The sequence below is a fragment of the Colius striatus genome, unplaced genomic scaffold, assembly GCF_028858725.1.
Source record: "Colius striatus isolate bColStr4 unplaced genomic scaffold, bColStr4.1.hap1 scaffold_40, whole genome shotgun sequence".
In the NCBI taxonomy this organism is placed as follows: Eukaryota; Metazoa; Chordata; class Aves; order Coliiformes; family Coliidae; genus Colius; species Colius striatus.
The window spans coordinates 1,279,444-1,350,271 of NW_026908523.1; the positions used below are offsets into that span (position 1 = coordinate 1,279,444).

At 50.4% G+C, this 70,828-nt stretch overlaps 2 protein-coding genes across 2 annotated transcripts in view; one reads left to right on the forward strand and one right to left on the reverse strand.

Annotated features, from left to right (window-relative positions):
* LOC133629348 (inositol 1,4,5-trisphosphate receptor-interacting protein-like 1) overlaps positions 1-37 on the reverse strand; it is a 1,642-nt gene extending 1,605 nt beyond the window's left edge. Inside the window, exon 1 of the mRNA XM_062020006.1 lies at positions 1-37. This exon is cut by the window's left edge and continues 1,605 nt beyond it. Within this exon, the coding sequence (XP_061875990.1) occupies positions 1-37 (37 nt within the window).
* A 30,021-nt stretch (positions 38-30,058) lies between these two features.
* On the forward strand, positions 30,059-31,576 carry LOC133629349 (inositol 1,4,5-trisphosphate receptor-interacting protein-like 1). Its single transcript, XM_062020007.1, has one exon. It carries the CDS (start codon positions 30,059-30,061, stop codon positions 31,574-31,576), a length of 1,518 nt encoding a protein of 505 aa, XP_061875991.1.
* The last annotated feature ends 39,252 nt before the right edge of the window (positions 31,577-70,828 follow it).

Consider the following 70,828-nt stretch of genomic DNA (forward strand, 5'->3'; position numbering starts at 1 on the left):
GCGACAGCAGATTGGTGAAGAAGCGCACGAGCGCCATGATCTGCAGGGAGAGAGAGCGAATGGGTTCAGTGGGGTGGGAGGGAGGGAGCTGGCAGCGGGGAAAACAGGGACCAGGAGCGGGGGCCGGTTGGAGAGGGGCCGAGGCAGGCGGGAGGCACAAGGGCTGTGCCAGCCCTGCCGGCGGCTGGGCCCTGGGTGCCGGGGCAGAGCGCAGCCTGCCGCCGTCCCCCTCCTCCTGCCGCCTGCGCGCTCACCGCTGTCCCAGCGCGTACTGGGCCCGTGCTGCCCCTGGTGCCCCTTTATAGCCGCCCCCCGCTGGCACGGCCTCTGATGTCACAGACACCCCACAGCTGCCCCCCACACCCACAGAGGACTGACCCATCCTGACCTCTACTCAGTACAGTCAGAGGCTGACAAACTGGGCGACCGCGAGAGGCACAAACTGGGCGACCGTGGTGTTCCTTTTGGAAGCCATAGCACCGAGGAGAAAAGAGAACCGAGGGTCTCTTGAAAGAACATTGGAATGGTCTGTGTCATAAATGCAGCCCTTCAGTACCCGTGAGTATAAGGTTGGCACTGTGACGTTAATAAAGTGATGTAACTCCTGTGAACGGTGTGTCAAATGGGCCTGTTCACAGCAGCTTGTAGATTCCCCGTCACTTCACATGGATTGAATCTTTTTCAGTACAAAACCAGGGTTTCTTTTGTAGTCTGGACGTATTTCAGACACATTATTGCATGTACATGACTGGTATTGCCTAAGAGAGTGTGAGTGGTGAATCCCCAAACAAGGCATGCAGAAGAACTGCGGGGAAGGATTTCTTCCCTGTGAGGCTGCCCAGATGGGTTGTGGAGTCTCCTTCTCTGGAGACATTCAGGGCCCACCTGGGTGAGTTCCTGTGGGATGGGTAGGTCACTGTTTGACAGACACAGCTGAGCCATGTGAAAGAGAATACTCAACATGAAGAATATGGTAAGTAAGGAATGGAGTGAAGTGCCAGAGGCACGGGGTTGCTGACATTGGTGGTTGTCGTGGTTTGGCCCAGCCAGCCCAGCAGCACCACGACAGTCTCTTGCTCGGAGCCTCCATCCACCCCCACCCTTGTTAGGATGGCAGAGGCCCAGCGAAATGGGAGTAAAAAGATCACCAAGGTTGTTGTGGATGGAGACAAGGGCAGGGAGGGCTCGCTGCCAGTTACAGTTCTGGGTAAAACAGACTCCAGTGCTCGACTGAGAGAGGAAAGGAGGAAAGGTTATTCTACAAGAAACAGAATGGAATAAAAGCAAAAAGGGAGCAGGATGGTGAGAAAATTACAACCAGAGCTTTAAGATCTCCCTCCCCCAGCCCTCCTTTCTTCCCAGGCCCAGCTCACTGCTCCCCAGATCTCTCCCTCCTCCCCCCTCAGCGGCTCAGGGGGGCAGGGAATGGGGGATGTGCTCACTCTCTCACAGATGGGCTCTGCCACTTCTCTCTGCTCAGATGAGTACAACTCCTGGCATTCTTTCCCTGCTCCAACACGAGGTCCCTCCCCCAGGACACAGTCCTTAATGAACTTCTCTGGGATGGGTTGCTCCCAACAGCTGCGGCTTCTGCCCATACAGGGTCCCTCACACGGGACACAGTCCTTGGGGAATGTCTCTGGTGTGGATTCTTCACCACGGTTGCAGTTTCTGCAGTTACAGGGTCCCTCTCTCGGGACAAGGCCTCTTCTGGGCAGAAGTTGAATGAGCTGCTTTGTCATGGGTTCCTCCCCACAGTTACAGCTGTGGATATTGGGTCCCTTCCTCGGGACACAGCCGGCTCCTGCCATAGTCACTGTCCCTGGCTCGGGGCCTTTAATGAAGTGAATCGCTGCCCCTGGTCCAGGGTCAGCTTTAGCAAAATGAGTCTCTGCCCCTGATGCAGGGTCTTTAAAGAAATGAAAATAAACCTCAGCGTCACCAGGTCTCTCCATAGAATGCCGGGGAGTCTCTGCTGCAGCACACCTCCTCCTCTCTTTCATCACTGACCTTGGAGTCCATATGGTTGTTCCTCTCACTGTTCCTACTCCTTGCAGCAGTTCCACCAGCCAGAAGAAGAACAAAGGGCAGAAGAAGGAAGAAGATGGAGGAAGAAACTTCCTCTGCCTTCTTAAAAAGTGATGGTGGAGGCGTCTCATTGGCTCAGCCCCAGCAGTGGGCCTGGCTCAGAGCAGGGGACAGTTGTGAGCAACTTCTTACAGGAGCCACCTTTACAGCCCCTTCCCCCTTACCAGAAAAGGCTGTCATGGCAAACCATGACACCCGCTCAGCCTTTGTGCTGTGTTCCACTAAAGACAGTGTTTCCATCAAGCCAGCATGATGAGAAAGCTGTAAGCCAGTACCTTAGAGCTTCTTCCTAGATGATGTGCATCTTACCTAGGAAGTATTTGGTTGAGAAATAATGTTGAGCAAGTTCTTACCATCAAAGTCGTTGGAGGATGTGTTTATTTACACAGCCACAGCAGGTGGGCTGGTCTTTAAAGAAAGGCAACATTGCAGGAGCTGTACCTGCTATGGCTCAGCCTGGTGTGCTGCACATTTGGTGGGAGGTAAGAGAAACCAAAACATGAACCAGTTGATGTTTAACATACTGCAGACTCATCTGGGAGAGAAGATTTAGCGGCTTGTTATCACCAGATTGAACAGGAATTGTTTTACAAATGACCTAACCAAAAAGAGAACATGCCTAGTTCTTGGCCAGGTGTGAAATCCACTTGACCAGGCCCAGGCCACTGTTTGTGGAGCTCTGTGACATCAGTGACAGCCTCATGTTGGCAGCTGGAATGCTGTGTGTGTACTTCACAGCAACACACAGAGTCACAGAAAGAATGGACGTGAAATAAGGGAATCTGTCAGTAGCTGAGCTGATGCTCTTCACATCTAAAGGAATTCTCACATTCACTTGAAAGGCAACAGTCACCTGGCAATGATGATGTCACAGTGTCATCACCCAGGAGCAATGATATCACCTGAGAATGATGATACCACAGTGCCAGCACCTGGCAACGAATGTGTCCCCTAACAGCAGTGGTGTCAGCTGAGAATGATGACATCACAGTGCCCAGGAGAGTATAAAAGGGGGGTCCTCCCAGGTCCTGCTGCCAGATCTGGGCTGGGCAGCCACCTGAGAGGAAGCTCTTGATGGGGCTGAGGGAGGAAGGCAAGCCAGAGGCTGGAGGTTTGCAGCTGCTCCTGGCTAAGCCACTTTCCAAGCTCATCTGAGGGACAAGGAATCTTCTTCAGCTGCAGAGCAGGAGCCAGAACACAGGACTGCCTTCTGGAGGGGCATTGCAGAGCTCACCATCCTCATCCCCTGTGGAGCAAGGGGTAGCAGCCGTAAGCAATAGGGGTCCTGATGCTTTGGAGCACTCACTGCCAGGCGTGGGATGGATTCTTGTCCCCAAGGTCGATCAGGCCTGGGGCATTTGGCCACTCAGGGAAGCCCCAGAGATGGCTCTAGGTTGAGGGAGAAGAGAGGCTTGTGCATCTCGTGGGAGGCATGAGCAGCCCGTGGGACCAGGAGGCAGGTCTGCTCACATGCTCAGGGAGTAGCCGATCGCCAGCACTGGGATCAGGAAGGAATCTTCCCCTGGGGCACGTTGGCACAGGTCCCCAGGGGTTTTTTGCCTTCCTCTGCAGCATTCAGCATGACTGCTTAAGTGTCAGGGCTCCTTTGGTCCATTTGGGCTGGGCTACTGCCTGCTGTCGTGCACCACCAAGGCAGCCTCTCGTGCCCTCCAGCTGACAGGAGGAAGGCTTTTTTTCCCCAAGGTGGACTAGCAAGTGTCCCTGGGGTTTTTTTTTGCCTTCCTCTGCAGCACTGAGCATAGCCTTTAGCTCCTTTGAGCCATTTTTTGGCAAGTACCTACATCTGCTGCTCCACAACAGTGGCCCTGGTGCCCACATCCAGGGGGAGGAAGCTTTCTATACACTTCTTGTGGGCCATCCTCAGGGCTTGCTTCTCATCTGCTGTGGCATTGAGCACAGCCCCTTGTCAGGGCTACTCTGGCCCATTTTGGTTTCTTGCCTGCTGCTCTTGCACCTCCAGCCTGGAGAACACTCTTGTGCATTTTGCACTTTCTGGCCTCCATCCTAAAATCATTTGCAGCAAAACTGTGTGCTGGGCAATGTTTTCTCTCTTCTCTGTCAAACCTCCTCATTGCTTTTGGATGGGGATGGTCTCTCGGCCATGCTGGAAGCCTTCATGTTCCAGGGGCATCTGGTGGTGTTGCTCTCAGCTTCAGATGCTTTGGGCCCAAGACTTGCTGGGCTGAGTCTTGCTGGAGAGCTCCCATGCTTGCTGCTGGCAGGGGAGCAGACTGCAAAGGGAAGCAAGCCCAGCTGGATCTCCCATTCAGAGCCTGCCCACCTGCTTGGTGGCATGCAGCACCTTGCAGCCTGGCATAACTGTGTCTGCTCTGAGTTCCACCACTCCCTTTCACATCCTGGGCTCTTACCAAGCTTTTTTTGCTGTGTTTGAGGTCCTGCCCGGTGGCAGAGACCACATGGCATCAGTCAGCAGCTGGCAGGAATGTGCCTCTTAACCAGGAGATGAGATCTGAGTGTATCCCCACTTTCTCTTTTGCTTTGGAATATTCCTTGATCACTATCATCTGACTTTCACCATCTGGAATGCACCAAGCCAAAGCAGCTCTGCTAGCAATGTGCATACCCATCTGCATGGCAGCTCTCCTCATCTGCTTGTGCTGCTTAGGGTCAGAAAAGATGTGAAGGAAGATTTTTGGTGTCTCTTTCATTGCACCTGACCTGTGAGAAGTGAGATGAAGAAACATGGTGTTAATTGGAGAGAGCTGGGCTTCCTCCCCAGAAAAACTGGCCATCACTGCAGTTCTTTGGAGTCTATTAACTGACAACCTCCATCCCTTTGGTTTGGGAGTCATTGTTGAAGCCTGGCTTGATGGTGGGTCTGGAACAATGACAGGATCTTCAGCCAAGCACCCAGGGAAGGGAAATGTACTGTGTGAGGAGGATTTGTTCTGTGAGTGAAGCTGCCTCATCATCCACAGACTTTTCTCATCAGTTTTTGCCTGTTTAAAAAGCTCAGGCTGGGATAAAAGTTGAACATTTAAGGTACCAGATTTCTCTGGCACTGCTGATCCTTTCCAGTGGCACCATTTCCTTTCCATACCATGGACTTACACTGGATAAGGATCTCATTGGTTTAGTTTCAGCTATATTCTGGCCATAAGTTTGTAGTGGATGGGGATTTTTGCCCTTCCTCTGGTGCTCAGTTGAGCATTTCAGAAGGTACAAGATTTCTCTGGCACAGCTGATCCTTTCTTTCCATGTACCATGGGTTTATGCTGGGTAAGTATTGTATGAGTTGAGTTGCAGGTATGTTCTAGCCATAGGTTTGTAGTGGACGTGGGGACTTTTGTCCAGGTGCTCCCTGGAGTTCAGGAGTTGGTCAAGGACTGAGGTAAGTGCCTCTGCATCACAGCATTTCGCTTCTCAGGTGTCAGCTTCCTCTCTGAGAATGCTCTGCTCTACAAAAGCTGCCTGTGTTTACCAAGTCTTGGCTCCTCCTTTAGCAAGTCCTTATCCTGGGCTTCATATTAAGAAGACAGAGCCTGGCTCTTCTCAGTGCTGCCAAGTGACAGAAAAGGCGTCAGGCAGAAACTGAAACACGGGATATTTGGTCTCAACAGAACGTTTTGCTGCTGTGGTTGAACAAAAGAAAGTGCAGGGACAAAAAGGAGGCGAGTTGCTGAGCGAGGCTTTGGAGTCATCTCTTTGGAGAGGTTTGAGACCTGACTGGACATGGCCCTGGGCAACCTGCTGTAGTTGGCCTTGCTTTGAGCAGGAGGGTTGGGCTCCAGTCTGTGGAGGTCCCTTCCCACCTCCTCTGCTCTAGGAGTTTGTGGTTGCCATTGTGGTTTGTCATCAGGCCAACAGGAGACCTGTGCTCCATTGTGCTGGGTTTCTTTTGTCAAAAGCCACCCTGTGCTCATAGGAGATTCTTTTTGCTCTGACTGCTGTCAAAAAGCTGCAGAGTCCAGCAGTAGCAGCTCCTCCTTCCATGCCATTAGTTTGAAGCCTCCCCAGAGAAGCAGGTGAGTATGCTCAATTACAAGCTAGCAATGTCTAAGGAAGGTCTGGTGAGCCACAGCTGTGGACTGCTGCAGAGTCCTGAACCAAAGCCTCCCACTGAAGAAGTAAAGCATAGCAAGGGAGAAGGCTCCTTCTCCCAAGACACAGAGTTCTCAGTCTAGCACTGAAGGAAGTAGCCAGCACCCTTGAAACCTTCATGGCACAGAGAGGAAACAATGACTTCTGGCTTCAGTGCAAGAGCCAAGGACAGACACCTGTGCAGTGCTTCACTTGGAAAGCCTCTGCAGATGGTTCAGTGAAAGGCCTGCTTGAACCTGCAGAATAACCCAGGTGCCACTTGAAATGATGCCAGCTTGTCCTAGGTGACACTGAAAAGCGTGACAGCCCGTGGATGCCAGCACAGAACTTCTTTCCAGGACACCACAGATCTCAGCACAGCTGCTGCAGCGCTGCCATCTCCCTGTGCCCATTCCCACAGCTTTGTTCCCCCTCTCTTGCTTTCCTTCCTACTTATTCCTTGGAGCCAGAGAGTAATTAACTGACCTTGACTAAGTGTTCTCCATTAGAATTCGTTTCCCAGGAAGTCTGAGCAAAGCCCAGTGAGATGGACTTTGGGTAAAAATGGACATGACCACACTGGACAAACTTTCCTGCCCTGTTTTCATGCAGTTGGAAGTGTGATGCTTTGCTGGTGAGGTGTTGGTGACAACAATGGGTCTTTCAGCACAGTAACTGGTTTTCCAGTGCAAATGAGCCCAGGGCAGCAGTGTGCTCCCAGCAGGGAGGAATGCAAGGAAAACATGGGTGTGATTCACTGTTCCTACTTAAAGAAGGTTTTCTTCTGGTTTGATGGGGCACATTCTACAGAGCTTTGGAGTCTTTAAACCTTTTTGTCTTATCCTCTTGCGTAGTTCAGATACAGGACAAGAATGGCAAAGCACTGGGCAATATACTCATTTCTTTCTCTTTGCCAAGCTTTTGTTGTATGTTTCTTGGCTTTTCATATGCAAGCAAGGCTCAAGGGTAGGACTGGCTTTCATGACAATAATTCCTTGGACAGAAAGTAAGGTTTCAACAAGAAGAGCACCTTGGTTTTCTCATTTCCCTGGCAGGATGCCATTTGTGGCAGTGGGATTTCTGACACTCATGAGTAAGGAGACTGCTGTCCTGCTGCAGTTGCATGTTTTGGAGAGAGTAAACTTCTCCCTGGGAGCCTGTCTGCAGCACAGCAGTGTTCCTCCACAGTCCTGATGGAGACAGACTTCTGTTTTGGAAAGACACAGAAATGCATCAACACCTGTGCAGCAAGGTCTTGGAGGGGGCAGCAAAATCATACTGAGTGGCTAAAACAAAGCAGAGGAGCTCTGTGCCCTCATTTTGCCTTCAAAATTCACCAAACCAGGTCTTCAGGAAAAGAAACAGACTGCAGGGATATTTCTTTAGTTTCAGACTGAAACAGAGATCTGAACACCACACTTGGAGGGTCCCAGAGTGTGTGAGAAGGTTTGGACTGAGAGTCACAGGGAACAACGAAAACTCTTGTTTTTTAAACCAGTCTGGCTGCTGTGACATCAGCTGTAGCCTGGCTTCTGTGACATCAACTGTGGCAAGCAGAAGAGGTCACCTGCCCTCCCTTGCCTAACAGGTGCGTAAAGGTGTAAAGGGCTGACAGAATGGTTGTGCTTAGTCTTAGATGCAATCTATGAACTGTAAAGCTACTGTCCAAACTCAACAAGGAGCAAAGGTAAGTTCACTTTGTTCTTTTGAAACTCTAACATGTGGATTCTTTGGGTGTTGGTGTCTATTTTCCCTTTTCACCTTTAAGTGCTCACGCCAACCCCACATTTTATGCAGTAGGAGTTAAAGACATTGGCATTCTGGGCATTCCCTTGGCAAGTACCAATCACCAGGTTCTTAACAAGAAGAAGACTCAACAGATCCATGGCCAGCTTGGATTGACAGTGCTACAGCTGCCAACAGCTGCATACAGCACGGCAACAGCTTCTGGTCAGATCAATACCTTCAGTCACTGGAAACAAACTCCAGCATCTGTTTCAGAGTGTGCCCGTCTGGTGGGGTTCCAGGAGAACTCCCAGAAAGCCTGCACGAGGCACGCTGAAATCTGGGGCATGATTCACCACCTTCCAGTTGATTTCGATGGACATCCCTTCAGATGGCCATGGCCCTTGTCCCCTCTGTGCTCTTACAGGGCATCAGTCTCCAGAACACACTTGGAGGGAAGGAGGAAATCGCCTTCAGCCAAGAGCCTTTGCATGTTTCTATTCTGGAGCTTGTACTCGCTGCCCTTCAGCTGTGTGGAAGCAGAGCAGCACCCCGCAGTGCAACCTCCCCTGCACTGTCTGTCCCTTCTTCCCCAGTAAGGGAAGGAATTCAAATGCCATTGAAACAAATGGAATGACAATTCCTTCCTTCTGGAAGAATTCCTTTCTACTACCCTTCTGATTTCATAGACTCCGGCTGTTATTTTTGACCTGCTTTCAGCCAGAAAGCTTTCTCCTCACATTTGATGTGACCCTCCATCCATTTCCAACTCTGAAGCAGTTCCTGGGGCACTCTGCCCTGCTGCTTTTTCTCTGCCTTTGAGGCTTGAAGACATTTCTCCAGCCACAGTCAAGGCTTTGCCCAGCTTCACCCCATGGATGAGCAGCTCTCCATCCCCTTCTGGCTGCAGATCCCCTTGCACAACTGCACCTTTCTGAAGACTGAAATAAAAATGCATCTTGTATTGATTGGCTGTTGTGTCAGTGTCTTTGACCTTCTTGTGGAAAGAGTTCCCTTGATAGACTGGGTCCTCTGGAGAATACCCCGTCCTGGGCTTTGTGTGCTGAAGGCTGCTCTTGGAATGCCATTCACTGTCTTCATTTTGCTTCCTCCTTCCTTCCTGACCTTAGAATAACAGACACAGGCACTATGTGATTCTTTCTATCCAGATCACTCAAAAAAAATAAACCCCATGTAGTTCCAACACAGAAACTGTCATTTGACTGGAAACCAGCAGCAGAACTGTTTGAATTCAGTGCTGCACTAGGTACATTCTGTTCTGACAAAACCGCCCTCTGGTAGGCAGAGCACTCAGGTCAGGTACAGTGTGAGATGTGTACATGACCATAGGGTTTGTGCAGATGGGAAGAGCTAAAGCAATGGGTTCTCCAGACCCTTCATTGCTGCCATCCAGTGCAGCACGTTCATTAAACTTGAAGACACAGGAGACACTGCACTCCTCAGCAGCTTACACATAACCATCCCTCATGTCCTTGTTCATTGAGATCTCTGTATTTTACTGGAGTCTTTGGAAGTGTGGTTATACAGTGGTTGAGTTACTTCAGCTTTTCCCAAGAGCTGAAGGTTTTGAGATTGTTACAGTGGTCCTTAGGAGCAAAACACAAACCCCAACAGCAAAGCAAAAGGAGTGCATCACAGTCTTGACAGAACTGCATTCATAGAGCTTTTCTGTCTTGGTTCTGGTTTCAAAGCTTGGGGCTAATATTCCATGTGAGGCATATTGGGCTTTATACCTGTGAAACACATCAATACCATCTTCCCTTAGAGACACCAGAAAAGTTCACTGTCAATGAAATTAATTAGTTTGTATCCCTCATAAAAATGCATATCCTAAGTAGAGCTCATTCAACATGGACATAAATGACTTTCAATCTATCAAGGACTGTGCTTTTACTCAGATTATGACATTCTTTCATAGAATCATCATCATTCCCTTTAAAAACAACCCAACAACCTACTACCAATTCTCTACAAGAATTATGCTTTTCCAAGCTTCAAATCTCAGCTGTAACCTTAGGAGTGTTGACATCACACTGTAAGAAGTGGAGGAGAAGTCTGTATTGAGAGCAGAATATTTTCATATCCCCATTTTTTGTGAAGGACGCAAACTCTAGTGTTGAAGACATTGTTGATGTTAAGGTTTAGAGAAACATTAAAGATGAGAGGAGTTTTTTATGTGTCTGTGGGCGAAAGGGCCAGGTTACAAATGAAGATGATGGAAGATCAGAAGCTCTTCAGTGTTGTCTGATTTACCTTTTTGTTGCACTATGATAAAGACCTGGCACATGGGCTTGCATCATGATGTGAGAGAAACAGTGTGGTATCAGATTGCAGCACATGTTGCCATTCTGGCTCTGGAGTTCATCTGTAGACAGATGCTGTGGTGGGACCTGCTCTTTGCAGGTGGCTGTGAGATGAGATGCCGAATGACTGAAGCAGGACAACAAGACAGCAGAAGTTGTCTTCTTTTCAGTTTACCTGAGACTTGTTCTGGAGGGAAATCATCTTAAGGTAAATTGATCCATGGAGGCTCCAGTGTTCTGGAATCTCCTGTGGTAGTCAGCTCATCTTCCACAAAATCTTCTTTCCTGCATGGATGGGTGCACGCCAGAAATCTCTGCCTGTTAAAAACCAAACAAGCAGCTTTCATTGTAAACAGTGTCAGCAGAAATAAGTGCAGTTCCTTATTAGAAACGGTGCTGATCTTAAGCATGGAAAGGTGAAGTGGCCAGTCATTTTTGCTGCCGTTCCCCAGGGCTGTGGGTGCCTCTGGCATGGTGGGACCGGGCCCGTGGCAATGCCAGACTGCTCCTGGCTTAGTGGGAGGAGGAAGATGGGAACTGAGACACAATGGGGCAGGGAGGAGACAGGGCAGGCACCAACTGAGAGTGGGCTGAGCAACCTCAGGGCCCAGGTTTGTGGTGAGAACCCGGGCTGGGTTCCTATTGCCCTTTCTCAGGACTGGAGACACCAGCAACACCAGCTGCAGCTTGGCAATGTGACCAGCCAGCCTGGACCCTGCTCTCACACACACTCATTGCTCCTGGAGGGCACAGCCAGGTCCCTTTCTGGCCTCTTACCTGAACAGCTCACCCCAGTGTCCATGCTGTGACCACAGTTGTGCTCACCCCATCCGCTGTGTGTACATTGGACAGGGCAGGCTCGGAGCCACGACACTGAATATCAATCAACCAAATGGGGCCAGATCCTGGACCGAAATTTCCGTGCCGAAAAGCTTGAACAGCAGACCCACATCCCAGCTGCTTGCAAACCACTGCAGCATCTTTCAAGTTCCAGATGACACCACACACAGTGCCCCACTGTCCCTCGTGTTCCACCTCCACTCTCCCAGCGCAGCGGCTGCCGTCATCCACCAGCCTCAACTCTGAGTTGAGGCAGAGTTATGGGCCGAGGCAGGCGCAGAGGGGAAATGGGTCTCCAGGCCCTCAACTGGGAGCACTGGGAGCACTGAGCATCCCCAGGGCTACACTCATCAGAGAACCCACGAGGGCAGTGTCCTCCAGCCCCGAGCTGTGGGGCTGCTCTGGCTCTGTGTCGGGGTGGAAAGGGAACAGCCCCTGCCCTGCTGCAGCCCCTGTGGGACAGCCCTGGGCTGGGGGCAGAGCTGCAGCCCCGGCCTGCAGGAACATCCCTCCTGGAGAGCCTCAGGACAGGGCCCCGGCAGGAGCCGCGCTGGGACACGTCCCCAGCCCGGCAGCAGGAGAGGCCCCAGCGTGTCCCCAACCGTCCCCGTGTCCCCCAGGGGCCGTTGTTCCCTGCAGGCAGATGCATCGGGAGCTGCAGCTGCAGCTGCACAAACCGCAGCCCCCGCGGCCTCGCAGCACTCGCTGCGCTTCCCCCACAGCGCCCGGCCAGGAAGCCTGAGGTTTCCTCCTGGCACCCAGCCCAGGCACAGCCCCACGGGCCCCGACACACCCCCAGCCCCACTGCTCCTGCCGGGGCTGCTCCTTCGGCCTCGCAGAGACGCCAATCGCAGCTCCTGGCCCCTGGGACGGCCTCGCTGCACATGGATGCTCCACACTAAGCCCCACGGCCATGGGGGGCACTGCTGGGATGTCACCTCACACCCACATACAGGCACCCCTGACATGTTGTTCCCACTTTCTCACTCCCTTCTGCTACAGCATCTTCTTCCCCTTCTCCAGTCCGTTCATCACAGAGGCCTTACCTCCATCACTTGCTGGCCAGGCTTTGGGCAGCAGCGGGTCCAGCCCAGAGCTGACTGGCCCTGGCCCTGGCAGGTACAGGGGAAGCTCTGGAAACACCTCCTGCTCAACAACAACCTGCAGCTGCTCAACAACTTGGGCAACTTCATCAACAGGTTGTGTGCCAGGCTGGCAGGGGGCTGCTCCTCGTGCCCAGGCTGTGCTCTCCTCACACTCTGCTCCCCCCGTTTCACAGAGCAAGCGTGTTTGTGTGTAAGTTCTTAGGTGGCATCATCCCTGACACGATCCAGACTCCAGATGACAAGAGGCTATTGGCCCATGTCACCCTTGAACTGCATCAGTACCAACCAGGTGATAGAAAAAAGCCCAAAAATCTTGAGGCTGGTCACAAGAGCTGGGGGAGGAGTGGTGATCCCCCAGAGTGGTGATCAATGGCAGAGTCGAGTTGGAGGCCTGTGGCCAGTGGAGTTCCACAGGGATGGGTTCTGGGGCCAGTCTTGTTCAACAGCTTCATCAACCACCTGGATGAGAGGACAGAGGGACCCTCAGCAAGTTCCCTGCTGGCACCAAACTGGGAGCACTGGCTGATTCCCCAGAGGCTGTGCTGCCATTCAGCAGGATCTCAACCAGCTGGAGAGTTGGGCAGAGAGGAACCTCCTGAGGTTCAACAGGGACAAGGGCAGAGTCCTGTAGCTGGGGAGGAACAACCCCCTGCACCAGGACAGGCTGGGGGTGACCTGCTGGAGAGGGAGCCCTGGCCCAGGCTGCACAGGGAGGGTGTGGAGGCTCCTTCCTTGGAGCTCTTCAAGACCCACCTGGACACTGTTCCCGTGTGACCTGATCTAGGTGGGACCTGCTTCTGCAGGGGAGTTGGGCTGGATGATCTCTACAGGTCCCTTCCAACCCCACCATGCCATGATTCTCTGATACTCGTTGAATTACAGACAGTCTCATTAGCTACAAAATACATCTTTATTAAAACCAGAAACAGACTTGAACCCACAGAGGGGATGGAAGAACACAGAACCAGGCGGAAAAGAGGGCAGTGAGGAAAAGGCAGACACAGCAGGGGAGTGAAGTCTGGAAGGGAAACAAACACACAGCAAAAGCCCCAGCAGTGGCGAGACTGAGGTCTGGGCCAGCTGGTTGGGGCACTCCAGGGGTAGGAGTTCTTCTTCAAGAGCTGCTCCTCAAGGAAGCTGCTGCCCAGGCCGTGCTCCAGCTTCCCAGCAGTGCCGTCTGGGTTGAGCTCCATCCTGCCACATGGCCAGAGGGGCAGGGAAGGGAGAGAACCTGCCACAAGTGCCCCAGATTCCCCTGCTTTCTATCCCATGGGCAAACACTGGCTTCTGTGAAAAGCTGCTGCAAGTATCCCCTGTGGGCTTTAGGAGGAGCTTCCATTTAAACATAAGGAACATATTTCCCTGTTAATGTGAGGGAGCCCTGGCCCAGGCTGCCCAGGGAGGGTGTGGAGGCTCCTTCTCGGCAGGTTTCCAAACCCACCTGCACACGTTCCTGTGTCCCTGACCAAGCAGAACCTGTCTTAGCAGGGGGTTGGGCTGAAAGATCTCTAAAGGTTCCTGACAAGCCCCATCATTCTGTGACTCTGTGGGGGGCAGCCAGGCCCTGCCTCCAGTTGCCACAGTCACGGCTGGTCGCGGCCTTCCCTGCAGAGCCCCGCACAGCCCAACACAGACACATCACTTCACAGGCATCACACAGTCACAGCATCATTTCAGCTGGGAGAGACCTTTCAGCTCTTGGAGTGCAGCCTCTGTCCCAGCCCCATCACCCACCAGCCCATTGCCCTCTGTGCAACACCCACCCGGCTGTGAAACCCCTCCAGGGACGGTGACTCCAGCAGCTCCCTGGGCAGCTGTTCCAAGGCCTGACAACCCTGTCAGCAAAGAAATTCCTCCTCACATCCAGCCTGAACCTCCCCTGGCACAACTTGAGGCTGTTTCCTCTTCCTCTATTGCTTGTTATCAGGGAGAACAGACTGACCCCCACCTCGCTGCAGCTTCCTTTCAGGTAGATGTAGAGAGTGAGAAGGTCTCCCCTGAGCCTTCTTTTCTCCAGGCTAAACAGCCCCAGTCCCCTCAGCCCTTCCTCATGAGACGTGCTCCAATTCCTTTCCTAGCTTGGTAGCTGCCTCTGGATCTTCTCCAGCACCTCCATGTACTTCTTGTAGAGAGAGACCCTCAACTGAGCACAGTATTGGAGGTGCAGCCTCACCAAAGCCGAGCCCAGGGCAACGATCAGCTCCTTGCTCCTGCTGACAACACTGTTCCTGATCCAGGCCAGGATGCCCTTGGCCTTCTTGCCCATCCTGGATGACTGAATGCATCCAGCTGGGAAGCTCATTAGTGACGCTTCAGCAGCAGGACTTGGGTTAAAACTGGCCTTTCTGGGAAGAATGAAGCATTTCTTACACCAGCCACAGCCCTGCTCTCTGTGCCCTTGCCCATTCACACCAGCTGCTCAACGGGAGACAGAAACACAACAGTGGATGAAAAGGAAACAATCTCTTTGGGGATGGGTCTCACCTGTTTTCATTTCTTTTTCCTTCTTGGACATCTTGCCTGTCTCTTCCGTGACCTTGGCATCTCCCTTCTCACACAGGCAGAGAACCGAGGCGCCAGCGCTGGCCGCTTCCACCACTGCCCACAGGGCCCCTGAAACACAAACACAGAGCACGTCAACAACCAGCAACCTGCAGGATCTGGCTGTCTCCTAAAAGAGGACAAGGCTCTCAACTCAGCTCATCAAGAGAAAGGCGCTGGGGACAGTCAGACACCCCACTGGAATGAGGCTTGGAGAAGGTTTTCACAGCTCCAGCTGGAACACTGCACAGGGACTCACAAAGTTCACCCCCAGATGTTTCCAAACCCTCCCGGCTTCTCCTCTTTCTGTGAGCACCTTGGTTTTTGCAAGAGGCTGGTTTGGGAAGTGCCTCTGCTGGGGGCTGTTTCTGTGACTGATGGTGTGTGGTTTAGGGGAAGGGGATGGCTCTGAGCAGGAGGGTCCTGACAACACTCAGTGAGAGCCCAAAGCCTTGCACCTACCTGACAAATCACCACCACAACTCCTTTTGTCACCTTCCTGCCTGCCACAAGCATTCACAAGGGAGGATTAGACTTGCAAGTACAGATAAAACCCCAATGGAGGGAGTTCAGAGGGACACACAGAGGTGAGGGCAGGACACGTTCAACCACACCCAGTGGGAAGAGGAGCAAAGAGCTGTGCCCACCACATGAACCCAAGGAGCAGACAGCACTGACCAAGAGCCCCCTCCCACTGATGGCCCTCACGGGGCTTCCTGCAGGGAATTCAAAGCCCTTTATATCACTTTAAAACACCTGACTCAGATGAGAACCTGTGGGGCAACCAACTGTTCACCACAGCTCTGTGTTTGCTTCTCCCAAACGTGCTCACACACCCGTGAGGGAGAAGCAGCAGCAGAGAGACTGAGCCAAAGTTGCAACCTCCCGTCCCAAAAAGAACCCTGGTCAAAGGGAGCCCACCCAGGACAGAGGGACACGGCACTACCGAAGCAATTCCTGACCCGGGAGGGCTCCAGGAGCCCTTTGAGCTGTTGTCACCCCTCTCTGGGGCTGAACTTCTCTCCGCCTCCCCCGCCATGGGACCGCATCAAGCAGCGTTTAAACACAACAGCACGAAGGAAATAACGCGGGGCGGGGGAAGAGCGGGACACAAAGTGTTTGCGGTGAGCGAAGCGTGTCCCAGGCCGCTGCCAGCGCCGGGGCCGCCTCCCCCGGGACTCCCCGCCGCAGAACGGGGCCCAGCCCGGTCGTTCCCGGCTGCCCGGGGCTCGTCCCGCTCCGCCGCGGCTGCCCGGCTGCAGCGGGAGGCGGCGGCGGGGAAGCGGGAGCGGGTCAAACCCCGAACAGAAGAGCGGAGCGGGGCAGCGCCGGGGCGGGCCGCGGGCGGCAGCCCCCGCCGGGCCCGGGCCCCGCTCCCGCTTTCCCCCGCGGCACGGAGGGACGGCGCGGCCCCGCCTCCCCCCGCCCCGCTCCGCGCCGCCGCCGGGGCCCGAGGAGCCGCCGCGGAGCCGCGTTCGGCCGCCTCCCCCCCACCGGCGCCCGCGGGCGGCTCTCGGGCTCCCGGGGCCTCGCCGCCCGCCCCGGGCCCGCCGCCGCCTCCGCCCGGCCCCGCCTCACCGGACACCCCCGGCCCGCCGCGGAGCCCCCTCCCCGCCGCCCTCCCGCCGCCCCCCGGCCCGCCCGCGGCCCGCGCTCACCGCCGGCCACGCGCCCCCCATCCTGCGCTCGCTCGCCGCCCGGCGCTCAGCCGTGGGGAGCTCGGCCGCCTCCTCCTCGCCCGACACGGCCGGAGCCGCCTCCGCCGGGACCCCCGGGAGCAGCCGCCGGCGCCGCCCCCGCGCTGAGAGACCCCCCGGCAGCGCGAGCGGCGGCGCGGGCTCCGCGCGGGGCACGCTGGGACTACGACTCCCGGCAGGCACCGCGGCTGCCGCCGGCGGCTTTGCGCGACAGCGAGGCGCGGGCGCTGACGGGAAATGGAGTCCGCGGGGCGGCCGCGGGGAAGCGGCGCCTGTCCCGCGGCTGCCGCTGCTCCCGCTCCCGCTCCCGCCCCGCAGCATCATCACCTCTGGGCACAGGCGTAAGAATCGCCCGAGGGTGGCGGCTGGAAGGGCCGTCACTAAAAAGAGTCACAGAACGGTGGCAGTTGGAAGCGACCCCTAAAGCTCATCCAGCCCAACCCCCATCTCAGGCGGGTCCCACCTAGATCAGGTCACACAGGAGCGTGTCCAGCTGGGCTTGGAAACCTGCCGAGAAGGAGCCTCCGCAGCCTCCCTGGGCAGCCCGGGCCAGGGCTCCCTCACCTCAGCAGGGAAATAGCTTTTGCTCATGTTTCAATGGGACATTTTGTGTTGCAGCTTCTTTCCATCAGCCCTTGTCCTGTCACTGGATACAACAGAACAAAAGTGCTGCCCCAGCCCCCTGACACCCACCACTGACATATTTGTCAGTATTAATGAGAACCCCCTGCAGTCTCCTCTTTCCTAAACAGCCCCAGGGCCCGCAGCCTTTCCTCCTCACACACATGTTCCATCCCCTCAGCATCTCAGTAGCCCTGTGTTGCCTCTCTCCAGCCGTTCCCTGTCTCTCGAGCTGGGGACTCTGCCCTTACTCCTGGTGACCCTCAGCAAGTTCCTCTCTGCCCAACTCTCAGCCTGTCCATCTCTCACTGACTGGCAGCACAGCCTCTGGGGAGTCAGCCAGTGCTCCCAGTTTGGTGCCATCAGGGAGCTCACTGAGGGTCCCTCTGTCCCCGCATGGGGTGCCTGTATGTGGGTGTGAGGTGACATCCCTGCAGTGCCCCCCATGGCCGTGGGGCTGAGTGTGGAGCATCCATGTGCAGCGAGGCCGTCCCAGGGGCCAGGAGCTGCGATTGGCGTCTCTGCGAGGCCGAAGGAGCAGCCCCAGCAGGAGCAGTGGGGCTGGGGGTGTGTCGGGGCCCGTGGGGCTGTGCCTGGGCTGGGTGCCAGGAGGAAACCTCAGGCTTCCTGGCCGGGCGCTGTGGGGGAAGCGCAGCGAGTGCTGTGAGGCCGCGGGGGCTGCGGTTTGTGCAGCTGCAGCTGGAGCTCCCGATGCATCTGCCTGCAGGGAACAACGGCCCCTGGGGCACACGGGGACGGTTGGGGACACGCTGGGGCCTCTCCTGCTGCCAGACTGGGGACGTGTCCCAGCGCGGCTCCTGCCGGGGCCCTGTCCTGAGGCTCTCCAGGAGGGATGTTCCTGCAGGCCGGGGCTGCAGCTCTGCCCCCAGCCCAGGGCTGTCCCACAGGGGCTGCAGCAGGGCAGGGGCTGTTCCCTTTCCACCCCGACACAGAGCCAGTGCAGCCCCACAGCTCGGGGCTGCTGGACGCTGCCCTTGTGGGTTCTCTGATGAGTGTAGCCCTGGGGATGGCCAGTGCTCCCAGTGCTCCCAATTGAGGGCCTGGAGACCCATTTCCCCTCTGCGCCTGCCTCGGCCCATAACTCTGCCCCATGGCAGCAGCCGTGGCACCTGCATTGGGACCGTGGTGTCCCTCATATATGGGCATGAAGGGCACTGGAGAAGCTCATTGGCGGGCTGAGCTGTGTCAGAGGGGAGAGAGCTCCTGATCTCATCTCAAAAGGTGCTGCTGCTTGGATTGGCTCCTGCAGCTGCGTTGGCATCTCTCAGAGATCTCACCCTCCCATCAGCAGCAGCCCCACGAGGGTGCGGGAGCCGTGCCGGGGAGTGGGGAGCAGCAGGGCTGTGCCCGCGGGGCAGGAGGCTCAGGATGGGCACGGAGGGACTCCTGTGGGTGCCGCTGGGACGAGGGGCAGAAGGTGCTCAAGGGAGTGGATGCTGTGCCTGTGTGGGTGGGAGAGGGAGGTGTGGGGCTGGGGCACGGGGCCATACGGGGGTTGCTGTGCTGGGGAGGAGAGAGGGGACATGGGAAAGGGGTGGTTGAATTAGTGGGGATGTGCTGCAGGCTGTGGGGCTGTGAATGGTACAGCAGGTCTGCTGCTGGGCAGCCTCAGCCCTTTGCAGAGCTGGGGAGAAAAGGGACCCCCAGACTGCCCCAGGGACAGCCCAGGATGGAGAGGGCTGTCCCTCAGGTGCCTTTACCTCTGGCTGGGCAGGGGGGACCCCAGAGCTGTAGTCTGGAGCTCGGTGCTCTCCTGACCAGCCCCGTGTTGGCGTTTCAGGGGCTGCAGAGTTGAGGCTGGTGGATGACGGCAGCCGCTGCGCTGGAAGAGTGGAGGTGGAACACGAGGGACAGTGGGGCACTGTGTGTGGTGTCATCTGGAACTTGAAAGATGCAGCAGTGGTTTGCAAGCAGCTGGGATGTGGGTCTGCTGTTCAAGCTTTTCGGCACGGAAATTTCGGTCCAGGATCTGGCCCCATTTGGTTGATTGATATTCAGTGTCGTGGCTCCGAGCCTGCCCTGTCCAATGTACACACAGAGGATGGGGTGAGAACAACTGTGTTCACAGCATGGACGCTGGGGTGAGCTGTTCAGGTAAGAGGCCAGAAAGGGACCTGGCTGTGCCCTCCAGGAGCAATGAGTGTGTGTGAGAGCAGGGTCCAGGCTGGTTGGTCACATTGCCAAGCTGCAGCTGGTGTTGCTGGTGTCTCCAGTCCTGAGAAAGGACAATAGGAACCCAGCCTGGGTTCTCACCACAAACCTGGGCCCTGAGGTTGCTCAGCCCACTCTCAGTCGGTGCCTGCCCTGCCTCCTCCCTGCCCCATTGTGTCTCAGTTCCCATCTTCCTCCTCCCACTAAGCCAGGAGCAGTCTGGCATTGCCACGGGCCCGGTCCCACCATGCCAGAGGCACCCACAGCCCTGGGGAACGGCAGCAAAAATGACTGGCCACTTCACCTTTCCATGCTTAAGATCAGCACCATTTCTAATAAGGAACTGCACTTATTTCTGCTGACACTGTTTACAATGAAAGCTGCTTGTTTGGTTTTTAACAGGCAGAGATTTCTGGCGTGCACCCACCCATGCAGGAAAGAAGATTTTGTGGAAGATGAGCTGACTACCACAGGAGATTCCAGAACACTGGAGCCTCCACTGATCAATTTACCTCAAGATGATTTCCCTCCAGAACAAGTCTCAGGTAAACTGAAAAGAAGACAACTTCTGCTGTCTTGTTGTCCTGCTTCAGTCATTTGGCATCTCATCTCACAGCCACCTGCAAAAAGCAGGTCCCACCACAGGATCTGTCTACAGATGAACTCCAGAGCCAGAATGGCAACATGTGCTGCAATCTGATACCACACTGTTTCTCTCACATCATGATGCAAGCCCATGTGCCAGGTCTTTATCATAGTGCAACAAAAAGGTAAATCAGACAATACTGAAGAGCTTCTGATCTTCCATCATCTTCATTTGTAACCTGGCCCTTTCGCCACAGACACATAAAAAACTCCTCTCATCTTTAATGTTTCTCTAAACCTTAACATCAACAATGTCTTCAACACTAGAGTTTGCATCCTTCACAAAAAATGGGGATGTGAAAATATTCTGCTCTCAATACAGACTTCTCCTCCACTTCTTACAGTGTGATGTCAACACTCCTAAGGTTACAGCTGAGATTTGAAGCTTGGAAAAGCATAATTCTCGTAGAGAATTGGTAGTAGGTTGTTGGGTTGTTTTTAAAGGGAATGATGATGATTCTATGAAAGAATGTCATAATCTGAGTAAAACCACAGTCCTTGATAGATTGAAAGTCATTTATGTCCATGTTGAATGAGCTCTACTTAGGATATGCATTTTTATGAGGGATACAAACTAATTAATTTCATTGACAGTGAACTTTTCTGGTGTCTCTAAGGGAAGATGGTATTGATGTGTTTCACAGGTATAAAGCCCAATATGCCCCACATGGAATATTAGCCCCAAGCTTTGAAACCAGAACCAAGACAGAAAAGCTCTATGAATGCAGTTCTGTCAAGACTGTGATGCACTCCTTTTGCTTTGCTGTTGGGGTTTGTGTTTTGCTCCTAAGGACCACTGTAACAATCTCAAAACCTTCAGCTCTTGGGAAAAGCTGAAGTAACTCAACCATTGTATAACCACACTTTCAAAGACTCCAGTAAAGTACAGAGATCTCAATGAACAAGGACATGAGGGATGGTTATGTGTAAGCTGCTGAGGAGTGCAGTGTCTCCTGTGTCTTCAAGTTTAATGAACGTGCTGCACTGGATGGCAGCAATGAAGGGTCTGGAGAACCCATTGCTTTAGCTCTTCCCATCTGCACAAACCCTATGGTCATGTACACATCTCACACTGTACCTGACCTGAGTGCTCTGCCTACCAGAGGGCAGTTTTGTCAGAACAGAATGTACCTAGTGCAGCACTGAATTCAAACAGTTCTGCTGCTGGTTTCCAGTCAAATGACAGTTTCTGTGTTGGAACTACATGGGGTTTATTTTTTTGAGTGATCTGGATAGAAAGAATCACATAGTGCCTGTGTCTGTTATTCTAAGGTCAGGAAGGAAGGAGGAAGCAAAATGAAGACAGTGAATGGCATTCCAAGATCAACCTTCAGCACACAAAGCCCAGGACAGGGTATTCTCCAGAGGACCCAGTCTATCAAGGGAACTCTTTCCACAAGAAGGTCAAAGACACTGACACAACAGCCAATCAATACAAGATGCATTTTTATTTCAATCTTCAGAAAGGTGCAGTTGTGCAAGGGGATCTGCAGCCAGAAGGGGATGGAGAGCTGCTCATCCATGGGGTGAAGCTGGGCAAAGCCTTGACTGTGGCTGGAGAAACGTCTTCAAGCCTCAAAGGCAGAGAAAAAGCAGCAGGGCAGAGTGCCCCAGGAACTGCTTCAGAGTTGGAAATGGATGGAGGGTCACATCAAATGTGAGGAGAAAGCTTTCTGGCTGAAAGCAGGTCAAAAATAACAGCCTGAGTCTATGAAATCAGAAGGGTAGTAGAAAGGAATTCTTCCAGAAGGAAGGAATTGTCATTCCATTTGTTTCAATGGCATTTGAATTCCTTCCCTTACTGGGGAAGAAGGGACAGACAGTGCAGGGGAGGTTGCACTGCGGGGTGCTGCTCTGCTTCCACACAGCTGAAGGGCAGCGAGTACAAGCTCCAGAATAGAAACATGCAAAGGCTCTTGGCTGAAGGCGATTTCCTTGTTCCCTCCAAGTGTGTTCTGGAGACTGATGCCCTGTAAGAGCACAGAGGGGACAAGGGCCATGGCCATCCGAAGGGATGTCCATCGAAATCAACTGGAAGGTGGTGAATCATGCCCCAGATTTCAGCGTGCCTTGTGCAGGATTTCTGGGAGTTCTCCTGGAACCCCACCAGACGGGCACACTCTGAAACATGCTGGAGTTTGTTTCCAGTGACTGAAGGTATTGATCTGACCAGAAGCTGTTGCTGTGCTGTATGCAGCTGTTGGCAGCTGTAGCACTGTCAATCCAAGCTGGCCATGGATCTGTTGAGTCTTCTTCTTGTTAAGAACCTGGTGATTGGTACTTGCCAAGGGAATGCCCAGAATGCCAATGTCTTTAACTCCTACTGCATAAAATGTGGGGTTGGCGTGAGCACTTAAAGGTGAAAAGGGAAAATAGACACCAACACCCAAAGAATCCACATGTTAGAGTTTCAAAAGAACAAAGTGAACTTACCTTTGCTCCTTGTTGAGTTTGGACAGTAGCTTTACAGTTCATAGATTGCATCTAAGACTAAGCACAACCATTCTCACTGTCAGCCCTTTACACCTTTACTCACCTGTTAGGCAAGGGAGGGCAGGTGACCTCTTCTGCTTGCCACAGTTGATGTCACAGAAGCCAGGCTACAGCTGATGTCACAGCAGCCAGACTGGTTTAAAAAACAAGAGTTTTCGTTGTTCCCTGTGACTCTCAGTCCAAACCTTCTCACACACTCTGGGACCCTCCAAGTGTGGTGTTTAGATCTCTGTTTCAGTCTGAAACTAAAGAAATATCCCTGCAGTCTGTTTCTTTTCCTGAAGACCTGGTTTGGTGAATTTTGAAGGCAAAATGAGGGCACAGAGCTCCTCTGCTTTGTTTTAGCCACTCAGTATGATTTTGCTGCCCCCTCCAAGACCTTGCTGCACAGGTGTTGATGCATTTCTGTGTCTTTCCAAAACAGAAGTCTGTCTCCATCAGGACTGTGGAGGAACACTGCTGTGCTGCAGACAGGCTCCCAGGGAGAAGTTTACTCTCTCCAAAACATGCAACTGCAGCAAGACAGCAGTCTCCTTACTCATGAGTGTCAGAAATCCCACTGCCACAAATGGCATCCTGCCAGGGAAATGAGAAAACCAAGGTGCTCTTCTTGTTGAAACCTTACTTTCTGTCCAAGGAATTATTGTCATGAAAGCCAGTCCTACCCTTGAGCCTTGCTTGCATATGAAAAGCCAAGAAACATACAACAAAAGCTTGGCAAAGAGAAAGAAATGAGTATATTGCCCAGTGCTTTGCCATTCTTGTCCTGTATCTGAACTACGCAAGAGGATAAGACAAAAAGGTTTAAAGACTCCAAAGCTCTGTAGAATGTGCCCCATCAAACCAGAAGAAAACCTTCTTTAAGTAGGAACAGTGAATCACACCCATGTTTTCCTTGCATTCCTCCCTGCTGGGAGCACACTGCTGCCCTGGGCTCATTTGCACTGGAAAACCAGTTACTGTGCTGAAAGACCCATTGTTGTCACCAACACCTCACCAGCAAAGCATCACACTTCCAACTGCATGAAAACAGGGCAGGAAAGTTTGTCCAGTGTGGTCATGTCCATTTTTACCCAAAGTCCATCTCACTGGGCTTTGCTCAGACTTCCTGGGAAACGAATTCTAATGGAGAACACTTAGTCAAGGTCAGTTAATTACTCTCTGGCTCCAAGGAATAAGTAGGAAGGAAAGCAAGAGAGGGGGAACAAAGCTGTGGGAATGGGCACAGGGAGATGGCAGCGCTGCAGCAGCTGTGCTGGGATCTGTGGTGTCCTGGAAAGAAGTTCTGTGCTGGCATCCACGGGCTGTCACGCTTTTCAGTGTCACCTAGGACAAGCTGGCATCATTTCAAGTGGCACCTGGGTTATTCTGCAGGTTCAAGCAGGCCTTTCACTGAACCATCTGCAGTGGCTTTCCAAGTGAAGCACTGCACAGGTGTCTGTCCTTGGCTCTTGCACTGAAGCCAGAAGTCATTGTTTCCTCTCTGTGCCGTGAAGGTTTCAAGGGTGCTGGCTACTTCCTTCAGAGCTAGACTGAGAACTCTGGGTCTTGGGAGAAGGAGCCTTCTCCCTTGCTATGCTTTACTTCTTCAGTGGGAGGCTTTGGTTCAGGACTCTGCAGCAGTCCACAGCTGTGGCTCACCAGACCTTCCTTAGACATTGCTAGCTTGTAATTGAGCATACTCACCTGCTTCTCTGGGGAGGCTTCAAACTAATGGCATGGAAGGAGGAGCTGCTACTGCTGGACTCTGCAGCTTTTTGACAGCAGGCAGAGCAAAAAGAATCTCCTATGAGCACAGGGTGGCTTTTGACAAAAGAAACCCAGCACAATGGAGCACAGGTCTCCTGTTGGCCTGATGACAAACCACAATGGCAACCACAAACTCCTAGAGCAGAGGAGGTGGGAAGGGACCTCCACAGACTGGAGCCCAACCCTCCTGCTCAAAGCAAGGCCAACTGCAGCAGGTTGCCCAGGGCCATGTCCAGTCAGGTCTCAAACCTCTCCAAAGAGATGACTCCAAAGCCTCGCTCAGCAACTCGCCTCCTTTTTGTCCCTGCACTTTCTTTTGTTCAACCACAGCAGCAAAACGTTCTGTTGAGACCAAATATCCCGTGTTTCAGTTTCTGCCTGACGCCTTTTCTGCCACTTGGCAGCACTGAGAAGAGCCAGGCTCTGTCGTCTTAATATGAAGCCCAGGATAAGTACTTGCTAAAGGAGGAGCCAAGACTTGGTAAACACAGGCAGCTTTTGTAGAGCAGAGCGTTCTCAGAGAGGAAGCTGACACCTGAGAAGGGAAATGCTGTGATGCAGAGGCACTTACCTCAGTCCTTGACCAACTCCTGAACTCCAGGGAGCACCTGGACAAAAGTCCCCACGTCCACTACAAACCTATGGCTAGAACATACCTGCAACTCAACTCATACAATACTTACCCAGCATAAACCCATGGTACATGGAAAGAAAGGATCAGCTGTGCCAGAGAAATCTTGTACCTTCTGAAATGCTCAACTGAGCACCAAAGGAAGGGCAAAAATCCCCATCCACTACAAACTTATGGCCAGAATATAGCTGAAACTAAACCAATGAGATCCTTACCCAGTGTAAGTCCATGGTATGGAAAGGAAATGGTGCCAATGGAAAGGATCAGCAGTGCCAGAGAAATCTGGTACCTTAAATGTTCAACTTTTATCCCAGCCTGAGCTTTTTAAACAGGCAAAAACTGATGAGAAAAGTGTGTGGATGATGAGGCAGCTTCACTCACAGAACAAATCCTCCTCACACAGTACATTTCCCTTCCCTGGGTGCTTGGCTGAAGATCCTGTCATTGTTCCAGACCCACCATCAAGCCAGGCTTCAACAATGACTCCCAAACCAAAGGGATGGAGGTTGTCAGTTAATAGACTCCAAAGACCTGCAGTGATGGCCAGTTTTTCTGGGGAGAAAGCCCAGCTCTCTCCAATCAACACCATGTTTCTTCATCTCACTTCTCACAGGTCAGGTGCAATGAAAGAGACACCAAAAATCTTCCTTCACATCTTTTCTGTCCCTAAGCAGCACAAGCAGATGAGGAGAGCTGCCATGCAGATGGGTATGCACATTGCTAGCAGAGCTGCTTTGGCTTGGTGCATTCCAGATGGTGAAAGTCAGATGATAGTGATCAAGGAATATTCCAAAGCAAAAGAGAAAGCGGGGATATACTCAGATCTCATCTCCTGGTTAAGAGGCACATTCCTGCCAGCTGCTGACTGATGCCATGTGGTCTCTGCCACCGGGCAGGACCTCAAACACAGCAAAAGAAGCTTGGTAAGAGCCCAGGATGTGAAAGGGAGTGGTGGAAGTCAGAGCAGACACAGTTATGCCAGGCTGCAAGGTGCTGCATGCCACCAAGCAGGTGGGCAGGCTCTGAATGGGAGATCCAGCTGGGCTTGCTTCCCTTTGCAGCCTGCTCCCCTGCCAGCAGCAAGCATGGGAGCTCTCCAGCAAGACTCAGCCCAGCAAGTCTTGGGCCCAAAGCATCTGAAGCTGAGAGCAACACCACCAGATGCCCCTGGAACATGAAGGCTTCCAGCATGGCCGAGAGACCATCACCATCCAAAAGCAATGAGGAGGTTTGACAGAGAAGAGAGAAAACATTGCCCAGCACACACTTTTGCTGCAAATGATTTTAGGATGGAGGCCAGAAAGTGCAAAATGCACAAGAGTGTTCTCCAGGCTGGAGAAGAGGCTGGAGGTGCAAGAGCAGCAGGCAAGAAACCAAAATGGGCCAGAGGAGCCCTGACAAGGGGCTGTGCTCAGTGCCACAGCAGATGAGAAGCAAGCCCCGAGGATGGCCCACAAGAAGTGTATAGAAAGCTTCCTCCCCCTGGATGTGGGCACCAGGGCCACTGTTGTGGAGTAGCCGATGTAGGTACTTGCCAAAAAATGGCTCAAAGGAGCTAAAGGCTATGCTCAGTGCTGCAGAGGAAGGCAAAAAAAAACCCCCAGGGACACTTGCTAGTCCACCTTGGGGAAAAAAAGCCTTCCTCCTGTCAGCTGGAGGGCATGAGAGGCTGCCTTGGTGGTGCACGACAGCAGGCAGTAGCCCAGCCCAAATGGACCAAAGGAGCCCTGACACTTAAGCAGTCATGCTGAATGCTGCAGAGGAAGGCAAAAAACCCCTGGGGACCTGTGCCAACGTGCCCCAGGGGAAAATTCCTTCCTGACCCCAGTGCTGGCGATCGGCTACTCCCTGAGCATGTGAGCAGACCTGCCTCCTGGTCCCACGGGCTGCTCATGCCTCCCACGAGATGCACAAGCCTCTCTTCTCCCTCAACCTAGAGACATCTCTGGGGCTTCCCTGAGTGGCCAAATGCCCCAGGCCTGATCGACCTTGGGGACAAGAATCCATCCCACGCCTGGCAGTGAGTGCTCCAAAGCATCAGGACCCCTATTGCTTACGGCTGCTACCCCTTGCTCCACAGGGGATGAGGATGGTGAGCTCTGCAATGCCCCTCCAGAAGGCAGTCCTGTGTTCTGGCTCCTGCTCTGCAGCTGAAGAAGATTCCTTGTCCCTCAGATGAGCTTGGAAAGTGGCTTAGCCAGGAGCAGCTGCGAACCTCCAGCCTCTGGCTTGCCTTCCTCCCTCAGCCCCATCAAGAGCTTCCTCTCAGGTGGCTGCCCAGGCCAGATCTGGCAGCAGGACCTGGGAGGACCCCCCTTTTATACTCTCCTGGGCACTGTGATGTCATCATTCTCAGCTGACACCACTGCTGTTAGGGGACACATTCGTTGCCATGTGCTGGCACTGTGGTATCATCATTCTCAGGTGATATCATTGCTCCTGGGTGATGACACTGTGACATCATCATTGCCAGGTGACTGTTGCCTTTCAAGTGAATGTGAGAATTCCTTTAGATATGAAGAGCATCAGCTCAGCTACTGACAGATTCCCTTATTTCACGTCCATTCTTTCTGTGACTCTGTGTGTTGCTGTGAAGTACACACACAGCATTCCAGCTGCCAACATGAGGCTGTCACTGATGTCACAGAGCTCCACAAACAGTGGCCTGGGCCTGGTCAAGTGGATTTCACACCTGGCCAAGAACTAGGCATGTTCTCTTTTTGGTTAGGTCATTTGTAAAACAATTCCTGTTCAATCTGGTGATAACAAGCCGCTAAATCTTCTCTCCCAGATGAGTCTGCAGTATGTTAAACATCAACTGGTTCATGTTTTGGTTTCTCTTACCTCCCACCAAATGTGCAGCACACCAGGCTGAGCCATAGCAGGTACAGCTCCTGCAATGTTGCCTTTCTTTAAAGACCAGCCCACCTGCTGTGGCTGTGTAAATAAACACATCCTCCAATGACTTTTGTGGTAAGAACTTGCTCAACATTATTTCTCAACCAAATACTTCCTAGGTAAGATGCACATCATCTAGGAAGAAGCTCTAAGGTACTGGCTTACAGCTTTCTCATCATGCTGGCTTGATGGAAACACTGTCTTTAGTGGAACACAGCACAAAGGCTGAGCGGGTGTCATGGTTTGCCATGACAGCCTTTTCTGGTAAGGGGAAAGGGGCTGTAAAGGTGGCTCCTGTAAGAAGTTGCTCACAACTGTCCCCTGCTCTGAGCCAGACCCACTGAAGGGGCTGAGCCAATGAGACGCCTCCACCATCACTTTTTAAGAAGGCAGAGGAAGTTTCTTCCTCCATCTTCTTCCTTCTTCTGCCCTTTTCTTCTTCTTCTGGCTGGTGGAACTGCTGCAAGGAGTAGGAACAGTGAGAGGAACAACCATATGGACTCCAAGGTCAGTGATGAAAGAGAGGAGGAGGTGTGCTGCAGCAGAGACTCCCCGGCATTCTATGGAGAGACCTGGTGACGCTGAGGTTTATTTTCATTTCTTTAAAGACCCTGCATCAGGGGCAGAGACTCATTTTGCTAAAGCTGACCCTGGACCAGGGGCAGCGATTCACTTCATTAAAGGCCCCGAGCCAGGGGCAGTGACTATGGCAGGAGCCGGCTGTGTCCCGAGGAAGGGACCCAATATCCACAGCTGTAACTGTGGGGAGGAACCCATGACAAAGCAGCTCATTAAACTTATGCCCAGAAGAAGCCTTGTCCCGAGAGAGGGACCCTGTAACTGCAGAAACTGCAACCGTGGTGAAGAATCCACACCAGAGACATTCCCCAAGGACTGTGTCCCGTGTGAGGGACCCTGTATGGGCAGAAGCCGCGGCTGTTGGGAGCAACCCATCCCAGAGAAGTTCATTAAGGACTGTGTCCTGGGGGAGGGACCCCGTGTTGGAGCAGGGAAAGGATGCCAGGAGTTGTACTCATCTGAGCAGAGAGAAGTGGCAGAGCCCATCTGTGAGAGAGTGAGCACATCCCCCATTCCCTGCCCCCCTGAGCCGCTGAGGGGGGAGGAGGGAGAGATCTGGGGAGCAGTGAGCTGGGCCTGGGAAGAAAGGAGGGCTGGGGGAGGGAGATCTTAAAGCTCTGGTTGTCATTTTCTCACCATCCTGCTCCCTTTTTGCTTTTATTCCGTTCTGTTTCTTGTAGAATAACCTTTCCTCCTTTCCTCTCTCAGTCGAGCACTGGAGTCTGTTTTACCCAGAACTGTAACTGGCAGCGAGCCCTCCCTGCCCTTGTCTCCATCCACAACAACCTTGGTGATCTTTTTACTCCCATTTCGCTGGGCCTCTGCCATCCTAACAAGGGTGGGGGTGGATGGAGGCTCCGAGCAAGAGACTGTCGTGGTGCTGCTGGGCTGGCTGGGCCAAACCACGACAACCATCAATGTCAGCAACCCCGTGCCTCTGGCACTTCATTCCTTACTTACCATATTCTTCATGTTGAGCATTCTCTTTCACATGGCTCAGCTGTGTCTGTCAAACAGTGACCTACCCATCCCACAGGAACTCACCCAGGTGGGCCCTAAATGTCTCCAGAGAAGGAGACTCCACAACCCATCTGGGCAGCCTCACAGGGAAGAAATCCTTCCCCGCAGTTCTTCTGCATGGGGATTCACCACTCACACTCTCTTAGGCAATACCAGTCATGTACATGCAATAATGTGTCTGAAATACGTCCAGACTACAAAAGAAACCCTGGTTTTGTACTGAAAAAGATTCAATCCATGTGAAGTGACGGGGAATCTACAAGCTGCTGTGAACAGGCCCATTTGACACACCGTTCACAGGAGTTACATCGCTTTATTAACGTCACAGTGCCAACCTTATACTCACGGGTACTGAAGGGCTGCATTTATGACACAGACCATTCCAATGTTCTTTCAAGAGACCCTCGGTTCTCTTTTCTCCTCGGTGCTATGGCTTCCAAAAGGAACACCACGGTCGCCCAGTTTGTGCCTCTTGCGGTCGCCCAGTTTGTCAGCCTCTGACTGTACTGAGTAGAGGTCAGGATGCGTCAGTCCTTTGCGGGTGTGGGGGGCAGCTGTGGGGTGTCTGTGACATCAGAGGCCGTGCCAGCGGGGGGCGGCTATAAAGGGGCACCAGGGGCAGCACGGGCCCAGTACGCGCTGGGACAGCGGTGAGCGCGCAGGCGGCAGGAGGAGGGGGACGGCGGCAGGCTGCGCTCTGCCCCGGCACCCAGGGCCCAGCCGCCGGCAGGGCTGGCACAGCCCTTGTGCCTCCCGCCTGCCTCGGCCCCTCTACAACCTTACCCCGCTCCTGGCCCCTGTTTTCCCTGCTGCCAGCTCCCTCCCTCCCAGCCCACTGAACCCATTCGCTCTCTCTCCCTGCAGATCATGGCGCTCGTGCGCTTCTTCACCAATCTGCTGTCGCTCTTCATCCCAGAGGCACAGCAGTGTTACGCCAGGATGAACGAGGCCGTGTTGAAGCCGACAGAAGAGCAGCTGATCCAGCAGGCGAGAGAAATACATGAGATGCTGCTCATCAGCTCCAGTTTCCTGGTGCCGCCGCGGCAGCCGAGGCAGCCCGTCATTTCCTGGGAAGACCTGATCGTTGCTGCAGTCCTGGTCCTGCTCTTGGCACTGTACTGGTGGACCAGGAGAAGGATCCCTGACACAGACGACAGCAGCAGTGAGGAGAGCTCAGGCAGTGACACACACTGCCAGGAGGTAGAAAGCGAAGGAGAAACTGTTGAAGAGAGGCACCACGCTTTGATTTATGAGAGGCGCATCCAGTGGACAGTGCTCAGTCTGTGCTACACCAGCAGCACGGTGCAGGAGCTGCTGGATGACCTCCTCCGTTTATTGCAAGGGCGCTTGGCCAACAGTTCCTCCCCGGAGCTGCAGCCAGCCATCGGCGTGGGCAGCGCCTTCGAAGGCTGGAATCCTTGCGACAGCGACGTCACATACCGCATGCTCGTGCCCCTGAAGGCCCCCCATGGCTACTCCTTCCACCTGGAGCCAGACTTTGCACAGGAACTGCCGGGAAAGAACTTCTGCGTCCGTGTGTCCCCGGAGTGCACCTGCAGCGCAGAGGAGCCGGCAGGAGACGCGCCGTGCTTCCTCCACTACCCTGAGGAGCCACGGAGGAGGAATCAGGGTCCCAGTGTCCTCGACACCCTCTGCACTGGCCCTTACCTCGATGTTCATAAAACTGCCCTCTGGTTCCAGAACTTGGTGACGTCAGCCTGGGGGGAGCTGCCTCAGTCTCGCCGCTACCAGATGCAGCTGCAGCTCTCCAGACACTCCTGCAAGCTGAAGCTGTCAAACGCTGCCCGAGCACCTCTCTTTGTGGAGCTGCTTTTTGGCGTGCAGCAAGGTGACTCAGACATCTTTGTGAGCAGCCAGACTGCAGCAGGTTTCTTCACCCCACGCACGACGTGGCCTGAGACCTGCGCTGTGGCAGAGGCCAAGTTCTTCAGGCACGTGGCCAGGAACGCCCCGCCTGGCAGCTACCACCTCAACTGCCTGCAGCTCTGCGCTCGCATGGTGCCAGGAACGGGCTTTTCCACCTATATCATCAAGACGGTTGTGATGCACCTCCTGACCACCACTCCCCTGTCAGACTGGCGCAGGAGGTATCTGCTGCCGCGCCTGAAGGAAATCATGCGGTACCTGCGCCGCAGAGTGGAGGAGAAGCGCCTCAACCACTTCTTTTTTGGCAACCACAACGTGCCCGAGGAGATCGTCTTGCCTCCTGCCTTCCGAGAGGCCGAACCCATCAACCTCTTCCAGCACCTGACAGACGATACGGCTGCCCACGCCGAGGCACTGCGTGACTGTGAGCAGCTGCAAGATCGGCTCACAAGACGGCTCTTCCGTGAGGATGAAAGAGGTCTTGAGGCAGAGAGCTGAGGGGAGTGGGAGCCGATGTAGCTGAAGGGGCCATTGCCAGGAGCCTGGCAAGAGAGACTCAGCACTTCCCATTAGCGATTGCTCTCGCTCCCTGAGGTGTCTCTGGGAGCTTGACCTTGTACATAGTTGCTTGTTTGAAGAAGTAGTTGAGTAAACGGTTGTTTGAACAAAGGCCCGGCCTGTGAGCGTCCGTGTGTCCCTCTGTGGGGAACGCAGGTCCAGGCTACTGGCTTCTGGGCTGCCCAGAGGCAGGGAGCATTCAGCACAATCACAGCACCTTAAGGTTTGGAAGGGACCTCAAAAGATCATCTAGTTCAACCCCTCTGCCAGAGCAGGACCACCTAGAGTAGGTCACACAGGAACTCGTCCAGGTGGGTTTGGAATGTCTCCAGAGAAGGAGACTCACGTGCTGTTCCTAAGCAGGCTGTAACTTCAAAAAGATGACAGCGAGAACTCAGGAACTTCCTCCCCTTCTCTTGGAGAAGAAGAGGGGCTTTCACAGCTCTGCAGCAGCCTCAAGTGAAAACAGGCCTCTGCCACTGAGAAACCAGCCATATGGCAGTTCTGATGGTGCCTTTCATCAGTCACTCCAGTCACAAAGCTCTACAGTGCCTTTGCTTCACAGAGCTGATGCTGCCTTTCTTGTTCCTCAGCGAGCTGGTTGACTTCTATCAGTACGTTTCTCTAGTCCCTTGTTTGCATCTCTCGCTCTCCAGTATCTCCTTTTCCTGTCAGAGGTCAGGGGACTCCTTCTCCCCTCAGATGTTCTCCATCACCCTTGTGATGAGAGAGCCAGGGAAACTGTCACATCTCTCAGGCAAGTCCTAGGTCCCAGGCTTGCAAATTCTGCCAGCAAGTGAGAGGGGCTCAGTAACCATGCAATGACTGGCTTATTTACCAGAAAAGGAAGGCTCAGCTTTTCATCAAGGGAAGGAGCAATGGAGGCTGCTTTGGGATGAGCCTAGTGGGATGTCCCCTGGTGCTTACTGACGCTGTGAGTCAGTGAGCATGTAAATACAGGGGCTGTGTCAGCTGCCTGAGTTCCCACTGCAATCCAAAAAGACCAGAGTCCAAGTCACCCAACATAGCTGTTGGCTAGTCAAGTGACATCAGTCTGTAGCCACCACTGACTGAACTTACTGGAGCTCTGGGGCGGTGAAGCCGCTGAACACTGCACACGACAACTACTCAGCTACCCAGTAACCCTTACAAGTCCCTGAGAACAGGACCCCCTCCTGTGCCTCGTCCTCATCCCACCGCAGTTAAGGTGAAACAACTTTGCTGAGGCTCTCTGCTGACCAAATGCTGGATCCTGAGAGGACAGGAGGTGGTACCGAGAGCCAGGGAAAGCCAAGTGGCATTTCCCTCCTGCAGGCAGTACACACACAGGCCTTTGGCCCTTGTGCGCAGCCAAACAGCACCCTGGAGATTTGGGGTTGTGGCTACAACCCAGATCTCGGCTCTCTAACAAGTCATGCTGCTCCCAAACCAATTTTGACCAAGAGCAAAGAGGAGGAAAAGGGGCTTTTTGAGCGTGGTGTGACCTCAGGTGTCCACCCCTGCTTCTGCCTCCCCCCAGCTCGGGCCCCTCGTGGTGCCCCACACAGAATCCCCCTGGAAGCAGCAGCTCTGTGACATCAGCGCCCCGGCCGAGGCTTTCCAGGCACTATCAGCACTACGGCATCAGACACAGCGCTGGGGGTGACGTGCCCTTGGCTCTTGGAGCTGCCACGTGCCCTTGGCTCTTGGAGCTGCCACGTGCTGTCAGCGTGATGAAAGTTCTGATTGTCCTGGTCCTGCTGGGCCTGTGCTGCTGGCCTGTGAGTGCCTCAGTGCAAAGCTGTGGGTAAGTGGCTCTGGGAGGGAGCTTGGGCAGAAAAGAGGAGGCTGAGGGGGCATCTTCTTAATAGTTACAAACATCTAAAGGGTGGGTGTCAGGAGGTTGGGGCAGCAGTTTTTTCTGTGAGGTGAGGGAGTCCTGGCCCAGGCTGCCCAGGGAGGGTGTGGAGGCTCCTTCCTTGGAGGGCTTCAAGATCCTCCTGTGTGACCTGATCAAGGTGGGAGCTGCTTCTGCAGGGGGGTTGGACCGGATGATCTCTAAAGGTCCCTTCCAACCCCCACCATTCTGTGACTGTGTGATTCGATGAGATGATGGGCTTCACTGGTTCCCCATGGCCCTGCCACAGCTTCCCAAACCTCAGGAGCTGGGAGCCGGGCTGCTGGCACCACTCGTCTGCGGGGCAAAGGCAGAAGCCGGGGCGCAGGGTTCCCCGGCCCCGCTGTCCGTGCGCTGCCCGGTGGGGAGGGCAGACGGCTGCCCTGCAGCCCCAGCAGCAGCCAGCCCTCCAGCAGGACACTCGTGACTTTCTGGTGACAGGAGAAGCTGCGGGACCCGGCCCTTGGCTGAGCACCACGGGGTGTTGCGCGTCGTGGGCGGCAGCGATGCCTCCCCGGGAGCCTGGCCCTGGATCGTCAGCATCCAGCTTCCCGGGGCAGCGGGCAGCGGGCACATCTGCGGAGGCTCCCTCATCCATCCCTGGTGGGTCCTGACCGCAGGACACTGCTTTGACAAGTACAGGTGAGTAGGAGCAGGGCAGGGCCGTGCCCCCAGCACTGGCAGAGTTCCCGTCCCGTGCTCGGCACGGGCTGGGCTGGTGCCGTTCCTGCAGCCTGGGGCTCGCGGGGCACCTGGCCTCTCCCTCGGCGAGCTGGAGGCAGGGAACTGCTGGGCTCCCTCTGAGCCCTCTGCTCCCCATCTGCCCCCCAGGAACGTCCCGACGTGGCGCATGGTGTTCGGGGCCACCCGGCTGTCTGAGCTGGGCCCCGAGGCCCAAGTGCGCAAGAGCAAGCGGCTGCTGATCCACGAGAGCTACCGCAGCGGCGCCTTCGAGAACGACATCGCCCTGCTGGAGCTGGACGAGCCCGTGCAGTGCAGCGACTACGTGCAGCTGGCCTGTGTGACTCACTTCTCCGACGTGGTGGTGTCGCAGCTCACAGACTGCCGCGTCGCTGGCTGGGGCTACACCGCGGAAGGCTGTGAGTGCCCCCGGGAAAGCGCCTGTGTGCCTGGGGCGAGCCTGGGGAGACGGCTCGGGCTGCCCGAGGGCCGGGCTCAGGCTGCAGGCAGGGGCCTGAGCTACCTCAGGCTGCCGCCATGCTGAGGGGACTTTCCCGTCAGGAAAGGCTGCAGGACCTGGGATGGTTTTTTGCTCTTTAGATGAGGGAGCCCTGGCCCTGGCTGCCCAGGGAGGGCGTGGAGGCTCCTTCCTTGGAGGTCTTGCAAACCCTCCTGGACACGTTCCCGTGTGACCTGATCTAGAGGAATCTGCTTGAGCAGAGGGGTCAGACTAGATGATGTTTAGAGGTCCCTTCCAACCCCAGCATCTGGGATTCTATGATTCTGAGCCATGGCCTAAAATCAGACAAGGGTCGAGTGCCTCTTTGGGGGTGCAAAGCCAAGGCTCAGGGAAGGGCTCTGCCCAGACAGGGGAGGGGAAGTGGCCCAGAGCTGCTGGGGGCTAATTCTTTGCCATGCTCACAGCTGCAGAAACATCTGACGTGCTGCAGGAGGCCAAGGTCCGCCTCATCAATGTCAAGCTCTGCAACAGCAGCGAGTGGTACGGAGGGGCCGTGTGCAGCTACAACCTGTGTGCTGGCTACCCGCGGGGCGGCATCGACACCTGCCAGGTAGGAGCAGCCACGGGCCAGCCCCGGCAGCACCCGCAGCCCTGGCCCACGTGGGGCTGCTGGGGCTCCCCAACACTCCCCTCACCCTGCTGGGGCTCCCCAACACCCCCCTCACCCTGCTGGGGCTTCCCAGCATCACCCTCACACTGCTGGGGCTCCCCAACACCCCCCTCACCCTCTGTCCTGTGCTGCAGGGTGACAGCGGGGGCCCGCTCGTCTGCAGAGCTCCACACGCCAACTTCTTCTGGCTCGTGGGCCTGACCAGCTGGGGGAAAGGCTGTGCCAGACCAAAGCAGCCTGGGGTCTACACCTCCACCCAGCACTTCTTCAACTGGGTCCAGTCACGGATTCGCTCAGGAGGAAGTGCTGCGACACTCGCCCGGCCAAAGAGGCCATCACAAGGCTCAGCCCTGGCAACAGCAGCAGGGACTGAGTCCTGCTCATTCCCACTCCAGAAGCTGCTGGATTTCGTTAATTGGATCCAGCAGCTCCTGCAGTCTCTGCAGGGAAAAGTGGCTTAAGCAGCAGGACTCTGAGCACGGCTGGGTCCTGCCCCTCGCCTTCCCTGGAGGTTCTCAGCAGTAGTGCTTAGGCAGTAGTCAGTAGAAGCTGTAGCTGTATCAGTGTCTTTGGACACAGTGTTGTTGGACTTTGTAAGATTGTATGAGTTTCCTGTTGTGTTTGACAGTTCCTTGGCCTCTGCACCGGTGCTGCAGAAGTGCAGCAATACCTGTGCACTGGAACCTTTGAAGTGGAGAGTTACTGACACAGTGTTCATCAAAATTAAATGCAAAAGAAAAAGCAAAAGGCCCCGTTGCCTCCTGGTGTCCCTGCAGCATGGCCTGGCTCCCCTCCCTCTGCCCTGCAGGAAGGGGTCACCTCACCAGCCCAGCCCTGGCTGGACACCCAGCCCCAGGACCTGGGGGCTCAGCCCCCTCGGCCGCGGAGGGGGGCTCCTCGCTGGTCTCTGTTAATGGATGGCAGGGGGCAGGGAGGAGGTGTCAGGGATGTCATCATGGGGCTAAAAGCAGAATCCAATCTTTAATTTGGGCTCTACCAGCCCCATATCCTTGGTGAGGGTTCGGGGGGAAGCAGGACACAGTTTGGGGTCTGCTGCTGCTGCTGGGTTTGCTGTCCTGGCCCCAGCTGTGGGCTACGGCGAGTCCTGCAGCATCCCTGGGATCCCACCCCCAGCCTCCTCATTGCCCGCACTGGGTTTTCTCAGCAGCACCATCCAGTGGAGACGCCCCCAAGGCCGAGGGGACAGCAAAGAAAGAGACCTGTCTGGGCGCTGTGTGAGGACAGAGGTGTTGGGGCAGTGCCAGCAAATCCCGCAGTGGCTGCGGGTGCGTGGGAAGCACGTGCCAGGGCCCGTCCCCGCGGTGCAGCACCGCGTGGGCTGCTGGCCAGGGCTCCTAAAGGGGGTAAAACCCTTCTGGGGAGGAGAGTGTGGGGGGTGATTCCCCCGGGGGAGAGCAGGGAGATGGGCTCAGCCAGGGGGCTCAAGGGAAGCCCCAGCCCTCGGGGGCCACCAGTTTGCACAAGGGGGATTTTGCTCTCCTTATCCCCCCAACTGTCCTGCAGCAGCCACTGAGGGGCCTCCACTCCTGTGGGGCCTGAGGGGTCGCAGAGGGTGGGGGCCCTGCAAGCCCATCCCCTCCCAGCCTGCTCAGACCAACACAAGGGCAGCATTTGCCCACCTCCTGCTTGTCCCCTCCAAGGATTTGTGTGTGTGAGGTGCCCAGTTGTGTGTGTGAGGCATCCCCACGCTTTGGGCATCTCCAAGTGCCGTCTCACAATCCAGGCCTATGCCACAAGCAGTCTTTTCAGTTGTGTCAGAAAAATCCCTGGTGTTTCCCAAACTAATGTCCAGGGAAATGTGAAAAGGAACTTCAAAAAGATGACAGCGAGAACTCAGGAACTTCCTCCCCTTCTCTTGGAGAAGAAGAGGGGCTTTCACAGCTCTGCAGCAGCCTCAAGTGAAAACAGGCCTCTGCCACTGAGAAACCAGCCATATGGCAGTTCTGATGGTGCCTTTCATCAGTCACTCCAGTCACACAGCTCTACAGTGCCTTTGCTTCACAGAGCTGATGCTGCCTTTCTTGTTCCTCAGCGAGCTGGTTGACTTCTATCAGTAGGCTTCTCTATTCCCTTGTTTGCATCTCTCGCTCTCCAGTATCTCCTTTTCCTGTCATAGGTCAGGGGACTCCTTCTCCCCTCAGATGTTCTCCATCACCCTTGTTTCCGTTTCACAGTGTGCTGCTTCACATGTCTTGTTTGCCTGGAAAACTATTGGAATGAATCAATCCTGTATCTCGTCATTAGCTCTTGTCAGACTCCAGTGGGCGGCTTTAGCACTGCAGTACAGTAGCATGACAAAGTAGGGCTCAAAAGCTCCTGTTTGGCAGGGACTGACATTAGATCCACCTCGGTGCTGGAGTTACTTGTTGCAGCAAATACCTTTGGCAGCTGCAGCTTCACAGCTGAACATCTGCATTGAACTAGCCATCTGGAATATCATCTGGAATGTATCTGGAACAGAATCTGTTGTTTCACAAGGAGAGAAATGGATTTGGCAAGTCTCAGTAACAAAAGGACTTTGCAAATAGCCAGTAGCAGTCCTCTGCCTTCCCTCAGGCACGAGCCAACTGCACAGTTTTTATCCAGTGGCTTCATTTTCAGCTGGCTCACTTTCAGTGGCTTATTTCTACAGATGCCCCTGCCCCAGAAATGACAAATTCTGCTTAGAAAAAAACCTTTTTCTGACTTGAACTGGAGAAGACACTTGGCATGAACTTATTAGAGCTGGGCACAGAGGAACCTGCTGAGGGGCACCAAGGGCAAGGGCAGAGTCCTGCAGCTGGGGAGGAACAAGCCCAGCACCAGCACAGGCTGGGGGGGATCTGCTGGAGAGCAGCTCCAGGAGAAAGACCTGACAGTTTTTGGGGAACTTACGTGGCAAAAAGTGGGGTTTTGGTAGAGTTTTGAGAAGAAAAGTAGGGTTTGGGGGGGTTCTGAGGGATCAAATAAGGTTTTGGCGCAATTCTGAGAGAAAACGTATGGTTTCAGTGGAGTTGTGAGGGATGAAAGGAGGTTTTTGGGCATGTCTGAGGGGAAAAGTGGGGGTTTTGGTGGTTTTCTGAGGCGGAAAAAGTGGGGTTTTGAGGGTATTTCTGTGGGGAAAAGTGTTTGATTTGGTAGAGTTTTGAGAGGAAAAGTGAGCTTTTGGGGAAATCCTGAGGGGAAAGTGTGAGGTCTGGGTGGAGTTGTGAGGAAAAAAAGGAAGGTTTTGGTAACTATCTGAGGTCCAAAGTGGGGGTTTGGGTGGAGGTTTGAAGGAACAAGCTGTTTTCTGTTGGGATTTAGAGGGGAAAAATGAGGGTTTGTGGGAGTTGTGAGGGATAACATGAGGTGTGGGGGCAAATCTGAGGGGAAAAGTGAGGTATGGGTGGCATTTTGAGGGAAAACAGTTGGGATTTAGGTGGAATTTGATAGAGGAAAAGAGGGGTTTTTGAGCAATTCTGAGGGAAAAAGTAGAGGTTTTGTTTATTTGTGTTCTGGTTTAGCAAGGAGCAGCTTTTGGCTTAGTAACAGGGGGAGCGGGTTGCAGTGGAGACCCGGTAAAGAGTTTGCGGACTCTCCCCCGGCTCCTGGGTTCACACCCACCTCCGGCCCGGCTGGGCCAATCTGGCGCCTCTGCGATCATTATTTAGGGGACGGGAATTCGGAATGCGAGGCAGGAGGTGTAAGAGTAACACGAGATGGAGGCGACCACGCGGACCCTTCAGCCAGAGAAGGAGGAAGGAAGGAGAAGCAACAGACCAGAGACCCCTCTGCAAGCCGTGGCGAGAATGCAGCTGTGCCCCTGCAGCCTATGGAGATCCATGGCAGGAGCGAGAGTTCCCAGCAGCTCCGTGTGAGTGAGCCCGGACGGGAGAGGGACTGTGTGGGGAGGGGCCATGGCCCAGGCCGTGCTGGAGAGCCTGCACGCCGCAGAGCAGCCCCACACGAGAGGCAGAGACGAGCTGCAGCCTTTGGAGTCAGTGGGCATCGGAGCAGCCCGTGCAGGGCTGCCATGCGTGTGAGTTACCCCACGGACTCGCAGGGAGGACTGGTGTGGAGTTCACCCGTCCTGAGGAGGGACAAACGGCAGAAGCTATCGGGAACAGACTAACTGAGACCCCCACTGCCTGCCCCCCCGAACCGTTCAGGGGGGGACAAGGTAAAAGCCCCGGGATCAGGGCTCTGAGCCCGGGAAGAGGGGAGGGGTGGCAAGAAGGTGTTCCTAAAAAAGCTGGTTGGACTCTTCATTGATGTATTGCTCTGTGTTGTTTCATTTTGGTTATGTTTTGGGTTTTTGGGGGTATGTTTCAGTTGACTTCGCATTAAATTGTTTCTCTGTTTTCTTCCCCAAACCGAGTGGCCTGGTCTGCTTTGTCCTGAACCTTAAGCGGCAATTAAGCTCTCCCTGCCCTTGAGCAATTCTCAGCCTCTTCCATACTGGAGGCTAATCGTGGTCTTTGTTCCCTGATGGGCCTAAACCAGGACACTTAAGATCCCCAAATCTCTCCTTTTTCTACTCAAAACCTCCCTTTTTCCTACTAAAACCCCTTCTTTCCTCTCAAAAACTCCTCTTTTAACTCTTAAGACCCCTAAACCCCTCTTTATCCCCTCAAAACGTGCGTTTTTCCCCTCAATCCCCCCTTTTTCCCTTCAAACCCCCTCTTTTATCCCTTAAGACCACAAAACCTCCCATTTTCTCCTCAAAACCCCTTTTATCCCCTCAAAACCCCCCTTTTCGACTGAACCCCCCCTTTTATCCCTTAAGACCCCAAAATCCCCCTTTTCCCCCTCAAAACCTCAATTTTTCCCCTCAACCCCCCCCTTTTTCCCCCTCAAAACCTCTTTCATCCCTTTAGAGCCCAAAACCTCCTATTTTCCCCTCAAAACCTCAATTTTTCCCCTCAGAACCCTCCTTTTCCCCTCAAAACCCCTCTTTTATCCCTTTAGACCCCCCTATCTTTCATTTTCTTCTCAAAACCCCTTTTATCCCTTCAAAACCCCCCTTTTCGACTCAACCCCCCCTTTTATCCGTTAAGACCCCAAAATCTCCCTTTTTCCTCAAAACCCCTCTTTTATCCCGTTAGACCCCAAAACCTCCCATTTTCCCCTCAAAACCTCCATTTTTCCCCTCAAACCCCCTTTTTCCCGCCTTTAGACCCAGAGCCGCCCCTTTTCCCCTCAGCGCCAGGCCCCGCCCCTCCCCTCGGCCCGTCCATTTCTCACAGGGGGGGTGCGAAACAAACCCCCCTCATTTTATACAAAACCTTTATTCTGTAACAGTGTGTGTTGGGGTGGGGGGTCCCCCAAACTTCCCCCCGCGACCCCCCAACACTGAGAGGGGGGAGCACAGGGGGTGCCAAGGGGGGACACACACATAGGTGCCCCCCCCCCCGCCATCATCCCGAGGGCCACAATGCCGCCCCCCCCCCCCCCCCCCCCCGCCTTAAATCTCTTGATCTACACAATAAATACGGCGGGGGGCGGCTCAGGCGCGGGGGAGGCAGCGGGGGGGCGTCGGCAGCGGCGGGGCCAGGCCGGGGGGGCACAGGCAGCGGAACGAGCCCGCGGTGTTGAGGCAGCGGCCGGGCTGGCAGCGGGGGGGGCCCGAACACTCGTCCACGTCTGGGGAGGGCGGCGGCACAGAAGGGGTTAATGGGGTATTGGGGGGGGGGATGGGATGGGGGGGGGATGGGGAGGGCTCAGGGTGCTGGGGAGGGGGTTTGGGTGCTGAGGAAGGAGTTTTGGAGGGGGGCTGGGTGCTGGGGAGGGGGTTTGGGTGCTGAGGAAGGAGTTTTGGAGGGGGTTTGGGTGCTGAGGAGGGCTCTGGGAGCTACGGAGGGGGTTGGGTGCTGAGGGAGGGGATCAGGGTGCTGGGGAAGGGGAGTTGGGTGCTGGGGAAGGAGTTTGGGAGGGGGTTTGTGTGCTGAGGGAGGGGTTTTGGGTACTGGGGGAAGGGCTCAGGGTGCTGGGGAGGGGGTTTGGGTGCTGGGGAAGGAGCTAGGGAGGGGATTTGGGTGCTGAGGGAGGGGTGCTGGGGGGGGGATGGGATGGGGGGTGGGGATGGGGAGGGCTCAGGGTGCTGGGGAGGGGGTTTGGGTGCTGAGGAAGGAATTTTGGAGGGGTGCTGGGGAGGGGGTTTGGGTGCTGGGGAAGGAGTTTTGGAGGGGGTTTGGGTGCTGAGGAGGGCTCTGTAAGCTATGGAGGGGGTTGGGTGCTGAGGGAGGGGATCAGGGTGCTGGGGAGGGGGAGTTGGGTGCTGGGGAAGGAGTTTGGGAGGGGGTTTGTGTGCTGAGGGAGGGGGTTTGGGTGCTGAGGAGGGCCCTGGGAGCTAGGGAGGGGATTTGAGTGCTCGGGAGGGGGATAGGGAGGGGGTTTGGATGCTGAGAGAGGGGGTTTGGGAGGGGACCTGGGTGCTGGGGAGGGGGTTTGGGTGCTGGGGAAGGAGTTTTGGAGGGGGGCTGGGTGCTGGGGAGGGCTCTGGGTGCTGAGGGAGGGGGTTTGAGTGCTGGGGGAGGGGGTTTGGGTGCTGGGGAAGGAGCTAGGGAGGGGGTTGGGTGCTGAGGGAGGGGGTTTGTGGGATTTCTGAGGGATAACATGAGGTGTGGGGGCAAATCTGAGGGGAAAAGTGAGGTTTGGGTGGCATTTTAAAGGAAAACAGTTGGGATTTGGGTGGAATTTTTTAGAGGAAAAGCGGTGTTTTTGAGCAATTCTGAGGGAAAAAGTAGAGTTTTTGTTTATTTCTGAGAGCAAAAGTGAGGTTTTGTTGGAGTTTTAGGAGAAAAAGTGGGTTTTGGTGCAGCTTTGCAGGGAAAAGTGTAGTTTGGAAGAGTTTTGAGAGGAAAAGTGGGGATGGAGTACATTTCTGAGGGCCAAAAGCAGTGGAGTTGTGGGATAAAATGAGGCTTTGGTGCAATTCTGAGGGGAAAAGGTGGGATTTGGGTGGAGTTTTGAGGGAAAAAGTGAGGTTTTGATAAATTTTTAAGGGGAAAAAGTGGGGTTTGGGTGGATTTTTGAAAAAAACCAAATGTTTTGGTGGGGTTTTGAGGGGAAAAGTGGGGTTTGGTAGAGGTTTGAGGGGAAAGGTGCAGTTTTGGGGAACTTCTGGGGGAAGAAGCGGGGTTTTGGTGCAGTTTTGAGGGAAATAGTGGTGTTTTGGTGGAGTTCTGAGTGAAAAAGTGAGGTTTTGGAGGTCTTTTCAGAGGAAAAGGGGGTTTTGGGTGCTATTCTGAGGGAAAAAGTGGGATTTTTGGGAACTGCTGGGTAAAAAAGTGCCATCTTGAGGGAAAAAGTGGAGCTTTGGAAGCGTTTTGAGGGGAAAAAGTGGGGTTTGAATGGAGTTTAAATGCAAAAAAGGGGGGAGTTGGTTGGGTTTTGACGGGAAAAGTGGGGTTTGGGGGAGTTCTGAGTAATAAAATGAGGTCTTGGTGCAGTTCTGAGAGGAAAAAAAAGGATTTTGGAGGAGTTTTGAGGCTGTAAAGTGGGGTGTGAGTACATTTCTGAGAAAGAAAAGTGGCATTTGGGTGGAGTTTTGAGGGAAAAGATGAGGTTTTGGGGCATTTCTGAGGGAAAAGGTGGGGTTTGGGTGGTGTTTTGAGGGAAAAAGCAGGGTTTTGGTAAATTTCTGAGAGCAAAAGTGGGGTTTAGGTGGAGTTTGGATGGAAAAAGTGAGGTTTTGGAGTAGTTCTGAGGGGAAAAGAGGGACTTTGGGGAAGATGTGAGGAGAAAAGGGGTTTTGTGTGAGTTTTGAAGGACCAAGTGGGGTTTTGGGGGAGTTCTGAGGGATCAAAAGAGGTTTTGGGGTAATTGTGAGGGAAAGCAATTGGGATTTGGGTGTAGTTTTGAGAGGAAAAGTGGGGTTTTGGAGCAATTTTGAGGGAAAAAGTGGGGGTTTGTATGGAGTTTGGAAGGAAAATATGTGTTTTTGTTGGGGTGTTTAAAGAAAAAGTGAGGTTTTTGGGAAATCTTGAGGGGAAAGTGTGAGGTCTGGATGGAGTTGTGAGAAAAAAAGGAAGGTTTTGGTAAATATCTGAGGTCCAAAGTGGGGGTTTGGGTGGAGGTTTGAAGGAACAAGTTGTTTTCTGTTGGGATTTAGAGGGGAAAAGTGAGGGTTTGTGGGAGTTGTGAGGGATAACATGAGGTGTGGGGGCAAATCTGAGGGGAAAAGTGAGGTTTGGGTGGCATTTTGAGTGGAAAATTGGTATTTGGGTGGAATTTGATAGAGGAAAAGTGGGGTTTTGGAGCAATTCTGAGGGGCAAAGTGGTGTTTTGGTTTATTTCTGAAAGGAGAAGTGGGGTTTTGTTGGAGTTTTGGGAGAAAAAGTGGGGCTTTGGTGCAGTTTTGCAGGCGAAAGCTGGGATTGAGTACATTTGCGAGGGAAAAGAGCGGTGGAGTTCTGGGATAAAATCAGGTTTTGTTTCAATTCTGAGAGCAAAAGTGTGGGTTTGTGTGGAGTTTGCAATGAAAAAATGGGTTTTTGATGGGGTTTTGAGGGGAAAAGTGAGGGTTTAGGGGAGTTCTGAGAGATAAAATGAGGTTGGGGGCAATTCTGAAGTCAAGTGAGGTTTGGGTGGCGTTTTGAGTGGAAAAGTGGGTTTTTGGGGAACTTACGTGGCAAAAAGTGGGGTTTTAGTAGAGTTTTGAGAAGAAAAGTAGGGCTTGAGGGGAGTTCTGAGGGATAAAATAAGGTTTTGGCGCAATTGAGAGAGCAAAAGTGTGGTTTCAGTGGAGTTGTGAGGAATGAAAGGAGGTTTTTGGGCATGTCTGAGGGGAAAAGTGAGGTTTGGGTGGCATTTTCCAGGAAAACAGTTGGGATTTGGGTGGAATTTGATAGAGGAAAAGCGGTGTTTTTGAGCAATTCTGAGGGAAAAAGTAGAGTTTTTGTTTATTTCTGAGAGCAAAAGTGAGGTTTTGTTGGAGTTTTAGGAGAAAAAGTGGGTTTTGGTGCAGCTTTGCAGGGAAAAGTGTAGTTTGGAAGAGTTTTGAGAGGAAAAGTGGGGATGGAGTACATTTCTGAGGGCCAAAAGCAGTGGAGTTGTGGGATAAAATGAGGCTTTGGTGCAATTCTGAGGGGAAAAGGTGGGATTTGGGTGGAGTTTTGAGGGGAAAAGTGGGGTTTGGGTGGAGTTCTGAATGAAAAAGCGAGGTTTTGGAGGTCTTTTCAGAGGAAAAGTGGGTTTTGGGTGCTATTCCGAGGGAAAAAGTGGGATTTTTGGGAACTGCTGGGTAAAAAAGTGCCATCTCGAGGGAAAATGTGGAGTTTTGGAAGCGTTTTGAGGGGAAAAAGTGGGGTTTGGGGGAGTTCTGAGGGATAAAATGAGGTTTTGGTGCAATTCTGAGAGAAAAACAAGGATTTTGGAGGAGTTTTGATGCAAATTGACTTGGCATCAGGCCAGAGAGCCTCAGGTTCCATCAGAAATCATCTGCTGGTTGTTTCAAGTGCAGAGCACAGAGTCTGGATAAATGTCCAGCAAGAACTGTAAAGGGAGAATCGCAGGCAACAGATGTGAAAAGGGGGGTGGAAAAGGGAGGGAGAATTCTCAAGTCCAGGTGGCCAAAATGTAAAACCAAACCCAAAGTCAAGTCCCCAGGAGATCAACAGAAACTTGTCACCACTGCAGTGAGAGGGAGACTTTTAAAACACCCATTGTTTGTTCTTCCAGATGCTGGGTTAGTGAGGAAACACTGGGCTGGAGAAGAGCAGGAAAGAACAGGCAGCTGCGTCATTGAAACACCATCACTCAGTTTTGCTACTACCCAGACGACAGCCAAAGTATGTGCTGTAGAAGATACCACATCTGATGTTTTCCTTTATGTGACAATAAAAGGTGAAAAGGTAAGATATTTTTATCTCTACAAACCTCTTTGTGCACTGTGCTGTAGAAGTTATTACTTTGTGACAAATTTAAGACCGAAAAGTGTTATTTGCAAGTGAATTTTGTAATTTGCCATATACAGTAGAAGTGCAATCATTAACTTATTAGAAGATTTATTTTCTAAATCTGTTGTTTGTGAACTTTGGAATGAATTCTGTGAGGTGGAAACTTGTGAACCGCTTTGGAAGGTATTGACAAGCAAATGCAGTCCCCCAAGTACTTCAGATGAACAACTATGTGAATTTACTGTACTCTTGTCCTTCTTTGTGATACACTTCAAGATATTTCAAGAAGGCAGTTGCATGGTGTTATGAAAATAAATACAAGTTCATATGTGCATAAGGCTGAGTTCCCAAACAGTTGGGAGAAAGGAAGAAAGCTCGTTGCACTTACCAAAGTGCGTAACTCTGCTAAATCTCTGCTGCAGCTACTGTCAGACTTAAGCAGCTGCGTAGTAGACAAAAATAAATGTGTTTGAAAACTGCTGCCATTTGGAGTATTTTACCAAGACTTTTAACATTAGAGCTGTGGTCTTCACTGTATTGAATTTTAGGCAAAAGCATGAAACTGGTAAGTAACACCTGTTTGGAGAACATAGAGGAAGATATGACCAACTTTCCTGCCCTGGAATGAGTACTCTTCAGAAAGCATTTGTACATACTGCATATGTCTTCCTGTTGTCTCCAGCTTCAAATAAATTCTAAAGCAGTATGTGATGGTGACTTGCTTGTTGATTCTGGTCAGTCAAAGACTTGCGTTTTTTAGGTATGCATTAATGATGATCTCGTCTTAAGCAGCTTTGCTCATTTTGAGGAAGCTGAAGAGAATGCAGTGTGTTTAGCAGACCCAAACATCATTAAATCTTGACTCTCTTCCAATGAAAGCTGTTAATCCTGCACTTGATTTGAGGACAGTGCTGCTCCAGCAGAAGGTATCAACAGATCCTGAAACAAGTGGGAACCGTGTGTGTTGGCAGCAATCATTCATGCAGTGCATCATTTGTCTTTACCTGGATATATTGAACTACTGTATCAGTTGGAATCCAACAAGTGGAACAAAAGGTATCCTAACAAACACTGCCTATGTATCAGACTATACAAAGAGCAATCAAATCAGCAGATGCAGGAATATTCTAAAGCATTTTGTACTTGATAAGACAAAGGGTGAGTTGCAGGGTCATTTGTTGATATGCTGAAAAGCATTAGATACTGTTGAAATAACTTGTAGCATTGATCAGTGATACCTTACTGTTTGATTTGAGTTTAGAGGGATTTCTCTACACAGAGGTAACTTGAATGTTTTCTGTGAGTTGTCTTGTTTAAAACAGACTTGAATCACTATAAATATCCTCTGTCCTTGTTCACTCGGTTCATTTGCATATCTTTATGTAAATACAACTGTCTTTTGGTTGTTCTTTTTGCCATTAGAAAATGAGACAAGCAGAGAAAGAAGTCAGTTGCAACCAACTGTAAAAACACTGGCCTTTCATAGATTCAGATAATCACAAACGTGTTTCTGCATCTTTTAAAATTGTCTTTCTAGATCTTGCTGTATCTGCTTCTGTTCTTGAAAAGACACGACAAAGCTCCAATACAGATGACAGTGAAACTACCACATCTGTAAGTGTTAGATTTTCTATTCAAATGTCAGAATGAATTAAGTGAAGCATCTGTAAGGCAGATTAGGAATACTGTAGTCAGCTATCACGTCCTTTTATGTAACAAATCTGGGACTAACTCTTGATCTAGTTAAAAGAGAACATTGTCCTTCAAGTTTGTGGTTCCGGTGGTTTTGGTTTTTTAGATTGCAACGATGGACTTTGAACAGGTTGTGTCTCCTTTTGTGCTCACTTGCTCTAGTGCTGTGAAGATGTGTAGTGGTTTTGTGTGGCCAGCTTTTGGTAGTTGTTGGGGGAATACAGGGGCAGATTCTTCAAAGAAAGAGCTGCCAGAAGCTATAGCTTGAGCTGTGAACATGAACTGATTCTCCTGTGTGGTTGATGTTCTTGTTGCATGCTTGATTCTTAATGAAGAAAATTCGGTTAGGTAAGAAAACCACCTTGAGCTCAGTAATCTTTTTTTTCTAAAATGTTGCTCTTAAACAGTATTTTACTGCCAGAAAAGGGTTTGTCTTTTCTTGATAGATTGTCAAAACAATCCCAGGATTGCCTTTCAAGGAAAATCCAGCAGTTCACACAGACAGGTATGGTACAGTATGTTACATATTTGAACCAATTGTGTAGCCAGATAATTAGGAGCTGTAGTATGTTTGCAGTTACTCTTCTTAGACAGCTAAAAGGGCAGAGGGTAAGACAAGATGTGTGCACATGGTATTGGGGAAGGAGGCCATTAGAAGCTGCTGATACTTATCCAGACCACAGTAAAAATAGCAATTCTTTCTAAACAGTAGCTTGAAAACAAGGCTGTGATGAGGCAGTACGTTTCTGCACACTCAGCATATTCAGTTGCCTTCTTTTATTCTTAGTGTGATTGATAAAGTTTTCCAGCTGAATGAAATCTGACTGAGTTGACTTGTGCAAGGCTTTTATTATGCTGCAAATCACTTGCTGCATATGTAAACAACCTGAGGAGTGTTTTTAATTCAAGTTTTAACTGTTGCAAAGATACATTGTTTCATGGTTTTGCAACTTTAAGACACCTTTTTCCTGCAGTCCCATCTGATTTTCTTCTGAAGTTGAGGAACCCACCAATTGTCTTGGTTAAAAAACCTTTGGGTTATTTTCAGATACCTAAAACCTAATAGTAAATTTTACATCCAAAATGGTACTTTTTGATTTCTTCTTTCATATTTGAGGGTTTTTGTTGGCATAGGTAATACATCAGAGATATTTTGTAGGTGAACTGTTTCGTGCCATTTTAGAAATATTGGTGATATTTATCGATTACACTTTCCTTTTGCATTTACATTGAATTTAATATTTGTATATTTCTCAGGCTTCAGCAGTGCTTAAATTCTGATCCTTTGAACACACATAGAACTGAAAATGAGTAACAGGTAATTCCAGGATATAACTTCAATTTAACCTCTGCAAACGTGTGTCATATATGTGGAAGGTGTGGGTAGTGTTGAGGCTACAAGAGTGGTCTTTGTGGAGGGACTCTGTGGAGGGACATCAGGGACTGAATCCAGCCACATCAGCAACAAGACCAGACCAAAGGTCAGCAAGCCAGCAAAGTTGATGGTGCCTCTGTGAAAATATGAAGGGCAAAAAAAATGCAGGGGAAGAGACAAAAAGAAAAAAAGCAAGAAACAGAGGCAATGGCCAAGTCAGGGGACAGTAGGAGTCTCAGCACTGTTCTGTGTGACGTGTGTGTGAGTTGTACTTCATTTGTGTTTACATTTCTTTGGCTAATTCTTCTCAAAAAAAATAGTTTTTAAGTTGGATGTAAGCTCAAACCCATCTACTAAGTATTGCCTTTGTCATCTATTTCATATGGTTTCAGAGTTTTCAAAATCTTGAAGAAAGAAACTTTGTCTTTCTTGGCAAGAAAATGAAGCCACCATCAATTCTGGAAACAGCACCACTTCTTGAAGATCTGGAAAGGGTAATGCTAATGTAATACATTACATTTAGTGTTTTAAGGCTAGTATCATACCTTAACTTTCAGATACTAAATACTATAGTAGCTAATTTTGATTGAGGAATGTGTAGGAGGTTGTTCATACGGTTGAGTAAATTATGCTTCAGAGAGACTGTAGAATTGTACAGTTTCATCTGATCCATCAACCACTGCTACAAATGATGGCATTTGAATTAGATGTAAGAATTTAACTCCTCATCCCAGAAGAACTCTTATCATATTGTGTGTTAAGGAAATGTATTATGCAGTGGGTCAAAGGCTTTTAAATTGCTCAGTGCTTTGTGTTGCCTTGTTGGTGTTTCAAGCACACGATTTTCAGGTAGAAATCTTTATTTCTCTTTCTGTAGGAACTTACTTGGAAAAAAGGTTTAGGCCCTAACTCCACTGAATCTTACTGTTGGCCACCAATAGCTCAAGAATGTGATGTAGTTACCGTCTCATGTCAGGGAAATAATCCTTTCTTGTATATCCCACCAATTCTTACACTTTTGCAGTTGAGCAGTTGCTACAAACCTTGAGAAACAGGAGTGGAGGATGTATATATTAGAGTACTGCAGGTTTTGTGTTCTAAGGTGCAAATGTCAATGAATGATCCAAAAGGTAGTGCATGTTGAGAATGGGTGCATCTGATGTCATCTTAGAGTATCTTCATGATGCTTCCCAGGTTATTTAGGCCATCTGCTTAGACATTGACAGAGATGGACTGCATGAGTGTGGGAGTCTGTAACTTATTTATCAAGTAATATCTAACAAGTGGTTAATGTCATATCACTTTGATACTCGATGAAGCTTGATTTTTAAGGGGCTGTTACATAGTGAAATGGAAATGTCTGGTTTGATTTTTAAAACATTGTCATTCATTTTCTAATGCATTAGATCACAGAAACATAGACTTACTGAGGCTGTAAGGGACCACTGAAAATGGCTCACACAGCTCCAAGTAAGACAAGATGTTTCTGCTTCTATGAAACTTTTGGACCTTTCACCGTGTGTTGCTGCACATCCATTTGTCTCCAGCTTGGTGCACGGTTCCTCGGGCCTGTACCATCTGCATTGAAGAGGTGATATGGTGTTAAAAGCTTCTGTTTGAAGCATTGAAAGGCCCGTTTTGCGGATTTTAGTTTTGCCCTAAATTCTGAAATAGTACAATGACTAAGATTCTAAACAGTTGTCTCATGCTCTACTGTAACTCTTTTGTACATACACACCTAGCCACTAGCACTTATCTTGTGTCCTGGGTGGAAGAAGGCACAACTTGTTTTTGAGCTACTGAAAACATACCAGAGATGCTCCAGACAGCTTCATCCAATGTTGTTAATACTTGGGCAGAACAAAGAAGCAGCTAAAAGTGTGAAAATCTGAGGAAGTAAGAATACTTCTGTCGTCTGAATGACACTTGAATGCAATGTAGGCTGTCTTAGTTGTTTGTGACCAGAATGTTCAGAATGTTTTTGTGGTTGTTGATTGAGTGGCAGAACTACAAGTGAGTTTTCCAAAGACAGAGCTAGTAAAATGCTTGTTTGACTGCTCTGTGCCACGCAGTGCAGAAATTAATTTGACCTAATATTTTGAGAAAGCTACTGTATATCCTGAGGTGTCTTCTCATGGAACTTCCAGTCAGTGTGGTATAGAGCTGAAGAATTGTATAAAATGTTACAAGTATGATCTGAATTCTTCAATGACTCAAAACATAATCATTTGGGGATTGAAAATGTTGGGAAGTCTCTAAGACCAGACATTCTGAGCATGACATGAAACTGGAAAAACATCACTTTTTGTGAAAAGTCTAGTGATTTGGCAGCACTGCAAATGTCCATGTTTTGGGCCTTTTTTTAAGACTATCTGAGGTAGTGCACTGTGCTTATGGAGTGTGAAACTTCTTCAGTGGTACTTCAGTGAGAAACTTCAACACTGACAAATCATCAAAAATCACACGTGTAAGAAAATACCGATGTGAGATTTTGATTGTGATGGGTTTTAATTTTGCTTCTGGAAGCTGTCAGAAATTCACACCCTTTGTGAGAATTGTATATTGTACATTATAAGTTTAACAGAAGATTTAGGATTTACCAATGTTCTTTGGCATATAACAATGCTTCGTGCTTCTTAGAAGAAGAAATACACAGTAAAGCATGTCTAGATTACATGAATTACCAGCCCTCTGGTTTGTATCCACCTTTAGGTTGTACAGCCTTGTATGGACAGTGAAGGAACCGCTGTGTTACTCAAAATACTGGCTTTTACCCACAGTAATCTTCAGAAGGTGCTGACATTCACTGATTCAGGAGATGAGGCAGAAATGGTTCATCGGGTGAGCATCATTTGACACAGGTAAGTGGGATTTTTAATTATTAAGATATAACAAACTAAAATATCTTGACTTCTAAGAATAAAGGAGGTTTGTGAATTTGTAATTTAACTACTTCTGCTAAAAATAGCCCAAACCCTGCCCTTCTGCCAGCTAGAAGAAAGGCTGACAGGAATGTCTGACACAGAATGCATTCATGATGACATTTTTAACTATGTTCTGTCTCATTTTGATAAATCCCAATATGGTTCCTCCCCACAGTTACAGCTGTGGATATTGGGTCCCTCCTTCGGGACACGGCCTGCTCTGGCCATAGTGATAAAGAAGGAAATCACTGCCCCTGGCTTGGGGCCAACAATGAAGTGAATCGCTGCCCCTGGACTGGGGCCAGCTTTACCAAAATGAGTCTCTACCGCTGCTGTAGGGTCTTTAAAGAAATGCAAACAAATCTCAGCTTCACCAATTCTCTCCATAGAATGCAGGGAGGTCTCTGTTCCAGCACACCTCCTCCTCTCTTTCATCACTGACCTTGGAGTCCGCGTGGTTGTTTCTCTCACTGTTCCTACTCCTTGCACCACTGTGGAGAGTGTTGCTCAAGTATGGCTGAAAGAAAGAGGTCATAGCAATGTTAACCTAATAGAACTGTCTTAAATAGAAAAAAGGTTAGCCCAAGGGCGCATTGTCCTTGAGATAAGGGACTGCTTGCAGCTGCATGTAGACAGGATATAAAAAGAGGATGTATTAACCACAAAAATGTAGAGCAAGATGTTTCTTAAGAGGAGTTGACATTTAGACAAATAGCCAATGATGAGCTTAGCTTTGGCAATATGTATCAGGCTGAGTATTGATGCTATAAAGGAGTGGTGTCTTTGCAAATAAAGTGAGATTTGCTGATCATCCTTGTTGGTCGTGTTGCATTTCTCCCGCCGTCTCCGACAAATGGTGACCTCGACGTGATACACGGGGGACGTGATATACCGACGTGATACACGAACGACGTGATACAAGATTGGCAACCACGGCGGAGCGGCGAAGGAGCTCGGGTCCTAGCAGCGAGGACGGCAACTAAGCACCAGAAAACAGAAGGAAGGGGTGGTGCCGTGCCCTGGGTGATCGTACAGACGAGCCCGGCCGATACGTGCTGCCGAGACCTTGTGGGGCTGCAACAGCGCTGACGACTTCTGAAAATGGAAAGGCAAGCAGCATATGATTTATTTACTTGCTCTTTAAAGAAGCGACAGGTTAAGGGAATAGATTTGGAAAAGCATCTCCCTGGGCTTTTAGCTTATGGGTATGCTAAGGGTTGTTTTCAGAACCCACATACTGTTCATGAGTTAAGTGAATGGCGAAAGTTTGGGGATAAACTCTGGGAAGCTACCCTGGAGGACGATGAGATAGCTGAAAAGTTAGGGAAGCTTTGGAGGATAGTGCGCAATGAGTTGTTGCAACATCAGGCAGAAAAGAAGGCTGCTGAGCACGCATCAGCAGCACAGAGTAAGAACAAAAACTATGAGCATGACTGGTTCCAATCCACCTCGCTGGCTCCTACCGTCTCAAAAGTAATGCTCAACCCCCCGCGTGTAGAAAATGGGGTGCGGGAGCCATGTGAGTCATCGGCCCCTCCCGGGGCACGAGAGTGCTGGCCTAAAGAGCCCCCGCCTCTGCCCCCCCCACTTAGTGAGCCTGTCCCTGGGGCAGAGAGTGAACTGGCAGAGGCACCGACAGTAGTGCCGGGAGAGGTGCCGAGAGCAGCGCCTGGAGCAGCACCGAGACTAGTGTCGGGAGCGGCGCTGAGGCGGATGATACTGAGAAAAAAGAAAAAGGTTCTTCTCTACACAAGAGTATTTACAAAGTCAGAGAGGCGAAGGGGCTCAGAGCAGAGCCCCAGCCGGAGAGCTGCTTCCCATTCGAGCCCAGCCCGCCGAGTTACCCCTGGGACGACTCGCAGGGGAATGCCGAGCGGGCGGAGTCGGGCCGGGGTGCGGCGCAGGATGATCAGAGGAGAGTGGGGGAGCGCGACCCCGTGTTAGACTGGGCACCATCGGGCACACGAGGGGAGACAAAGAAAACACGGGAGAGAGTAACAGCGGCTGCGCCGCTGGCGCCGGGGCCAGCACGGAGTGAGCCAGACCCCCCCCGCCCCTTCCATCCACAGCCGCCGCCGCGCAGCCGCTTCCCGCGCCCGGTCGGTGTCTCCGGAGCCCCCCCACACACATCGTGCCGACACCGCCGGCCCCGGCCCTCACGGACCGCTGGGCTCGTCCTTTCCATCCTCAGTCCCTTGCCTCAACGAGTGTAAAAACTGTTGGTCGTGATGTTATGCATTTTGCTGTAAATGTGATGATGAATACTGGTTTTCTTACAGTGGAAACTCTCTAAGTCGTTTTAGGTGTCAGGAATGGAACTTGGAAGAACAGAACATTTTGGCATTGAGAAGCTAAAAGGTGGCTTATGTTGATGCTTCAAATGATTGTAGTAAATAGTTTTAGGCAATTTCAACAACCCAAGCAAAACATGTGGCTTACACTGGCCAAAGCAGTCAACCAGTCTACAATATGTTTATCAATGGCCACTCCAGATAATCCTTTTTGTACCAGTTTGGTGGGAGTTCCATCAGATGTGGCACAATGGCCTGTACCAAATGCATTAAAACCAAATCCCTTAGTTAAGGGAAATGGCAAAGTTGACAGCTGGGATTTGATCATTTCACGGTTGCCAATAATGACAACAGAGCCACAGGAGTTAGAATTATTGGGATCTATAAAGATGGATGTTTGTGTTATGTTTAATTTTACCGGCAATACCAAAACATTTGGGACAGAATGTGGATCCCATCCTGGGCGTGTATAAGAACACAACCTCTTGGTGCAATTATACTTCACCAAAAAGATCCAGGTCTTGTGCCTGTACAGTTACCAAAGGGAATTTTTCTGATCTATGGGGACCAGGCATGGCCTGGAATACCCTCGAGATTACAAAGGGGACCACGCAGTTTGGGACAACTGACGCTCTTGATGCCTAATCACACAATGATTTAGAAACATCATTGTCCAAAACAATTTGTGCATGCATTTACTGGTGAATGTGATGACCATGTTACCTTTGGTCTCCCTCAACAGTAATAGCAACTAGTATATTTGCTCCAGGTGTAGGAGTATCTGCTTTATTGACTCAGCTATGCAAATTAGGATGCTGGCCTAGCAAACAAAGTAACCAAACCTCAATGACATTAGAAGACTTGATTAGTAGTGTAAGTAGTATCAGCCATACAACTTTGCAACATAGACCTGCTAGAGATTTTACCTTTAGCACAAGTATAATAACTTTGTTTGTCAGCTGTGCTTTTTTTCAGTGTATAAGAAGAAGCTTACCAGGCATGAGTTGCTAAAACTAATGTGCAAATTGTCCTTGAGCTGCCCTCTACTGTGAGAAACGAAGAAGCAAAAATACCTACACAAGGAGCAAGGAGGAGGCTGAGGCAGCGTGTGAAACTGCAAGGCTTCTTGCAGAAAACTACAGCTGGCTTTTAGAGAAAGGACCAATTAGAAGTACTATAAACACGCTGGCTTTGCTGCTGATTGTAAGGGTCTGATGCTTGTTAGTAAAATTTGAGTTATAGGTTGCCCGCAGGGGTCATGGACATACCAGCTATCCCCATGCACTGAGCCACGGTATCCCTCACACTAGTCTTAGGGAGGGGGAGAGCATGGGGTGTAGAAGATATAACGGTCTATTGAGTCTCTCTTGCAGATTGACGTGTTTCTCGGAGTGCTCACCGTGATGCAGATCAAGATGGAGTCACTCAGCTATTGGCAAGATTGAATAATGAAGTGGAACACGACCACCACCTGATCATATCTTCCTGCAATTGACTCAGCTAGCATGTGTGCTGGGCAGACACGTTATGTATCAGCCCGTGCCACAGGACACTGGAGTCATGGAGCATAGGGAACGGGAGATGTGGTAGGCATCCGGAAGATCTCGGGTTGTAACGTGAGAGGTGAAAGGTACAGAAGAGGTGGGCACGGGGTGGAGTGAGAGGAGGTGCTGGTGGTAGCAGATATAAGCACATGGTGTAAACAAAGGGCCAGCCTATATAAGTAGAAGCATAGAACAGTTTATGAAGCAATGGGGAGTTAAACATGTAGCAGGGATTCCCCATTGCCCCACAGGACAGGCCATAATAGAAAGAGCTCATGGGACTCTAAAAAGATATCTTGGCAAATATGGGGATGTTAAAGACCCACATATGAAATTGTGAAAGGCCTTATTTGTTATGAACCACCTGTGTGTGTTTGGGGAACAGAAGCTACCACCTGTAATAATACATCATAATCCAAAGGCACAAAAGGAAAGAAAGAAAGAAATATGGGTTAAATATCGTGACCCTAAAACAGGGATATGGCAGCCTCCGGCCAAAGTATTATACTGGGGACGTGGGTATTTGTGTGTTGATTCTCCCACAGGATCCATTTGGGTGCCAGCCAGGTGGACAAGAGCTGTCCTTGAAGCTGCGGAGATGCAACCATCTGACGAAAAAGGACAGGAAGAGATTGAAGAATACATACACCCTCGTCTTGTGGTCATTGGAGGACTGGCTAACAATCAAAAGACTGAAGGTTATATAACAAAAAGACAGTGAATTTAATGAATAATGAGGTGTTTTGTTATAACCATAGCTTTTAGTATAACTATAATTGCTAACAGCTTGACGCATTTTAATCAGCCTAGAGATAATATTTGGATAACCTTTGCTAATCAAACTGGTCAATCATCTCTTTGTCTTAGTTTCGGAGGGGTTACTAATCCTTTTTAAAACATGTTTGGTAGGATTGCCCGTGTGGAATCTGGAGGAACTTTGTGGACTAGTAGATGATAACACCTTGTGTAACAGAATGAGGCTGAATGGAATTAGGATGGGAAACGTCAATGTGAGATGATTAAGTCCCTTAACACCACATTAGCCTCACCCCCTGAGGAAATAGACCTGTTTGGAAGTGCCAATGCAAGCTTCGGTACTAATGTAACTGGGGGAAAAATTGGATAAGTTCTAGGCCACAGGATATCCATAACTTTAATAGGAATCAAAAATACTGGGCCACCTTAGACTCTTCTTTGAAGTCAGAAACAGTATTTAAGCAATTGCATTCCAGCTGTAATGTTTCTAGTATTACATCACCGAAGAAATTGCCCACGGGTATATTTTTAATCTGTGGAGAAAGGGTCTGGAACGGAATAACAGTAAATCCCCCGGGTGGACCCTGTTCTTTGGGGAAATTCTCTTTATTCCACCCTTACTTAACCACGCTAATGCAGCTTACTGACCATAATAATACCTGTCGCAAAAAATGTAGTTATTATCAGTTTGATTGTACTGATATTGGTCCCCCACGATTTTAGAGTGAGTGGGATTGAAGATAGCTCCCAAAGGAAAGCAGCTGCAAATGTGACACCGTGCTGACTGATAGATTGTATGGGGACCTACTTACTACTGTAGCTGGGGTCTGCCTTCCTGCTTTCTTGTAGCTCCCATACTCAGTGGTATACCTTAACAGACACATGTATTTTTTCAATGGGAGCTGAGGAGAAAAAGTGTGGTATTGAAGATAGCTCTGACAGGAAAGGAACTGCAAATGTGACACCATGCTGGCTGATAGACTGCATGGGGACCTACTTACTACTGTAGCTGGGGTCTGCCTTTCTGCTTTCTTGTAGCTCCCATATTCAGTGGTATACCTTAACAGACACATGTATTTTTTCAATGGGAGTTGAATAGAAAAACTGTGGTATTGAAGATAGCTCCCACAGGAAAGGAACTGCAAATGTGACACCATGCTGGCTGGTAGACTGCATGGGGACCTACTTACTACTGTAGCTGGGGTCTGCCTTCCTGCTTTCTTGTAGCTCCCATACTCAGTGGCATAACTTAACAAACACATGTATTTTTTCAATGGGAGCTGAGGATTAAAACTATGGTATTGAAGATAGCTCCCATAGGAAAGGAGCTGCAAATGTGACACCGTGCTGGCTGATAGACTGCATGGGGACCTACTTACTACTGTAGCTGGGGTCTGCCTTCCTGCTTTCTTGTAGCTCCCATACTCAGTGGTAGAACTTGAGACACATGTATTTTTTCAATGGATGATGAGGAGGAAAAGTGTGGTATTGAAGATAGCTCTGAGTATGGGAGCTACAAGAAAGCAGGAAGGCAGACCCCAGCTACAGTAGTAAGTAGGTCCCCATGCAGTCTATCAGCCAGCACGGTGTCACATTTGCAGCTGCTTTCCTGTGGGAGCTATCTTCAATACCACACTTTTTCTGTTCAGCTCCCATTGAAAAAATACATGGGTCTGTTAAGTTATGACACTGAGTATGGGAGCTACAAGAAAGCAGGAAGGCAGACTCTGCCGCGAAGTTTTCGGCTCTTGGCCTGAAAAACCCAGGCTTGAAGCCTGAAACACAGGCACGAAGGCCTGAAACACAGGCACGAAGGCCTGAAACCCAGGCAAGAAGCCCTGAAACCCAGGCACGAAGCCTGAAACACATGCACGAAGGCCTGAAACCCAGGCACGAAGCCTCAAACCCAGGCACAAAGGCCTGAAACCCAGGCACGAAGCCTGAAACCCAGGCATGAAGGCCTGAAACCCAGGCACGAAGCCTGAAACCCAGGCACGAAGACCTGAAACCCAGGCACGAAGACCTGAAACCCAGGCACGAAGGCCTGAAACCCAGGCACGATGCCCTGAAACCCAGGCACAAAAGCCTGAAAAACCCAGGCACGAAGGCCTGAAACCCAGGCACAAAAGCCTGAAAAACCCAGGCACGAAGCCTACTTCGTGCGGTGATCAACCCAGGGTCCGATTCTCAGCTGGGTGGGAAGAAATCAGTCCTACTCAATGTGAGTGATAGCAGAAATCTTCTTCATTGACAGCAGGCTCTAACTTATATACACAGCAGCTTCAAAGCTAGCTCAGCAACAGCAGCTAATAGATTACATTCTTATGCTCATCCTACTTGTGGTTTCTGCGATAAGCAAGCTCCCTCACATTTTCCCATCTTGTTTTTCCCCCGTAGTTGTTTTCCACCTTGGGCTGTTACCTCGTTAGCTGAAAACAGCCCGACCTTGAAGGAAGAGAAAGCGGCCTGCTGTCTGCGTGACAGCAACTGCTTTAACCATGGCTCTGACTCTGGTCTTGATTGTGCATTAAATTCATATAACTGGAACTCAGATTGCCTTGCCCCATCGGGCCTAACATTATACCCTGGGATCCATGTCCATTCTCCCTTAACCACTCCTCGACAAGACCCCAGCTACAGTAGTAAGTAGGTCCCCATGCAGTCTATCAGCCAGCACGGTGTCACGTCTGCAGCTGCTTTCCTGTGGGAGCTATCTTTAATACCACACTTTTTTTCCTCAGCTCCCATTGAAAAAATACATGTGTCTGTTAAGTTATGCAACTGAGTATGGGAGCTACAAGAAAGCAGGAAGGCAGACCCCAGCTACAGTAGTAAGTAGGTCCCCATGCAGTCTATCAGCCAGCACGGTGTCACATTTGCAGCTCCTTTCCTGTGGGAGCTATCTTCAATACCACACTTTTTCTGTTCAGCTCCCATTGAAAAAAATACATTTTGTCTGTTAAGTTATGCCACTGAGTACGGGAGCTACAAGAAAGCAGGAAGGCAGACCCCAGCTACAGTAGTAAGTAGGTCCCCATGCAGTCTATCAGCCAGCACGGTGTCACATTTGCAGCTGCTTTCCTGTGGGAGCTATCTTCAATACCACACTTTTTCTGTTCAGCTCCCATTGAAAAAAATACATTTTGTCTGTTAAGTTATGCCACTGAGTATGGGAGCTACAAGAAAGCAGGAAGGCAGACTCTGCCGCGAAGTTTTCGGCTCTTGGCCTGAAAAACCCAGGCTTGAAGCCTGAAACCCAGGCACGAAGCCCTGAAACCCAGGCACGAAGCCTGAAACACAGGCACGAAGGCCTGAAACACAGGCACGAAGCCTGAAACCCAGGCACGAAGCCTGAAACCCAGGCACGAAGGCCTGAAACCCAGGCACGAAGGCCTGAAACCCAGGCACGAAGGCCTGAAACCCAGGCACGAAGGCCTGAAACCCAGGCACGAAGGCCTGAAACCCAGGCACGAAGAATGAAACCCAGGCACGAAGGCCTGAAACCCAGGCACAAAAGCCTGAAAAACCCAGGCACAAAGGCCTGAAAAACCCAGGCACGAAGCCTACTTCATGCGGTGATCAACCCAGGGTCCGATTCTCAGCTGGGTGGGAAGAAATCAGTCCTACTCAATGTGAGTGATAGCAGAAATCTTCTTCTTCATTGAGAGCAGGCTCTAACTTATATACACAGCAGCTTCAAAGCTAGCTCAGCAACAGCAGCTAATACATTACATTCTTATCCTCATTCTACTTGCGGTTTCTGCCATAAGCAAGCTCCCTCACATTTTCCCATCTTGTTTTTCCCCCGTAGTTGTTTTCCACCTTGGGCTGTTACCTCGTTAGCTGAAAACAGCCTGACCTTGAAGGAAGAGAAAGCGGCCTGCTGTCTGTGTGACAGCAACTGCTTTAACCATGGCTCTGACTCTGGTCTTGATTGTGCATTAAATTCATATAACTGGAACTCAGATTGCCTTGCCCCATCGGGCCTAACATTATACCCTGGGATCCATGTCCATTCTCCCTTAACCACTCCTCGACAAGACCCCAGCTACAGTAGTAAGTAGATCCGCATGCAGTCTATCAGTCAGCACAGTGTCACATTTGCAGCTGCTTTCCTGTGGGAGCTATCTTCAATACCACACTTTTTCTGTTCAGCTCCCATTGAAAAAAATACATTTTGTCTGTTAAGTTATGCCACTGAGTATGGGAGTTACAAGAAAGCAGGAAGGCAGACCCCAGCTACAGTAGTAAGTAGGTCCCCATGCAGTCTATCAGCCAGCACGGTGTCACTTTGCAGCTCCTTTCCTGTGGGAGCTATCTTCAATACCACACTTTTTCTGTTCTGCTCCCATTGAAAAAATACATGTGTCTGTTAAGGTATACCGCTGAGTATGGGAGCTACAAGAAAGCAGGAAGGCAGACCCCAGCTACAGTAGTAAGTAGGTCCCCATGCAGTCTATCAGCCAGCACGGTGTCACATTTGCAGCTGCTTTCCTGTGGGAGCTATCTTCAATACCACAGTTTTTATCCTCAGCTCCCATTGAAAAAATACATGTGTATGTTAAGTTATGCCACTGAGTATGGGAGCTACAAGAAAGCAGGAAGGCAGACCCTGCCACGAAGTTTTCGGCTCTTGGCCTGAAAAACCCAGGCTTGAAGCCTGAAACCCAGGCACGAAGGCCTGAAACCCAGGCACAAAGCCTGAAACCCAGGCACGGAGGCCTGAAACCCAGGCACGAAGCCCTGAAACCCAGGCACGAAGCCTGAAACCCAGGCACGAAGGCCTGAAACCCAGGCACGAAGGCCTGAAACCCAGGCACGAAGGCCTGAAAAACCCAGGCACGAAGGCCTGAAAAACCCAGGCACAAAGCCTGAAACCCAGGCACGAAGGCCTGAAACCCAGGCACAAAAGCCTGAAAAACCCAGGCACGAAGGCCTGAAACCCAGGCACAAAAGCCTGAAAAACCCAGGCACGAAGCCTACTTCATGCGGTGATCAACCCAGGGTCCGATTCTCAGCTGGGTGGGAAGAAATCAGTCCTACTCAATGTGAGTGATAGCAGAAATCTTCTTCATTGACAGCAGGCTCTAACTTATATACACAGCAGCTTCAAAGCTAGCTCAGCAACAGCAGCTAATAGATTACATTCTTATGCTCATCCTACTTGCGGTTTCTGCCATAAGCAAGCTCCCTCACATTTTGCCATCTTGTTTTTCCCCCGTAGTTGTTTTCCACCTTGGGCTGTTACCTCGTTAGCTGAAAACAGCCCGACCTTGAAGGAAGAGAAAGCGGCCTGCTGTCTGCGTGACAGCAACTGCTTTAACCATGGCTCTGACTCTGGTCTTCATTGTGCATTAAATTCATATAACTGGAACTCAGATTGCCTTGCCCCATCGGGCCTACCATTATACCCTGGGATCCATGTCCATTCTCCCTTAACCACTCCTCGACAAGACCCCAGCTACAGTAGTAAGTAGGTCCCCATGCAGTCTATCAGCCAGCACGGTGTCACATTTGCAGCTGCTTTCCTGTGGGAGCTATCTTTCATACCACACTTTTTATCCTTAGATTCCATTGAAAAAATACATGTGTCTGTTAAGTTATGCCAAAGAGTATGGGAGCTACAAGAAAGCAGGAAGGCAGACCCCAGCTACAGTAGTAATTAGGTCCCCATGCAGTGTATCAGCCAGCACGATGTCACATTTGCAGCTCCTTTCCTGTGGGAGCTATCTTCAATACCACACTTTTTATCCTTAGATTCCATTGAAAAAATACATGTGTCTGTTAAGTTATGCCAAAGAGTATGGGAGCTACAAGAAAGCAGGAAGGCAGACCCCAGCTACAGTAGTAAGTAGGTCCCCATGCACTCTATCAGCCAGCACGGTGTCACATTTGCAGCTGCTTTCCTGTGGGAGCTATCTTCAATACCACACTTCTTATCCTCAGCTCCCATTGAAAAAATACATGTGTGTGTTAAGTTATGCCACTGAGTATGGGAGCTACAAGAAAGCAGAAGGCAGACCCCAGCTACAGTAGTACGTAGGTCCCCATGCAGTCTATCAGCCAGCACGGTGTCACATTTGCAGCTGCTTTCCTGTGGGAGCTATCTTCAATACCACACTTTTTATCCTCAGCTCCCATTGAAAAAATACATGTGTCTGTTAAGTTATGCCACTGAGTATGGGAGCTACAAGAAAGGAGGAAGGCAGACCCCAGCTACAGTAGTAAGTAGGTCCCCATGCAGTGTAGCAGCCAGCACGGTGTCACATTTGCAGCCCCTTTCCTGTGGGACCTATCTTCAATACCACACTTTTTATCCTCAGCTCCCATTGAAAAAATACATGTGTCTGTTAAGTTATGCCACTGAGTATGGGAGCTACAAGAAAGGAGGAAGGCAGACCCCAGCTACAGTAGTAAGTAGGTCCCCATGCAGTCTATCAGCCAGCACGGTGTCACATTTGCAGCTGCTTTCCTGTGGGACCTATCTTCAATACCACACTTTTTCTGTTCAGCTCCCATTGAAAAAATACATGTGTCTGTTAAGTTATGCCACTGAGAATGGGAGCTACAAGAAAGCAGGAAGGCAGACCCCAGCTACAGTAGTAAGTAGGTCCCCATGCAGTCTATCAGTCAGCACAGTGTCACATTTGCAGCTGCTTTCCTGTGGGAGCTATCTTCAATACCACACTTTTTATCCTTAGATTCCATTGAAAAAATAAATGTGTCTGTTAAGGTATACCGCTGAGCATGGGAGCTACAAGAAAGGAGGAAGGCAGACCCCAGCTACAGTAGTAAGTAGATCCGCATGCACTCTATCAGCCAGCACAGTGTCACATTTGCAGCTCCTTTCCTGTGGGAGCTATCTTCAATACCACACTTTTTATCCTCAGCTCCCATTGAAAAAATACATGTGTCTGTTAAGTTATGCCACTGAGTATGGGAGCTACAAGAAAGCAGGAAGGCAGACCCCAGCTACAGTAGTAAGTAGGTCCCCATGCAGTCTATCAACCAGCACGGTGTCACATTTGCAGCTGCATTTCCATGGGAACTATCTCCAGTTACACTCCCATTGACTCCTCAACTCCCATTGAAAAAATACAAACTGTAGGTAGAAGTTATACCACTGAGTATGGGAGCCAGAAGAAAGCAGGAAGGCACACCCCAGCTACAGTAGGAAGTAGGTCCCCATGCACTCTATCAGCCAGCACGGTGTCACATTTGCAGCTCCTTTCCTATGGGAGCTATCTTCAATACCATAGTTTTAATCCTCAGCTCCCATTGAAAAAATACATGTGTTTGTTAAGTTATGCCACTGAGTATGGGAGCTACAAGAAAGCAGGAAGGCAGACCCCAGCTACAGTAGTAAGTAGGTCCCCATGCAGTCTACCAGCCAGCATGGTGTCACATTTGCAGTTCCTTTCCTGTGGGAGCTATCTTCAATACCACAGTTTTTCTATTCAACTCCCATTGAAAAAATACATGTGTCTGTTAAGGTATACCACTGAATATGGGAGCTACAAGAAAGCAGAAAGGCAGACCCCAGCTACAGTAGTAAGTAGGTCCCCATGCAGTCTATCAGCCAGCATGGTGTCACATTTGCAGTTCCTTTCCTGTCAGAGCTATCTTCAATACCACACTTTTTCTCCTCAGCTCCCATTGAAAAAATACATGTGTCTGTTAAGGTATACCACTGAGTATGGGAGCTACAAGAAAGCAGGAAGGCAGACCCCAGCTACAGTAGTAAGTAGGTCCCCATACAATCTATCAGTCAGCACGGTGTCACATTTGCAGCTGCTTTCCTTTGGGAGCTATCTTCAATCCCACTCACTCTAAAATCGTGGGGGACCAATATCAGTACAATCAAACTGATAATAACTACATTTTTTGCGACAGGTATTATTATGGTCAGTAAGCTGCATTAGCGTGGTTAAGTAAGGGTGGAATAAAGAGAATTTCCCCAAAGAACAGGGTCCACCCGGGGGATTTACTGTTATTCCGTTCCAGACCCTTTCTCCACAGATTAAAAATATACCCGTGGGCAATTTCTTCGGTGATGTAATACTAGAAACATTACAGCTGGAATGCAATTGCTTAAATACTGTTTCTGACTTCAAAGAAGAGTCTAAGGTGGCCCAGTATTTTTGATTCCTATTAAAGTTATGGATATCCTGTGGCCTAGAACTTATCCAATTTTTCCCCCAGTTACATTAGTACCGAAGCTTGCATTGGCACTTCCAAACAGGTCTATTTCCTCAGGGGGTGAGGCTAATGTGGTGTTAAGGGACTTAATCATCTCACATTGACGTTTCCCATCCTAATTCCATTCAGCCTCATTCTGTTACACAAGGTGTTATCATCTACTAGTCCACAAAGTTCCTCCAGATTCCACACGGGCAATCCTACCAAACATGTTTTAAAAAGGATTAGTAACCCCTCCGAAACTAAGACAAAGAGATGATTGACCAGTTTGATTAGCAAAGGTTATCCAAATATTATCTCTAGGCTGATTAAAATGCGTCAAGCTGTTAGCAATTATAGTTATACTAAAAGCTATGGTTATAACAAAACACCTCATTATTCATTAAATTCACTGTCTTTTTGTTATATAACCTTCAGTCTTTTGATTGTTAGCCAGTCCTCCAATGACCACAAGACGAGGGTGTATGTATTCTTCAATCTCTTCCTGTCCTTTTTCGTCAGATGGTTGCATCTCCGCAGCTTCAAGGACAGCTCTTGTCCACCTGGCTGGCACCCAAATGGATCCTGTGGGAGAATCAACACACAAATACCCACGTCCCCAGTATAATACTTTGGCCGGAGGCTGCCATATCCCTGTTTTAGGGTCACGATATTTAACCCATATTTCTTTCTTTCTTTCCTTTTGTGCCTTTGGATTATGATGTATTATTACAGGTGGTAGCTTCTGTTCCCCAAACACACACAGGTGGTTCATAACAAATAAGGCCTTTCACAATTTCATATGTGGGTCTTTAACATCCCCATATTTGCCAAGATATCTTTTTAGAGTCCCATGAGCTCTTTCTATTATGGCCTGTCCTGTGGGGCAATGGGGAATCCCTGCTACATGTTTAACTCCCCATTGCTTCATAAACTGTTCTATGCTTCTACTTATATAGGCTGGCCCTTTGTTTACACCATGTGCTTATATCTGCTACCACCAGCACCTCCTCTCACTCCACCCCGTGCCCACCTCTTCTGTACCTTTCACCTCTCACGTTACAACCCGAGATCTTCCGGATGCCTACCACATCTCCCGTTCCCTATGCTCCATGACTCCAGTGTCCTGTGGCACGGGCTGATACATAACGTGTCTGCCCAGCACACATGCTAGCTGAGTCAATTGCAGGAAGATATGATCAGGTGGTGGTCGTGTTCCACTTCATTATTCAATCTTGCCAATAGCTGAGTGACTCCATCTTGATCTGCATCACGGTGAGCACTCCGAGAAACACGTCAATCTGCAAGAGAGACTCAATAGACCGTTATATCTTCTACACCCCATGCTCTCCCCCTCCCTAAGACTAGTGTGAGGGATACCGTGGCTCAGTGCATGGGGATAGCTGGTATGTCCATGACCCCTGCGGGCAACCTATAACTCAAATTTTACTAACAAGCATCAGACCCTTACAATCAGCAGCAAAGCCAGCGTGTTTATAGTACTTCTAATTGGTCCTTTCTCTAAAAGCCAGCTGTAGTTTTCTGCAAGAAGCCTTGCAGTTTCACACGCTGCCTCAGCTTCCTCCTTGCTCCTTGTGTAGGTATTTTTGCTTCTTCGTTTCTCACAGTAGAGGGCAGCTCAAGGACAATTTGCACATTAGTTTTAGCAACTCATGCCTGGTAAGCTTCTTCTTATACACTGAAAAAAAGCACAGCTGACAAACAAAGTTATTATACTTGTGCTAAAGGTAAAATCTCTAGCAGGTCTATGTTGCAAAGTTGTATGGCTGATACTACTTACACTACTAATCAAGTCTTCTAATGTCATTGAGGTTTGGTTACTTTGTTTGCTAGGCCAGCATCCTAATTTGCATAGCTGAGTCAATAAAGCAGATACTCCTACACCTGGAGCAAATATACTAGTTGCTATTACTGTTGAGGGAGACCAAAGGTAACATGGTCATCACATTCACCAGTAAATGCATGCACAAATTGTTTTGGACAATGATGTTTCTAAATCATTGTGTGATTAGGCATCAAGAGCGTCAGTTGTCCCAAACTGCGTGGTCCCCTTTGTAATCTCGAGGGTATTCCAGGCCATGCCTGGTCCCCATAGATCAGAAAAATTCCCTTTGGTAACTGTACAGGCACAAGACCTGGATCTTTTTGGTGAAGTATAATTGCACCAAGAGGTTGTGTTCTTATACACGCCCAGGATGGGATCCACATTCTGTCCCAAATGTTTTGGTATTGCCGGTAAAATTAAACATAACACAAACATCCATCTTTATAGATCCCAATAATTCTAACTCCTGTGGCTCTGTTGTCATTATTGGCAACCGTGAAATGATCAAATCCCAGCTGTCAACTTTGCCATTTCCCTTAACTAAGGGATTTGGTTTTAATGCATTTGGTACAGGCCATTGTGCCACATCTGATGGAACTCCCACCAAACTGGTACAAAAAGGATTATCTGGAGTGGCCATTGATAAACATATTGTAGACTGGTTGACTGCTTTGGCCAGTGTAAGCCACATGTTTTGCTTGGGTTGTTGAAATTGCCTAAAACTATTTACTACAATCATTTGAAGCATCAACATAAGCCACCTTTTAGCTTCTCAATGCCAAAATGTTCTGTTCTTCCAAGTTCCATTCCTGACACCTAAAACGACTTAGAGAGTTTCCACTGTAAGAAAACCAGTATTCATCATCACATTTACAGCAAAATGCATAACATCACGACCAACAGTTTTTACACTCGTTGAGGCAAGGGACTGAGGATGGAAAGGACGAGCCCAGCGGTCCGTGAGGGCCGGGGCCGGCGGTGTCGGCACGATGTGTGTGGGGGGGCTCCGGAGACACCGACCGGGCGCGGGAAGCGGCTGCGCGGCGGCGGCTGTGGATGGAAGGGGCGGGGGGGGTCTGGCTCACTCCGTGCTGGCCCCGGCGCCGGCGGCGCAGCCGCTGTGACTCTCTCCCGTGTTTTCTTTGTCTCCCCTCGTGTGCCCGATGGTGCCCAGTCTAACACGGGGTCGCGCTCCCCCACTCTCCTCTGATCATCCTGCGCCGCACCCCGGCCCGACTCCGCCCGCTCGGCATTCCCCTGCGAGTCGTCCCAGGGGTAACTCGGCGGGCTGGGCTCGAATGGGAAGCAGCTCTCCGGCTGGGGCTCTGCTCTGAGCCCCTTCGCCTCTCTGACTTTGTAAATACTCTTGTGTAGAGAAGAACCTTTTTCTTTTTTCTCGGTATCATCCGCCTCAGCGCCGCTCCCGACACTAGTCTCGGTGCTGCTCCAGGCGCTGCTCTCGGCACCTCTCCCGGCACTACTGTCGGTGCCTCTGCCAGTTCACTCTCTGCCCCAGGGACAGGCTCACTAAGTGGGGGGGGCAGAGGCGGGGGCTCTTTAGGCCGGCACTCTCGTTCCCCGGGAGGGGCCGATGACTCACATGGCTCCCGCACCCCATTTTCTACACGCGGGGGGTTGAGCATTACTTTTGAGACGGTAGGAGCCAGCGAGGTGGATTGGAACCAGTCATGCTCATAGTTTTTGTTCTTACTCTGTGCTGCTGATGCGTGCTCAGCAGCCTTCTTTTCTGCCTGATGTTGCAACAACTCATTGCGCACTATCCTCCAAAGCTTCCCTAACTTTTCAGCTATCTCATCGTCCTCCAGGGTAGCTTCCCAGAGTTTATCCCCAAACTTTCGCCATTCACTTAACTCATGAACAGTATGTGGGTTCTGAAAACAACCCTTAGCATACCCATAAGCTAAAAGCCCAGGGAGATGCTTTTCCAAATCTATTCCCTTAACCTGTCGCTTCTTTAAAGAGCAAGTAAATAAATCATATGCTGCTTGCCTTTCCATTTTCAGAAGTCGTCAGCGCTGTTGCAGCCCCACAAGGTCTCGGCAGCACGTATCGGCCGGGCTCGTCTGTACGATCACCCAGGGCACGGCACCACCCCTTCCTTCTGTTTTCTGGTGCTTAGTTGCCGTCCTCGCTGCTAGGACCCGAGCTCCTTCGCCGCTCCGCCGTGGTTGCCAATCTTGTATCACGTCGTTCGTGTATCACGTCGGTATATCACGTCCCCCGTGTATCACGTCGAGGTCACCATTTGTCGGAGACGGCGGGAGAAATGCAACACGACCAACAAGGATGATCAGCAAATCTCACTTTATTTGCAAAGACACCACTCCTTTATAGCATCAATACTCAGCCTGATACATATTGCCAAAGCTAAGCTCATCATTGGCTATTTGTCTAAATGTCAACTCCTCTTAAGAAACATCTTGCTCTACATTTTTGTGGTTAATACATCCTCTTTTTATATCCTGTCTACATGCAGCTGCAAGCAGTCCCTTATCTCAAGGACAATGCGCCCTTGGGCTAACCTTTTTTCTATTTAAGACATTTCTATTAGGTTAACATTGCTATGACCTCTTTCTTTCAGCCATACTTGAGCAACACTCTCCACAGTGGTGCAAGGAGTAGGAACAGTGAGAGAAACAACCACGCGGACTCCAAGGTCAGTGATGAAAGAGAGGAGGAGGTGTGCTGGAACAGAGACCTCCCTGCATTCTATGGAGAGAATTGGTGAAGCTGAGATTTGTTTGCATTTCTTTAAAGACCCTACAGCAGCGGTAGAGACTCATTTTGGTAAAGCTGGCCCCAGTCCAGGGGCAGCGATTCACTTCATTGTTGGCCCCGAGCCAGGGGCAGTGATTTCCTTCTTTATCACTATGGCCAGAGCAGGCCGTGTCCCGAAGGAGGGACCCAATATCCACAGCTGTAACTGTGGGGAGGAACCATATTGGGACAGAACATAGTTAAAAATGTCATCATGAATGCATTCTGTGTCAGACATTCCTGTCAGCCTTTCTTCTAGCTGGCAGAAGGGCAGGGTTTGGGCTATTTTTAGCAGAAGTAGTTAAATTACAAATTCACAAACCTCCTTTATTCTTAGAAGTCAAGATATTTTAGTTTGTTATATCTTAATAATTAAAAACCCCACTTACCTGTGTCAAATGATGCTCACCTGATGAACCATTTCTGCCTCATCTCCTGAATCAGTGAATGTCAGCACCTTCTGAAGATTACTGTGGGTAAAAGCCAGTATTTTGAGTAACACAGCGGTTCTTTCACTGTCCATACAAGGCTGTACAACCTAAAAGTGGATACAAACCAGAGGGCTGGTAATTCATGTAATCTAGACATGCTTTACTGTGTATTTCTTCTTTTAAGAAGCACGAAGCATTGTTATATGCCAAAGAACATTGGTAAATCCTAAATCTTCTGTTAAACTTATAATGTACAATATACAACTCTCACAAAGGGTGTGAATTTCTGACAGCTTCCAGAAGCAAAATTAAAACCCATCACAATCAAAATCTCACATCGGTATTTTCTTACACGTGTGATTTTTGATGATTTGTCAGTGTTGAAGTTTCTCACTGAAGTACCACTGAAGAAGTTTCACACTCCATAAGCACAGTGCACTACCTCAGATAGTCTTAAAAAAAGGCCCAAAACATGGACATTTGCAGTGCTGCCAAATCACTAGACTTTTCACAAAAAGTGATGTTTTTCCAGTTTCATGTCATGCTCAGAATGTCTGGTCTTAGAGACTTCCCAACATTTTCAATCCCCAAATGATTATGTTTTGAGTCATTGAAGAATTCAGATCATACTTGTAACATTTTATACAATTCTTCAGCTCTATACCACACTGACTGGAAGTTCCATGAGAAGACACCTCAGGATATACAGTAGCTTTCTCAAAATATTAGGTCAAATTAATTTCTGCACTGCGTGGCACAGAGCAGTCAAACAAGCATTTTACTAGCTCTGTCTTTGGAAAACTCACTTGTAGTTCTGCCACTCAATCAACAACCACAAAAACATTCTGAACATTCTGGTCACAAACAACTAAGACAGCCTACATTGCATTCAAGTGTCATTCAGACGACAGAAGTATTCTTACTTCCTCAGATTTTCACACTTTTAGCTGCTTCTTTGTTCTGCCCAAGTATTAACAACATTGGATGAAGCTGTCTGGAGCATCTCTGGTATGTTTTCAGTAGCTCAAAAACAAGTTGTGCCTTCTTCCACCCAGGACACAAGATAAGTGCTAGTGGCTAGGTGTGTATGTACAAAAGAGTTACAGTATAGCATGAGACAACTGTTTAGAATCTTAGTCATTGTACTATTTCAGAATTTAGGGCAAAACTAAAATCCGCAAAACGGGCCTTTCAATGCTTCAAACAGAAGCTTTTAACACCATATCACCTCTTCAATGCAGATGGTACAGGCCTGAGGAACCGTGCACCAAGCTGGAGACAAATGGATGTGCAGCAACACACGGTGAAAGGTCCAAAAGTTTCACAGAAGCAGAAACATCTTGTCTTACTTGGAGCTGTGTGAGCCATTTTCAGTGGTCCCTTACAGCCTCAGTAAGTCTATGTTTCTGTGATCTAATGCATTAGAAAATGAATGACAATGTTTTAAAAATCAAACCAGACATTTCCATTTCACTATGTAACAGCCCCTTAAAAATCAAGCTTCATCGAGTATCAAAGTGATATGACATTAACCACTTGTTAGATATTACTTGATAAATAAGTTACAGACTCCCACACTCATGCAGTCCATCTCTGTCAATGTCTAAGCAGATGGCCTAAATAACCTGGGAAGCATCATGAAGATACTCTAAGACTACATCAGATGCACCCATTCTCAACATGCACTACCTTTTGGATCATTCACTGACATTTGCACCTTAGAACACAAAACCTGCAGTACTCTAATATATACATCCTCCACTCCTGTTTCTCAAGGTTTGTAGCAACTGCTCAACTGCAAAAGTGTAA

Bases quoted from the DNA above. Each gene is read 5' to 3' on its own strand.
- LOC133629349 (XM_062020007.1), top strand. From the start codon at position 30,059: ATGGCGCTCGTGCGCTTCTTCACCAATCTGCTGTCGCTCTTCATCCCA.